The 61,140-nt window shown below is 43.7% G+C and overlaps 1 protein-coding gene across 2 annotated transcripts; it reads left to right on the top strand.

The window, feature by feature from the left end:
• The first annotated feature begins 308 nt into the window (after positions 1 to 308).
• Positions 309 to 17,145, top strand: GJA1 (gap junction protein alpha 1). 2 transcript variants are annotated; one of them, XM_053283748.1, is made up of 2 exons: positions 309 to 640; positions 13,762 to 17,145. In XM_053283748.1, the coding sequence occupies exon 2, from the start codon at positions 13,778 to 13,780 to the stop codon at positions 14,924 to 14,926; it is 1,149 nt and encodes a 382-aa protein (XP_053139723.1). In that variant the 5' UTR covers positions 309 to 640; positions 13,762 to 13,777; the 3' UTR covers positions 14,927 to 17,145. The 2 variants fall into 2 exon arrangements, with proteins under 2 accessions (XP_053139723.1, XP_053139713.1); XM_053283738.1 differs by having other exon boundaries at positions 311 to 552.
• The last annotated feature ends 43,995 nt before the right edge of the window (positions 17,146 to 61,140 follow it).

Raw genomic sequence — 61,140 nt, forward strand, 5'->3', positions numbered from 1 at the left:
AGTCATTATGTAGACAACCACATTCTTTCAGAGAGTTGTATTTCATACAGTAAATTAAACTATGTCATTTCCCTACAGCAAGTCATTTCTGGATACATTCCCATTCAGGTCTCTTTCATGTAACCCCCAGATCCCCCCCCCCGCTTACTCAGCTACTTTGATGCTCACTGCTCTCTCTCCCTCTCTCTCCTTTTTTTCCACACAAGCTGTAGCTTCTGTGTCTTCTCTGACTTTTCTCCTCCCCATTCCTTGGCAGCCCCTCCTCTCATACACTCACCCCTCCTATTCCCCTCCTCCCTCTCAGTAAGTGGCTTGAAAACTTTTAAAAAGCTGTTTCAGTGCTTCAAGTTAGGGGGGAGTTTTTTGTTTTGTTTTTTTAAAAACAAGGTCTCAGCACTTTTCTTTCAGGAAAGGGGGAGGAAGGACAACCAGACAAAAGAGCAGGAGGCTTTTAAAGTTTAAATAGGCAGGTTTGGGTGCCTGAAGTAGTGTCCTTTAACCCTCTGAGGAACTGAAGCACTTGTTTTACCTTCTTCACTGCTAACTCACAAGGTAAGGATGGAACTTTCTTACCCTTTGAGTGAGTTTCAAGGAAATCTTCTGAAACTATTACTTGAACACTTTGACTTGAACACTAAATGTATGTATAGAATTTTTTGGCGTGTTTTATTTAACTTGTCCTGAGGGTTGTTTTTTTTCTTCCTCTCTAAAAGTTCAGTTACTGCTACAGTTACTATGGATGTCTTGCTTGTTTCTGATGTATTTCAAATATGCCAGAAATATTTACTGCAGGAGTTTTCATTTTTCAGTTTCTTTAGGTGCTGAGTTTTTATGCCAATTACAACTTCATTTCATCCTCTTTATCAAGGGATGTTTCATTCCTGAACTCCTTTCTGTCTAACAAAAGGACTTTCTCTCTATAGGGAACAAAGGTACAACTTTGGGGAAAGTTAAGCAAGCCACAGGCAACAGTGTGTTGGAATCTCTCAATTACTTTGAAAGGTCGCAGAAGTTAAAAACAGATAGACCCTACCGCGAGTATTTCATCCCTCCCCCCCCACCAATTTTGCTTTCATATGGAAATTTTGACTGGTGTTTAATAGTTTGTACAAAGCAAGGTCCTTAATTAGGAGCTTTGTTCGAATGCTGCTTCTGTTGCTGTTACAACTAATCGGATGACTTTCACGTGGTCTTTCTGAACACCACCAGCCCCCCCCCCCCCTTGATAATAGATCCAGGCTTTTGATACAGATTTGTAAACCAGCCTTCATATACAGTATTTAGTTAGCCTTTATTCACAACCCCAGATGTCGCTTGTGCGGCGTGAAAGAATCTTCTTATTCTGGCAGCTCATGTGAAACTTGGGGTTGTTGTAGACTGAAGTTGTGCACGAAAACTTTTGGAGACTGAAGTTGTGCACGAAAACTTTTGGAGAACAGTGTCTGACTGCGTCAGGCTACGTTTGCTATAATCGGATTAGAAAACCTTAAGTGAATGAAGGGGAAAGGAAAGGCAACATCTACTCTGAAGCGGGTTTTCTTTTGAAATGAGTGTGGGGAGGTCCTCTCTCATAGCTCAGGCTTCTGCATGTTTACTTAGAAGTAAAGTCCCTGTGTTCAACGGGGCTTACTCCTCTATAAGTGTGCACAGGCTTACAACCGTCCACCGCAATCCTATGCATGCTTACTCAGAAGCAAAGCCCCTTTGTCTTTGATGGGGCTTACTCCTGGGTAATTGTGCATAGGAGAGCTATGCAGACTCAAAAGTCCCTTAATGTGGATTCCTTGGCTTAGGGGTAGTGCGAGCTAAGCTTCTTGTGGTAATCAAAGAACAAAAAAGCAAGACAACGAAGGAGACTTCTGTCGGTGGTTTGTGTGTGTGTGTGGTTTTTTGTTTGTTTGAAAACACCACTTTTGCTTTGTGTTAATGAAATTCGGCATCGAGATTCAGGGCATAAAACTGTAAGTCCACATCCATCACCTCGGCGCGTCCTTCCCTGAGAGAAAGAGCCGCTGCCGCCTACCGGCTCCCCGTCGAGAGCAGGAGCTCGGGGAAGCGCATCTTGCCCCGAGCCTCCTGCGCAGCCGCAATCTGCACACACGCCGACGCAGGCGGCTCCCCGTGCTTGGCCCCACGGCCAACAGCGAGACGAAAGCGCGCCTCGCTCGCGCGCTGCTTGTCTGCGGAGGCAGGATCCCTAAGACGCTGGTGTATCGTCTCCTCCTCCGCTCAGCAGCACTGGTTGCTCCCAGCGCCCCCGGTGGGCGCAACCCAAAGCCACTTTCTTGTTCTGGGAGTACCTTCCCACATTATAACCGATTTCACCTTTCCCCTTCTCTCGGGTATATTTAGCGAGTCCTGCGCTCTGGTGGTGCACAGAAGAATGTTCAGAGGCAGTGTCCTGGAAAACAGCGAGGTCAAGCAACGGGAGAGCAAGAATGTGTAGCCCCTGGGGCCGGGGGGCGGGCGACTGACTCGCCTGAACTTCCATTCAGCCAAATTAACATCTGGATTTCTGAAGCCGCCAGGTTTTTAAAACGCTGTCTGCAAGATGTGCCAGCGTGTGGGGGGAAGTCGAGGAGACCTTCCAAGGGAAAGGGCATTGTGACCCATGGCAGCCAGCTAGAATCCAAATGGGGGGAAAGTGAACGGGGAAGGCTTCAAGAGGGGAAAGCAAAGGATTCGATGGATCTGCCCACGAAGAAATGGATACAGTACCAACACTCAGAGAAGCTAGATTGTGCACATGGGACAGGGCCTTCTCTGTTGTTGCCCCCAGGCTCTGGAATGCTCTCCCATGGAGTGTCAGCTCTTTGACATCTGTGGCTGCTTTTAAAAAGCAGTGAAAGGTCTTTTTAAAAAATTCAGGTTTTTTACCCCTTTGGGGCTTCCAGGTGTCTTATCTCTCCTGTTACTGTTGTATTTTTGTATGGTGGTGGCTTTTTAAAAAAAATGTTTTCTGAGTTTTACTGTGTAACTGATTTTAAGGTTTTATATGTGATTTTTTAATTATGAAAGGTGATATAAAACTGAACAATCAATAACATAAACCCCAGGGGTGGTAATCAGGATTAATACTCGTTTGCATTTCTAGTGTGTAAAAGCACTTTTGCAATTCATTTTGTATTCATCCTTCTTGCGAGGGTGTGTGTGTGTGTGTGTGTGTGTGTGTGTGTGTGGACTCCATGAAGTGGAAATAAAAGCTACATAATCTTATGGCACCTTAAAGACTCTGATGTGGGTTGCTGTTATTCTCATTTTAATAGATGGGCAAGTGAGCGATAAGAATCAGTGGTTTCACAGGATTTGTGACTGAGCAAATAAGCAAGGATGAGAACCTAATGCAACCCAGCAGTCCTACACATGTTTATTCCAAGCATGGCTCCAGGAGGAGGGTAGCAAGGGTGGGCAAGCACCCTCTCAGACAAGTAGTCCCCTGCCCAGCACCTCCCCCCATTTTTGCTTCAGAAATCTAACATGTGGAATACAGCTCACCCACCCCAAAATGCATTTTGCCCCTTCTGTGCCACCACTCTGTGTTTGGTCCCCACCCCGTGTGCCACTGGCTTACTCAGAAATATTTTCAGGTGGTTGACATCCTTGACTGAATTACTTGACAGAAGTCCCATTGAAATTCATAGAACACGTTAAGTCATGTCCTATGAATTTCAGTAGGACTTCAGGTTATTCAGTCAGGAGATCAACCATTGTTTGAGGGGACTTGACTTTGCCATGAATGAGCTCGGCATCGCAGGGTGCAGTCCTGTGTGTATCAGAAGTCCATTCCATGCAGTCAACTCGGAATTGCTTCGGAATTCCGAGCTGACACGGAATTGTTTCTGAATGAACATGCATAAGATCAAGTCACACAAGTAAGCCCAGTCCTACATCCCGTGGGCAATGTAGTGTCTGGTACTACAAGTGAATGCATCTTTGAGGAGGGTGGAATGGCATTGCATGGATAACATCTGTTACTGTGGAATAACATTAATGATTAAACAAAAAATATTCTCCCTCTGAGACATGCTGGGACTAAGCATCTGGTATATTTGCAGGCATTTTTATAAATTGCCATTTTACTTCCATCAGAAGTGTAGACTGCTTTCCCCCTTACTTCTGAGGATTCTTGAACTTGACAAATGGGGTTCTGTGCTGACGCCTTAATATTTTAGGTGCCACAATACTCTTTGATCTTTCTCTTCTGCATGTAGATTAAAACTGGCCTTGAACATAAGAAGCAGCCATAGGTCCATCTTGCTCATTATTGTCTACACAGACTGGCAGCGGATTCTCCAAGGTTGCGGGCAGGAGTCTCTCAGCCCTATCTTGGAGATGCCAGGAAGTGAGCTTGAAACCTGCTTGCAAGCATGCAGCAGGTGCTCTTCCCAGAGCAGATGCACCCCCAAGGGCAATATCTAACAGTGCTCATATGTAAGTAAAGGTAGAGTGTGCCGTCAAGTCGATTTTGACTCCTGGCACCCACAGAGCCCTGTGGTTTTCTTTTGGTAGTCTGGGAAACATACCAGCAGGGATTTGAACCGGCAACCTTCTGCTTGTTAGTCAAGCATTTTCCCGCTGCGCTACTTAAGGTTGTGCTCACATGTAGGCTCTCATTCAAATGCAAACCAGGGTAGATCCTGATTAGCAAAGGCAACAATCCATGCTTGCTACCACAAGATCAGCTCTTCTCTTTTGAGGGCTGTGTATGGAAGACAGACTTAAGGACCAGGGATTCAGGTCTGGCTTCAGATTGCTAGCCCATTTCCCTGCATTCTGATCCTGGCAGTGGCGCTCTTACCCCTGGACTTCATAGCCAAAGTCCAGGGCCTCCACACCACCTGAGCCCCCCAAATCCTCTTTAGTCTGTCCTGGGTGGTGTGGTTGCTGCTGGCCTGCATTGCACCAGGTGACTGTGTGTGAGTATGACCTGTGCTGGGTGCTTTAGAGACAGAGTGGGGACACATTCGTGTCATGGTGTATGTGTGTGTAAGGGGATGATGCTTAACTTGCAGTGGTGGAGGGGGGCCTCCAAAGGCTTTTAGGTCCAAGCTCCAAAATTACCTAGGTGCACCTCTGGATCCTGGATTCAATTTTGGTCCTTTTAGTAATGCACACCTTTCCATCTGTTTCGGTCTCAACGAAAGATTGGGTTTACACTCTTAAACTGTAGTAAAGGTTTTTGGAAGAACTTAGTTGACTGGCATTTCAAAGCAAGAAACCAAATAACAGTGTAGTTAATATGCCCTTTTCAGTTTACATGTGGAAATTCTTTGTTCCTTTCTCAAGGGATAGTAAACCTGCTTATGAGATCTGTTGTTTCACACCCAGATTTGTCGTCTTCAAAACCCTAAGCCCATGTTGTTTACTATTTCTCATGTTTCCCTGGTTTCTCCCATGGACTTTTATGCAAACCAAAGAGCTAGGCATATGCTCTCATCCAGCTACACCACACTGCAGCCACACAGAACTATGACACACACTTCCCCATGACTTTCTGACATAGTGCTCCGTCATCATTATAGGTACTTAAAATAGTGAAGCTGCATTATATGTCCTGGAAAACATGAGCTATAGGACATGACACATGGCATCACTTTCCTTTTAATAGAGAGAGACAGAGAGAGTGTCCCAATTGTGGTTTTCAAATCCACAATTTTTCCTGCATATCTTGTAAAATGATATATCTGGTCATCTAAAAATGCTAACAAAGTTATGCTGTCATTATTTCCCCCCTGTAACATGCACTTTGCTTAGAACATACTGCCACTATGCATATTTATATACTGCTCTTCAACCAAAGTTCTCAATGTGATTTACACAGAAAAATAAACTAATACATAAATAAGATGGTCCCCTGTCCCCAAAAGGCTCACAATCTAAAAAGAAACATAAGGCAGATACCAGCATCAGCCACTGGAGGGATGCTGTGCTGGGGCTGGATAGGGCCAGTTGCTCTCCCCTTGCTAAATATAAGAGAATCACAGCTTGAAAAGGTGTCTCTCTGCTCAGTTAGCAGGCGTTACTAGAGATAGGACCATCCTTGGAGCAGGTCCATTGTTCCAGCATATCTGATCCATTCAGGTCATTTGTACAGACTACCTACAAGCAAGTCAGCCATAATGATCTCAGAAGCCATCTGAATGTGCAGTCATTTCTGTGCTTAGCTGTCAGTGCGGTATTGCCTCTGAGGGAACGGCATCACATCGGTGATGCGCTCAGCATTGAGCCTGCGTAACTTCCCTTTGCAAGTCCCCAGCTAAATGTGATAATTCTGAATCACCAGTCAAGTATAGCTTGAGTGGGATCACCCTATCCAAAAGTGGTCTGAGCTAGAGTCTCTAACTGCGTGATAAGGAGGGGACAGTGCAGGGCAAGTGCTTTCTGTGTGGTACTCGCAAAGTGAGAGCAAGGGAAAGGCACCTTGCATTTGCCACAGATACGTCCCACATTCCTGGCTCTAAACCAGAGCACTAAACTGAAAGCACAGGAAACTTCTGTTTTGGATAAGCAGTCAGGGCTGGTTTAAGCATACTGCAAGTTCTGCAATTGCAGGGGGCCTCATGCTGGGCTAGGGTCTGTGCAGAAAAACAGCAACAGGAGTACAAAGGGAGAGTGAGAGAGAGTCTCAGAAGCTGTGCTCTTGCCAGACGGGATTTCAGACAGGCTGGTCCTCCGCTGATACTGAGAGAGAAGGAGAGGCAGGAGCCACAGGGCTGCCAAGGATGTCACCAGCTGTGGAGAGCTGAAGGACCTGGCACTTTCTGAGTGAAAAGCAAGGGCTCTGTCCCATAAGTTTTCTCTGGACATAGGAAGCTGCCTTGCACTGAGTCAGGACTTTGGTCCACCTAGTGCAGTACTCTCTACCCTGACTTGCAGCAGTTCTCAAAGCTCCTCCCCAGCTCTGCTACCTTGCAGCAGGAAATTGAACTTAGGACCTTCTGAATGCAAAGTGTATGTTCTGCACACTGAATTCCTTAGATTAATGATACACAGTGTGAATAAATCCTTCCTCTTCTCCATCCTTTTGTTCTAGATTCTTGCCAACTTAGCTGAGGCAGAGGAGTGGCTAAGGAATCAAAGTGCCATGAACCTCCACACTCTTTAGCCCAGGGTTGCACAACTTCAGCCCTCTTGCAGATGGTGGGCTACAACTCCCATAATCCCTGACTATTGGCTTCTGTGGCTGGGGTGATGGGACTTGTAGTCCAAAAACAGCTGGAAGGCTAAAGTTGTGCAGCCCTGCTTTAGCTCTGTGTGTGTGTGTGTGTGTGTGTGTGAGAGAGAGAGAGAGAGAGAGAGAGAGAGAGAGAGAGAGAGAGAGAGAGAGAGAGAGAGAGATGATTGTGCCATTGAGTCGGTGTCTCCTCCTGGCATGTGGTTTCTTTGGTAGAATACAGGAGTGGTATTCAACAGCCTCTTTCAACAGCCTCCAACAGTCTCTTGCTCCTGGGCAAGCTGCTTCCCTGCTGCACCACTGGGACCCCCAACCTAATTTTGCAGTAGCCCCAAACATTTCTACAACCAGCCCTGCAAACAGAATGCATCAGAAATCCATGTGAGATCTTCTATTTGCCACAGGACACAGTATTGCAAACCATTAAAGGCAGGATTCTTCCACCTCTCTACATTAGACTGTCTCGAAACATTAGTTATGTTTGAAAGATGATTGGTGCCTGTATTGGAAACACATTTATAGCTAAGTTCTATTGACTGTTGGGGAAGTTGTTTTCAAACAGCAGTTTATCATCTTGGGAGCATTTTTAAACATGAGGATTAGGTCAGGTTTAGGGATGTGCACGGAATGGGTTTTGCGTTCCATTCCGAGCTCGGCCTGAATGTTCCAACCAGATCACTGGGGCAACCTGGTGTTTGCATGGAACATGCGCATTCCATTCAGAATGTTCCAAGTGTTCCAGCATTTTTTTTAAAAAAAAATTAAGATAGGGATGGTGGTGCTGGGGGGTGGTGAGAGGCACTTACAAGTACTTTAACATTAAAGTAATTGAGGCTCTTACAGGTACCTTGGCTTTAATATGAAAGTAATCAAAGCTCTTCTCTAAACCGATCGTAATGCACTGGGCCGGCACCGCTCTCGCAGTGCTCTGGCCAGCATTCCATGTGGTGGCGTGGCAGCGCTTCTCCAGAACTCACCTGGCCTCCATGCCTGTGCAGAGGCCAGGTGAACTCCAGAGATGCACGGCTGCGTGGGATGCCAGCCGGAGCCCTGTGCCGGAGCCCTGCTTTGATTACTTTAATGTTAAAGGTACCGGTAAGTAGGGGTGTGCACAAAAATGATATGCCTGGTTTGGTTTGAATCTGGTTTGGACTCGAACAAAACTAGGCATGTTCAGTCCCCCCACCCAACAGACCCCCTGGCTTAGCTGGAATTCAAGGTGGTACAAGGGGGTCTAATGTTTATACAACAATTTTTTTTAACTCACCACCTCGGGGTGGGGGGAACCACCATGGTCATGGGAGGGTCTCCAGTGGGTGTCTCTCCTCCTTCCAGCCTCCCCCTAGTCTCAAAATGGCCAAGTTTGGGCAGTTTTTGGTCCGTTCTCGGCCTCTTCACGCTAGCAGTGGCCCTTCTGGAGGCTGCAGAGCATGCACACTGGGGTCATGCAGATGGCCACTGCACATGGATGGTGGCCTCCAAAATAGCTGACACCAGCATGAAGAGGCCCAGAACAGGTCAAAAACTGCCCGACCTGGGGCATTTTGAGACTGGGGAAGAGGCCGGCAGGGGGAGGGGGAATCACCAGAGACCTCCCCTGTGGCCATGACAGCACCACCCTCTCCAGAGGGTTCTTAATTTGTTCTTAATTTGTATTTATTGATTAGAATCCCTGGACTGGGGTGGGGGGTTGTAGGGCGAGCCAGGGGCCGGCCCTCAAGCTGGCCAAGTTCCATATTGAACTGGCTCAACATTGATACTCCCTTTTGAGCAGTGTTCTTTTCTGAGCTCAGAACACTCGAAACAGCCCATTCCAAGTCAGAACGTTTTGCACATCGCAAGTCGGGTTTCACATTTCCCATGTCTGTGACCCAAATGTAAAAACTTATCTACATTGGCAATAGTATTGTCTCTCTTCCATTTTCTGCCCTGCATTAACAACGTTAACACAGCTAATGCAAGTAGAATGTCACATATGAAAATAGTCCAAGACTTGCTGTGATTAGGTTAGGATACACCAATAGCAAAACCAGTGTAGCATTGCAAAACTTGAAGTTGTGCCAGCACTGCACCAATGGTGTGTCAACATAATAGGTATGCCAGCCTAAGTGTTTAGGATCAGATTATTATATTTACATTCAACTCTGTATGTGAATTAGAAATATTTCCTGTAATTTTTAAAAGCAAGTTCCCAAATTAGTGCACTCCACTAACATTAGTGTTTTCAGTAGCTCAGATGCTAGACAGCATGCTGAATCAGGATTTAGATTTCAAGCGGGGAAGTAACTTGCCTAGGGAGCAAGAGGTTGCTGGTTCAAATCCCTGCTGGTATGTTTCCCAGACTATGGTAAACACCTATATTGGGCAGCAGCGATATAGGAAGATGCTGAAAGGCATCATCTCATACTAGGTGGGAGATGGCGATGTTAAACCCCTCCTGTACTCTTCCAAAGAAAACCACATGGCTCTGTGGTCGCCAGGAGTCAACACTGACTCGACGGCGCAACTTTACCTTTACTTTGCTCTGCAGTTTGACTATATGCTGTACCTATAAAATGACAGCAATTATTCAAAGTGAAAAGGAATCTAAATGACAGAAGTGGCTCAGACTCATTTAATGCATGATCTTTGTTCGGATATCCTGGGTTATGTGAGTCTGGGTTATGTCCAGACTCTGGACCTTAACCATTTGTCTCTCTGTACACAATGGATAGCATCCAATTTAGTCATGACTAAGCACTACTGAAAAGTCAGTTATGACTGACTTCAGCTCATTTAATTTCAATGGGACTTAGTAATGAGTAAGTTAGTTTGCCCAGTTATTTGGCATTAATAACATATGCATTTTCTTCTCTCCATAACCACCTCAAGGGATGACTTGCACATATGAAACAGGTGTTGAAGATCAAATGCCACAGACAGAACTTTCAAATCACTTGATGTTACCTCAGACGATAGAATATTTTTCATTGGAGATAATTCAGCAACAAGTCATTCAGTGATGTATGTGTATTTGAGGATCATTCCAAAACCACACTGATTTCCATTACATGTATGTTTGAATAAGTACACTTAGGTCCACAGCCTTACACTCAATCTTTTAAGCATTTGGATATCCCTGAAAATGGAAAGGAATTACTTCCAAGTGGCCATGTTTAGGAATGAAAAATGAGAATAGGCTCTAATGTGATATATGTAGAATCCAAGGGAAAGAATTGTAGTGTGGAAGGACAAGGCAGTGGAGTGGAATCAGGGATATTAATAGTTTAATGAAATAGATATTATGTGCAGACTCAGGGGCATAGCTATAACTGAGCAAATGGGCTCAAAGAACCCAGCCCCCAAGTGCCTGAGGGCCCCCCAGCCCCCCCTCCCTATTTTCTTCATTATTCCCCTTACTTGGAGGGGCCATCGGGAAGAGGGGTGAACATGGGCCCCCTCTCCCCTAGCTATGCCCCTATGCAGACTGCCTTTCCATGTTCTTGCTGCTGGCTCTTTGTTAGCCCCGCCTCTACTCCAGGACTGAAATACAAGTAACTAAAGCCCCATTGAAAAGCTGGCCTGGATCAAGGAATGGATTAACCAAAAACACCATAATGTATTGGTATATATGTTGACGAGGGCATAATACATTAGATTCTGGACATCTGGGGAAATTAGATACTGGACTTGAACATTTAAACTGTATAAGGAAGAGTAATTCATAGAAACCTTTGTAATATCTAGCAGAAAGGAGATAAAATCACTTCATTCAAATGTTCCCTTAATTCAAGAAGAAGTGCATGCAGCCTGATCATATGCATGTTTTCTCAGAAGTAAGTACAGCTGAGTTCATTAGGATTTGCTCCTAGGAAAGTGTGCATAGGTTGCAACTTTACAGCCAAATTGCTATGCATGTGTCATCAGTCCCCTGAGGCTGCAATCCAGCTTTCCACACTTTCCTGAAATCATATCTGGATTAAATGGAACATGTATTCATTGGTCTGCAACCTTAATTTATTCGCTGATAATAAATAAGTCAAAATATTGCCATTCAAAAATCAAGCATCGTATCCCTGGTCTTCTTGTAACAGGATCTCGTTTACAGCTTTCTGCTAGGCACCAACTGAACTTTAAGAATGTTTGAAGCTGATGACCTGATTGAAAAATATTTGTTTCTTAGAACTGCCAGAGTAGTTCAAGCAAGAAATGCTTCCTTGAAGTAAATATAGCCTGGGGAGATAATGAATCCTAATTTTGCCTGCTAAAACAAATTCTAAAACTGACGATGAATTGAAAAGAAATATTACTGGTGTGGAATTAAACAGATAGGACTTGGAGTATATCTTCTCATATCAATGGACCGGAGAGGAATGTAATTAAAAACATATAATCTAAAATTCCCTAGGAATAACACTTCTTTTGTTTTCGACCATACTTTAAATCTGATATAACATTATACTGTAAAGAAATCCACTGGGCCTGGAGGGAAATTTGATAATGGCATATTTTAAAATCATCAGCAAACTAGCTAATGAAATCAAGAAGCTATTACTTATTATTCCTTGAAATGGTGTTTTCTCAGATAGGAAACCGAGAAAGGCAACTTTACAAAGGCAACTTTCATAAATCCTATGGCTTGAAAATCTACATGGTATTCACATGTGCCCTGGGCCAGCAGTAACAAGCTGCACATGAAATCTTTGATGCAGGAGCATAGCAAGGTTGGAGTGGGCCCTGAGATAAGAAGTGAAGACGGGCCCCTGCTCCCGCTCCCTACAGGTACTTTCTTCAGACAGTTGGGGAAAGAGCTAAAAGCAAGCTGTCACTTAGCTGGCAGGCACCCCCGGGGGCCTAAGGACATTTGTCCCCCACCTTTGTTCAGTTATAGCTATGCTCCTGCTTCCATGCATGCACCATCCCCTTTGAATGTTCAAAATGATGCTGTGCAGGAGGAAATAATCTAACACTGGGCACCTGACCAAGTATCACTATTCACTTGTTTGGGGAGTGGAGGTTTCTGGTACCAGGCACCTTCTTTTTCTCCTTTCCCCATGTGTGATCAGCGCCAACCATCTGTTTGGCAGGGAGACCCTTGATGTGCAAAAATATGTACAGAGCCATCTACTGCATGGGAGGATCTCTAGATTTGGGCCATAGTCATCACCAGATGTCAGGATCTAAAGATATTTTGCAATGCTTACAAGTTGGTCTTTGGGACTAGAACTAAATGTCATGGAAAGCCCTCTGCCTGTGAGTTTGCAGTAGAGAAAGCTGAACTAGGTGGAGCAGTAGAGAATGCTGAACTAGGTGGAACAGCCAAGAACACTGAGCTAGGTGGAATGCTGAACTAAGTGAAGCAGTAGTCTGAGAATAAACCTTCTTCAAGAATAAGTGAGCATTTTGTTTGCCATTATGAGCACTGATATGGCTTAGTGCCGCAGATGTTGTTCTGGGAGAACTGAGTTTAAATGTCCTCTTTGCCTTGGATGAGGAACCCTGCCCGATCCTCAGTTCCCCTTTGAGAATAATGATTCCTTTCTTGTGGTTGACCTGGACTTGTTTTCTAGAAATAGCTATCTGAGATTTATCTTCACAGCAATTTTACTGTACAAAACCTAGCTCAAAATGCTCATACTTGGCATTTCACATGCTTTTTTTAAATCTGTGAAGCTTTTAAATGTAAATCCAAAAATGAATACATCTAGCAATGTCTCTTACAAATTTGATTCCTTGCCTTTATAATTGAAATTACAAAGATCTTCCTCCCCATAGTAGCTCTTTTATGTTTTGGATGTTTGATGTGGGACTGAGCCCAATTTCTAGTAAAATTTCAAGATTGGCTTTTAGTGGTATTGAAACACTTCCAGTAAGATTTTATGTGAAAAGTCGTCCAGAATTTCCAGAAATGCGTAGGTGTGTGTGGCGGGGAGAGGAGTTCTTCTCTTTTTTATTTTATTCTGGTTGATTAAACACATTTTCATTCAGATATGTACCCATTAACACTGAATGTTCTGCAGTTTGAAGTTTGGCAAATTCAGTTTACTAAAAGTTCCTCAGTCTGAGGGGCCGGGCTTCAAATTGGGCTTTAACTAGAGCTAGATGGTCTAAAGCAATTGGATTTTGAGGCTACCCTGTTTTGGAAGCTGCAACCTTTTGGTGGCCATGGAGTCCACTGTATTTGTGGATCTGTATCCCCTCAGGCCACCTGACTTCACAGGGATTTCACTATGTAACAACTGTGGCAGTCACCACATACTTTCCCACCGTCTCACCCCACCCCAGAAGGAAAACCTACTTGTCTAAATCCACCATGACAATTATGTGGACTGTAAATTCATACTGAAATGTGAAACTGCCAAGCAACAAGTTGCTTAGTCTCTCATACCCGTACTGGCAACAAGCCCCAAGTATGTACACTTAGGATTGAAGTCATATTTGTGAGTATGGAGAAATTGTTTTATCTGATATGTATTACTTTTAGATGCCATAATCTCTTTGCAATTTGTTTCATGTATGATCATGCACATATCTCCTTTTAAGAACACAGTCTTCCAGTTTTGCAGGCTGGCACCAGTGCTTCAGCTATTTGTGTTGTTCCTTTTTAGGTAGCAGCCAGTGAAGATGGGTGATTGGAGTGCTCTGGGAAGGCTCCTTGACAAAGTCCAAGCCTATTCGACTGCAGGAGGGAAGGTGTGGCTGTCTGTCCTGTTCATCTTCCGAATTTTGTTGCTCGGGACAGCGGTGGAGTCTGCCTGGGGAGATGAGCAATCAGCGTTCCGGTGCAATACCCAACAGCCTGGTTGCGAAAATGTCTGCTATGACAAATCCTTCCCAATCTCCCACGTGCGCTTCTGGGTTCTGCAGTTCATTTTTGTGTCAGTGCCAACACTCCTGTACTTAGCACATGTGTTCTACGTGATGCGGAAAGAAGAGAAGCTAAACAGGAAAGAAGAAGAGCTGAAGCTTGTCCAAAGTGAGGGTGTGAATGTAGACATGCACCTCAAACAAATAGAAATTAAGAAATTCAAGTACGGGATTGAAGAGCACGGCAAGGTCAAAATGCGCGGGGGACTGCTCCGCACCTACATTATCAGCATCATTTTCAAATCTGTCTTTGAGGTGGCTTTCTTAGTCATACAGTGGTACATCTATGGGTTCACTCTGCAAGCCATTTACACTTGTGAACGGGTGCCTTGCCCACACAAGGTGGATTGCTTCCTCTCCCGTCCCACAGAGAAAACTATCTTCATTATCTTCATGCTAGTGGTATCTTTAGTTTCTCTCAGCTTGAACATTATTGAAATCTTTTATGTCACCTTCAAGAGCGTTAAGGATCGCATGAAGACAAAAAATGATCCTTTCTCTCCCAACAGTGGCTTGAGTCCCTCCAAGGAATGTGGATCCCCAAAATACGCCTACTTCAATGGTTGCTCCTCTCCAACTGCTCCCTTGTCACCCATGTCTCCACCAGGATACAAGCTTGTCACCGGAGACAGGAACAATTCCTCCTCCTGTCGTAACTACAATAAGCAAGCCAGTGAACAAAACTGGGCAAATTACAGTGCAGAGCAGAATAGGATTGGACAGGCTGGGAGCACCATCTCCAACTCACATGCCCAGCCCTTTGAATTTGCTGATGAGCCCCAGAACACTAAAAAGATGGGCTCTGGGCATGAGCTGCAGCCTCTCACTGTTGTGGACCAAAGGCCCCCGAGCAGAGCCAGCAGTCGGGCCAGCAGCAGACCTCGACCTGATGATCTGGAGATCTAACCCTTCCTAGTGACATTACTTAACACAACTATGATATGAAATGCATTAGAAGATGCACATGTGGCACTCATGCGGTTTCATTGGAGGTGGTACTTTAGCAATCTCAGCCAGGAGATTTTAGCAAACATTAAACAAAAAAAGAAAAAACTTGGGGTGTTTTTTTTTAAGTGAGAAGCTGGGGTGGTGTGGGGAAGTACAGCACATGTTGGTATTTAAAGTAGCTGATTTTAAAACTTAAATGCTAATTTTTTAAAACATAAACACTACAGTAGGTTTTTTTTTGTTTTTTAGAAAGATCATAAATGTCTGGATATGTGTGTGTATAATATGCTGATTTTTCTAAAGAGTTTTGTTTTTGTTATACTAAAAAAAAGTTAATTGAAATGGATGAAATGGAGATGGTATTCTTTTATTGAACAGCTGACAGACTTAGGTCAGATTTTGATCATTTTCCTGTTATGAACATTCCATTGTTAAAATTTGCACTTTGAAGGAACACTCCCTGTTATGAATTTGTCAGTCTATACACTCAAGCAAGTATAATCTGTTTCCTTGAAATCAGTCAACTACATTTCAAACATGGTCCACCCATATATTTTGGCCATGTGCTTCCTGTACTTCAGGCAGACAGATCTAATTGAGGGTGTAGGTTGGAGGACCTGAACTCTGCACCATTATTGCTCACTAGAAGATTCTGATGACTACAAAGAGTTTTCACCAGTTACTAGGAAACAGTTGGTCAGGTGTAATGTGTGAAGCTAGACAATCAAGTCATTTTTGTTTAATGATATCATCTACTGGCTGCAAACAGAAGTCCCACTGAAATTGATGGAATTTGAATAGTTTGGATGGAAGTGCAGTTACTGAGTGCAATGTAGCATGACTGAATTGATGGGAACTTTTTTTTGACTTCAGTGATACATGGATGACAACCAGAGGGAGTTCCTGTCTTGATGGACCAACACATTCACTTCAATAAAGGGGACAGGTTTACACCCATTAAAACATTGAAGTGAATGGAATGGTCATTTGTACAGGAAGTTTTGTGCATACATAAGGTTCCCCACATCTACTGCACAGAGTTGAGACAAGTGTGCTTATTTGTGTGTTATTTCTAAAGACCTATTTAGAAGGCATGAAAACATCCAAGTGCACAAGGATGATACACTCTCACACTAATATGCACACAAAATGTTTAAACATTTGGGGGTTTTATAAGTAATGATGGTGTTTACATTAAATGATTCCAGCAGTGCAAACCAATCTGATAGAAACTGTAATAATATTTTCCTATATTTGACTATAGCCGTTTTATAAATTTTATGGAATACGAATACCATCTTAAGAATCAAAGCCCACTAACCTTTGAAAAACTCCCCTATGAATTCCAAAAGGAAGTAGTGAGTAAAGCTTCCAAAGTCACATACTTTCCATATAAATGATTTCCTTATGTCAGTGTTGAGAAGGAAGAAACCTGCTGGGTTACTCAGCCCATTTCTCTGACTAGTAATGACTTATGCTTGAATAACAGAGAAGGTAGTACTGTGGAGACGGAGTGGAAAGTGCTAGCCTGTCCATAATGTGAGAGACTTTGGGGCAATTTACACATCCATGTTTGTTCTGTTGTAACAGCAGATATCACATGATCGTTTGAAGGCGTGAAATGGCCATTGCAGATCACCTATCATGGAAAGAGCAAAGGAATCACTTGATAACTGCAACCTCAGTGGATTGTGTGAATGGACCCTTAGCAAACTGCTCTGAGCTGTATTAATAATACGTTGTTTTTACAGTAAGAAGTACCTTTTACTTCTTGTTCACTTATCAGCTCAACTGTAGCGTTATGGTTCAATTCAGTCTTGATAGTTCACTCTCTCTCAGTTTTGATATTTGCACATAAAATTTTGCCTGGGGTGCAAGTGAGGCTGAAAGAGTACAATTCTAATTTATTTGAAATATATGCTAAGGAAATGTACCAGTTTTGATTTTCTTTTTCAACTGCAGTGCCTTTTAGTTCAACACAGTTCAACCAGGAACATAGCTTGGTTTCATTCTGCAGCAACACAGATTTGTGGGTTTATATAATAGATTATACTAAGTTTGACATTCCATGTTAAAACCATTGTTGAGTTCATTGATTGCATGTATGCTGCCATAGTCCATCAGATCACATTTTCTGGAGAACAAATGTTAGCCAATAAAGTTTTAATTTAGTATAATTCAGCTTGCCAATGGTCATTTTGTGTGTCTGCAACTTTGTATTAAGTATTTAAAAGGCAAACTAAGCTGCAGGTTTCATCACTGGTGTTTTCCATGCGGTAGAGGCATGAAAAGTTACTTATGCTGCTCAACCAATGCCTATAGAAAAGGGAAGAACTCCTTGGCCTTGCTTTGTTGGGGTGGCCAACTTCAGGCTCACCAGCTGTTGGACTCCCATCATCCCCAGCTGCAAAAAACTCAGATGGGGATTATGGGAGTTGTAGCCTGACCATAGCCCGAGAGCCTCAGGTTGGACACTCCTGTTCTATGTTCTTCACTCCTATCAGAATCAGCCAGGGAAGCTTTTTGTCAAGCTTTGTGGTGTTGGGAACATAGGAAGCTGTTGCTCTAGACATCTCTCAGACCATTGCTCTATCTAAATCAGTATTGTCTACACAGACTGGCAGCGGCTTCTCCAAGGTTGCAGGCAGGAATCTCTCTCAGATCTCTCTTGGAGGTGCCACCAGGGAGGGAATTTGAAACCTAGATGCTCTCCCAGAGCAGCTCCACCCCCTAAAGAGAATATCCTACAGTGCTCACAGTTCTAGTCTCCCTTTCATGTGCAACCAGGGCGGACCCTGTTTAGCTAAGGGGACAAGTCATGCTTGCTACCACAAGACCAGTTCTCCTCTCTACCCATTCCTTTCTTCGCACAGAGCAGCACAATGGCCACTACCTAGCACAGGGGCACTTGTTTGGTTTGGGCAGAAGCCTTCCGTGCTGTTAAGCAAGAATTCGAACCAAGATCTAATCCAGAGATGGGTAGCATACCTTCAAGCTGATGCTAAGCCTCTTATGCCTGATCCGATGCACTCTAGAAGAAAGAATTGCCTCATGGGATCAGACAGTAAGTCAAGGGGTGTGTGCATGTTAAAACGAGCCTGTACAACAGCACTTTGTTGGTATCTATCTTTGGATGTACTGTATTAATATATATTATATATATAGTATTATATTTAATATTATCTGGTATTTCGAGCTGAAAAGGAATTTCCCCTCAGGTTAAATTAACTAACTAAATATTGCCTTTTCCTTTAGTGTGTGGCTTGGCTCACTTGCTCTTTCTGGAGAGTTTTCCTAAACTGATTACACAACACCATGTTCATTTCTGCCATCAGTCTGTGGCACATAATAATCCATCTTTGAGCAGCAAGAGATCTACAGAACCACTTCTTTTTACTCTAGAAAAGGTTTGGCAGACCTGCCTTTTACATTCAGCTATCCACTGAACCTTCTGTCCATGAAATTTTGATTTTTGGAAGGGCTGGTCCCCTTATCAAAATTTTATGTTTTTATTTATTTCGCTCACATGCGTACACACACACACACACTCTTAAAAACATACTTAAATTTCTTAAAGGGGAGTTCTGGTGACACCAGAGGCTTTTTCAATGCATTTATACAGATGCTTTCCTGATCACAGTGATGTGATCAGATGATCACACGACAGCAAGGCAGGAAGACTCTGTAAATGCCTGGTGAGTCTTACTGTGTTGAAGAAGCTTCTAGAACTGGAACAGCCTTGTGTTTGTAAGATTCCAGTAAGTTCCCAGCCTGTTCTATCATGGTTCTCCATTGCCGGCACACAGAGGCGGTCAGTGAGGGCAGCACTGGGGGGGCGGTGGCTTTAAAAAGTGGTTACTTGTAGTACCGCTGGTACCTACAAGCCAGAGCAATGGTGCCATGCCCAGAATCCTGTGTGGCTGCCTCTTCAGCACCCACCTGGCCTCTGCAGATGTGTGGAGGCCATTTTGCATGGTCAGCATGGTGTTGCTGACCATGCAAATGGCCTTCGTGCATGCGCAGAGGCCAGGTGAGTGCTGGAGCTGCCACAGTTGCCTTGTGGGATGCCATGCAGGGTGCTGCTGCTCACAGCAGCTTGCAGGTGCTGGCGGTACTGCTGGTAACCACTTTTTAAAGATATCTTTTGCCATCACCACCCCCGTGCCGCCTTCACCAGCTGCCTCTGGCCTGTGGCGAAGTTCGGCAGAATTTCTTATGTAGGTTCTTACCTAGAACAACCTTCATCTTAAAGTACTGTAAAGGTTAAATGACATTTAGGTTCCTTCAGATTAAATGATCCTCAGGTTCCTTTGACCATTGTGATTTTGTCATTCTGATCCCAAGCCCAGCAGAAGTTGGTGAGTTGGCACATTGGAAAAGAGTGTTGCTGCAGAGCAGTAACTAACAGAGAGAGCAGGGCAAACCCCTTTACGGGTGGAGATTGCAAAGCAGCATTGGATGCATATAGTATAGGCTAATACCATATAGATGCAGGACTGCTGACTAGAGAGCAGGGGGCACAAGTCATGAGACATAAGCTGCTTTTCAGCAAAGCTATATGCATGTGCAAGGGAGAGCTGCATATGTCCCTGGAAATTTCTTCCATCTGCACTTCTCACACTACTGAAGAGAGGTAAGCTTTTTCAAAGCAGTCAAAGAGAAAAAAGTATAAGATGATTCCTTGACGCCAATCAGCTCCCAATCTAAAAAACCCACACATGATAGCCACCTGTACTACATTATACCTCAGGCTCACCAGTATCAAAGATAATCCTTGGTCCTGTTTCGGGTCTTGTTTTTCCCATTAAGGGGAAGCAGTCTTCCAGTCTGATGCAGCATTTTGATGGATGTCTGTGCCAAAAGGTTCACTTTTAGAACACCCCTTCAGCCCTTTATTTCATTAATTTGTATTCATAACTCCTAAGTTCCTTCTGCCACTCCTGCTTGAAGTACAACACGATAAACCTCACCATCACTGGAGTCATCCTCCTGAGATATTGTGAAATGTTCTACCTGAAGGGGCAGGTGTGATCTTTGGCTCCACAGAACACCTTGGAGTTGGAAAAAAATATTTACTTTGTAATGCTAGAATAATTTGCAGTCCATGGTGTATTTGCACCATATCTTAACTCAGTCTTAACCCACCCACCAAGTGAGATTTAAAATTCCAGTGTTGGGAAGTGTATTATTTCAAGACACTGGAGCTCATCTGCAGTATGCTCCTGTGTTTATAATCATATGCAGATATTATTTGGATACAATGCACCCTTCAAACGTGGGAGAAGGCAGAAGTGCAGGTGGGAAGAGGGGCATTCAAATAGGGTGGGAGGAGTTGCAGGCATTATTGGAGCTTTTGTACTTACTACTTTCAAGGCCATGTGGGATGCCTTGAGAGAGAGCAGAAATGAGATTAGAACAGTGTTCACTGCTCATCCTAGCTGCAGCAACTACTGTGATTGAGGAAGAACAGGAGATCACCCTGCTGCCACTTTACATGAGTACCCAGGTATGGTTTATGCTCACTGACTGATTACAAATGCATGCAAGGAAAAGCTTGGGAATGGCAAGACTCTAGAAATGGTTCTGTGGCTCACAGGTCTTGTTTGACATAAGTACATTAGAACAGTCCTGCTGGATCAGGCCCAAGACCTATCTAGTCCAGTATCCTCTTTCACACAGTGGCCCACCAGATTCCTCTGAGAAGTCTCCAGGTGAGAAGTGAAGGGATGCCCTCTCTCTTGCTGTTGCTTACCTGCAACTGGTATTCAGAGGCATCTTGCATCTGAGGCTGGAGTGGCCTATGACCACCAGATTAGTAGCTATTGATAGACGTGTCCTCCATGAATTTGTCCAAGCCCCTTCCCTTTTAAAGATATCCAAGCTGGTGGCCATCACCACATGCTGTGGCAGAGAATTCAATGGATTAATTATGTGCTGTGTGAGAAAGCACTTCCTTTTGTTAGTCCTAAACTTCCTGGCCTTCAGTTTCATGGGATGACTCCTGGTATTTAGGTTTGAGTTCTAGTATTGTGAGAGAGGAAGAAAAATTTCTCTCTGACCACTTTCTCTACTCCATGTATAATTTTATACACCTCTATCATATCTCCCCATAGGTACCTCTTTTTCAAACTAAAAAAGCCCAAGATGCTGTACCCTAGTCTCATAAGGAAGGTGCTCCAGGCCCCTGATCATCTTGGTTGCCCAATTCTGCCCGCTTTCCAGTTCTACAATATCCTCCTTATAATACAGTGACCACAACTGTACGCAGTATTCCAGATGTGGCTGCACAATTGATGTGGCGGTACCCTCTCTCACAATACTATGCACATCATAATATTAGCATTTTTATTTGCAATCCACTTCCTAATGTTCCCTAGTGTGGAATTTCCTTTTTTACATCTGTTGCAAACTGAGTCAACGCTTTCAATGAGCTGTCCACCACAACCCCAAGTTCTCTCTCCTGATCAGTCACTTGACAGCTCAGAACCCATCAGTGTATATGTGAAGCTGGAGTTTTTTGCCCCAATGTGCATCACTTTACACTTGCTTACATTGAACTGCATTTGCCGTTTTGTCTCCCACTCACCCAGTTTAGAGAGAACCTTTTGGAGCTCTTCACAATCCGTTTTGGATTTCACTACCCTTAATAATTTAGTGTCATCTGCAAATCTGGTTACTTTCCTGCTTACCCCAACTTCTAGATCATTTATGAACAGGCTACAGAGCACTGGTCTCAGTACAGATCCCTGGGGGACCCCACTTCTTACTTCTCTCCATTGTGAAAACTTTCCATTTATTCCTAGCCTCTGTTTCCTGTCCTTCAACCAGTTACCAATCCATAGATGAACCTGTCTCCTTATCCCATGACTGCTGTTTACTCAAGAGCCTTTGGTAAGCAACTTTGTCAAAAGTATTTTGGAAGTCCAAATGTACTATGTCAACTGGATCACCTTGATCCATACACTTGTTGACACTCAAAGAACTCCAAAAGGTTAGTGAGGCAAGACTTGCCCTTGCAGAAGCCATGCTGGTTCTCCTTCAGCAAGGCCTGTTCTTCTACATGTTTAACAATTTTGTTCTTAAGTATGTTTTCCATCAATTTACCTGGCACAGAAGCTAAGCTAACTGGCCTGTAGTTTCCCAGATCTCCCTGGATCCTTTTTTGAAAATAGGGGTTACATTAGCTGCTTTCCAGTCCTCTGGTACAGAGCCTGATTGTAGAGACAAGTTACATATTTTTGCTAGAAGATCAGCAATTTCATATTTGAGTTCCTTCAGAACTCTTGGGTGGGTGCCATCTGGCCCTGGTGATTGGTTAATTTCTAGTTTTTCAAGACAGGTTAGAACAGGGATTCTCAACCTTGGGTCCCCAGAGGTTATTGGACTTCAACTCCCATAATCCCCAACCAAAGGCAACTGGGGCTGGGGATTATGGGAGTTGAAGTCCAACAACATCTGGGGACCCAAGGTTGAGAATCCCTGGTTTAGAACATCCTCTTTTGTCACCTCAAATTGGCCCAGTTCTTCAGCCTCCAATCCTGAGAAGCTAATTTCCGGAGTGGGCATGTGTGGAAGACAGAACCGAGCTGCTTCCAAGCTGGCAGCTTGGGAAACGGGGAGAGAATGTACTTGGGGCCACGCTAAGAGGGCAAGCAGTGGTGAGTGGCAGTGCTGGCAGCCGTGCCACCCAGGTAAGCACCTTTTTCCATCTCTCACTGCCCCCACTCAGCTGCCCCTTTGCCCAAACTGGACCTGGTTTGGTTCGATCATGGACTGGTTTGGTTCATGATCAAACCCCCGAACCAGCCCCTGTTCAAGGCACACTGATTCAGCACAAATCGTTTGTGCACACCCCTAATTGTCTTCTTGCATTTCTTTTGCCAGAATTTATGTTCCTTTCTGTTCTCTTCATTTTGGCAGGACTTCCATTTTCTGAAGGAATTCTTCTTCACTTTTATAGCTTCCTTGACTACTTTCTAGCTATATTGGCGTCCTCTTGAACTTGGTGGTACCTTTTCTCCTTCTTGGTATACATTCCAACTAGGGATGTGAACTAATCACAATCAAATAAATAATAATAATTTGAAGAGCAATTTGCTGCACAGTCCTGGAACCTTTAAAAGGAGGAAGAGCCATTCCTGCTCTTCCTCCACTCAACACAGCTTCCTGTATGCTTTACATCATGCTTTATGTCCCTAATCATAAATGTCTCCCACTCACCTCGGCGCTCCTCCCAACTACCCTCACGTGACAGCAGCACACACATGGCCTTCTCATGCAAGGAGGCCTTATGTGTGCTGCCATTGCATGAAGGCAGCTGCAGGGAGCATTGCTGGTGTGCGATGGTAGCTGGGTAGAGTGTCGCTAGTACAAGAAGTTGCAGTGAGTGGAGGAGGAGCAGGTATGGACCTCATCTCCACCCTTTCAAAGGTGCTGAGGCTGTACTGTGAATTGCTCTTTGAATTGTGATTTGTACACATCCCTAATTCCCACTGAGCTTCTATTATTGTGGTTTTAAATAAGTTCCATGCTTTCTGGAGTGATTTGATCCTCCTGACTTTCCCTTTCAGCTTCCTTTTTACCAGTCTCCTCATTTTTGAGAAGTTTCTTCTTCAGAAGTCCAATGCATCTGTATTGGACTTCCTTGGCAATGCTCCACTTGCATATAAGCTGAATTGGCTCACTCTATGGTCACTGTTCCTCAATGGTTCTACTGCTCTAACCTCTCACACCAGTTCCTGGGCACCACTCAGGATTAAGTCTAAGGTTGCCTTCTCTCTGGTTGGCTCCACACCCAAGGCACAGTCATTTAGCATGTCTAGAAATTTGGCCTCTCTGTCAATACGCACACATTAATTTTCCCCAGTCTATATGAGGGTGATTGACCCTCATATAGTCACCCGTTATTAAAACTCTCTTTGATCCTTCTCTAATTTGCTTCTCCAAGTCCAGGTCACTCTCAGTATTTTGAACTGGAGAGCGACAGCATGTTCCTAGTAACACATTTCCTTTCAGTCCCTGTAATGATTCTGTGGAGGACTCTGGTCCTCCAAGGTTTTCTAGCTTGTATTCTATCCCTTCTTTAATATACAGTGCTCCTCCACCCCCATACCACCACCCACAACCTTTCTGTAGAGTTTGTATCCAGGAATAACTGTCACACTGATTCTCACCACTCCACCAGGTTTCCATAATGCCCACTATATCTATGTTTTCATTAGTGACCAAGCACTCACCCACCTTGGCTCAGAGGCTTCCAGCATTGGTATATAAACACCTCTACACTGAGTTTCTTACCAGAAGCATTCACAGATGGGGCTTTAAGCTCACATCTTCACCGGAATGGAGGGTTCTGTGACCTTTTTTATTTCAAGCACCAGCAATCTGGTTCCATCTTAATTCAAGTGGAGCCCATGCATTTTGTACAGATTGTGTTTGCCCCAAAATGTATCCCAGTGCCTAACAAATATAAACCCCTCCTCTCGGCACCACCATTGAGACCCCTCAAATTTATCTATGTCACTGGCCCTGTGCATGGAACAGATAGCACTTCAGAGGATGTTACCCTGAGGGTCCTGGACTTCAATATGCTAGCTAGCAGCCTAAATTTGGCTTCCAAGACCTCCCAACTGCATTTCCCAACATCATTGGTGCTGACATGCACCACAACAGCTGACTCCTTCCCAGCACTGCCTAACAGCTTGTCTAGATGCTGCATGATGTCTAGATGTATGGCATTCTGTAATGTATGAAATACTGGCATGCATTGCATCCAGGCTGCAAACTACAGTGTTGGTCCAGTGTTGATCCAGAATTCAGTTTCTTGTGGATTTTTCCCTCTACGTCATTACATACACAAAGAGATGTCTCATTGAAGTCAATGGGGAAGTCTATTCATACAAGAGCTTCATTTTAGCAGCTTTTGGCACCACACACAGAACACTGGATCAAGCTGTTTATGTATCCACTTTAAAAGTGAGCAGAAATATACATGCCTTATTCAGAAACAGAAACAATTATCTTGTCTTGAAAACATGCAGCAAAGGTCTGATTCTCCGTATAATTTCTACTCAGGTACAAATATCCTGGGTACAACAAACACAAAATATTGATCCCTGAGAGTACAAAATACTTAAGCCTCATTATTATTATTATTCATTCGATTTCTATACCGCCCTTCCAAAAATGGCTCAGGGCGGTTTACAAAGAGAAATAAACAAATAAGTGACTGAAGAGTGTGCATTTTAATGTCCCTTAAAATGTTCGAAAGTGGGATTCCAAACATTTCCTGATTGTGCTTCTGGGTATATTTAAAGAGGAATGCACTAAATTATATTTGCACGAGTCCTTTCTTCATAGTTAAAGAGGCATTTGTGCATTCTGTGCCTTGCTTTCAGTGCCTGAGTGCAAAGGGTACATTGACCTAGAGTATTTGTTGGGAAAGAAAATCTGCTTTTTACCTAAGTGTACAAGCAAGTACATTATTGCCTTCCTTGGTGCTGGCAAGACCAGAGGAAAGGAAATCCTTACGCTTGGAGTAGTGCCACCACAGCCTACAAACTGCCCTAACTTGCCTGCGGATTAGAGTGCCGCACCACCGTGGTCTCCAGCTCAGGGGACTAGAAGGTTAAGTTTTGAACAACGATTGTATAGCTCTCGTGATCCTTTTTTCTGCTTCATAGCCAAAGCAATGCCTCACTGTGTTATTTGTCATGCCTAGATTCCGGCTCCTTTGACAGCTAGGTGCAAATTCCTTTGGTGAAAGACTGAGAGGAACTCACTGCATTTTGTACCTCATGACATGCATTAAACATGTTTCCACTATTGACAGAAGTAGCAGGAACATCAGGTCTTAAGTCCTTACAGCTTAAAACCTTGTTATTTGCCTTCAAGTGGTTCAAGCAGAAATTCTGAAGACAGGCATATAAACAAAGACAGGTAGTAGCAGGGATTACAGGGACAGGAATGGACAAGTGTGGAGTCATAGCAAAACATTTAACCCACATTCACCAGTTGGCTTATATTATTATCAGTTCCAGGGGAAAAATAACCCACTTTCATTAATAACATAGATATGATCGTGGTCAAAATATCATCACATAACAGTCATACTTAATTATACTCCCAGGAATGTTTAGATGAGGTATCTGTCCAGTGTCTCCTGAAATGGGCAATTAAGAAGCGTCTATGTAGAGATTCAGTATAAAATATTTTGCATTATTCAATAGATCATTGTAAGTTTCATTGTCAAAAATGTCTTAGAAGGTTCATATTGAGTGTAGTGGAATGGCTAGAATGTTGGACTAGGAGTGGGGAAGCCTCCCTGCTCAGCCTTGGTCCAGTTTCTCTCTCTCTCTCTCTCTCTCTCTCTCTCTCTCTCTCTCTCTCTCTCAGCCTGATCTACATCACAGGATTGTTTTGAGTGGAGAGAGAACCTTGGATGGAAAATACAACCTCAAGGGACAAGACTAGTCTGTCTAGCCCATTACCCAGCCCATGGTAGCCTTCAATCTCAGATGCATATTATCTCCACAAGGAACATAGATTTCTCTTCTTTAATTCCACTGTGCAGAACTCTGTTACTTAGAAATCCCTCAACAAAAAAATATGTATCTTTGCTAGCTTAAGATTTCATTAATTTGTCTAGCGCTGCTACATGATATGGATCCTTATCCATATGTTATCCTCCCTGTTCTTTCCTGTTCTGACATAAGGCAAAAGAACAAATAAATTGTCAGTGGTTATAAAAAGCACTAGGAGATTTCAGCCTCCTAAAATCATCAGCCCTTCCTGAAAGAAGCACTTTCAGTTTTTGCTTCAGCCTGAGCCAGTGTTTGATCTGTTTTGAAAGACTTCAGTTCAATTCTCAAATCTGACATAAGAAATGGCAAAACTCAGAAACCAGAGGGAGAACATTTTAACTTTCCTGGACACTCTACTGCAGAGTGCAGACCTGAAAGCAACACATTGCAAAGACAGACTAGAATGAGAATCAGTTGAATTAGAATTTATAATGAGGCTGGACACTATCTCCGTAAGTCTTAATTGAGACAAGGTTTTTTTAAAAAAATACTTTATAGAGATAATTTACTTAGCATTACCAGGAGGGTGTTGTCATCTGTTCCTGCTGCTTTGAACTGTCATCACGTTTATCTTGTATATTTTGAAGCTAGTTCCAACAGGCCCCTTGCATATCCTGCCACCTGACACCCCTGTTTTTATGTTTTCTTCTCTTACACTTCATGTATTTGATTAGTGGACTATAGTCCACAAATATTTATGCTACAATACATTCGTTAGTTTTTAAGGTGCCAGGCAATTTGTTGTTTTTAAGAGTCAGCTCTGTTAATGAAACCAAGTCTGTCTTTAAACACATTTCTCTGGTTTTAGCTTGGGCACCATAAACTCAGCCCTATTGTAACATTCATGGTTGCCCTTAGAAACTTGCACACACTCCAACTGTACAAAAGTGCTGTGTGTTTTGAAGAATCTTTTTACAGCTGTCTGAATCTCAGCTATGGCTATTATTAATTTGCTTGATATATGTGAGTAAAAATGCATTCCTTCAGCTTATATAAATCGTAGGGTGCATTTCCAATGTAATCAGTTTCCAGCTTCCCTCTCCCAGATGCTTCACTTTGGACATAGCTCCCATAATCCTTTGCAGGAAGCAAGCTATTATAAATTATGTGTTTTATAAAGATACTCTAGCCAACTATTGTTCCATGGGAGGACAGCAGTAATTATTTCAAGTCCCAGAAAGGCTTGTACCCTTTAATCTTCTCTTGGGTACTTATCTTCTTGTATGTATCTTCTTGTAGCTAAATATTCCAATGGTAAGGGGGGAAATGTGATTTAACATTGAATGACCACTGGATAAATGTGTCTGGCAAACTTCAAAGAGTTTCTCTTTGAGTAAAGTGCTAGTATAAAGAGAACCATAAAATTGTAGAGATTGCAAATATCACCCTTTTCTGAGGTTTAGAATCCAGAACCATATTTTGCTGCTTTAGTCACTCTTGTATTCTCTTCCTCACATAACGATTGGAACATGTTGATTGGGAATTCATGGATATCATAAACTCCAGTAACCTCCACAATCTGCAAGCTATGTTTTTGAGCATTTGGAGATAAAGCTGCTGGGACTTATATACATGAGGCTGTTTATGCAAGTTTATTCAATGCTGCTTATACAAGTTCCCATGTGTAAAGATAGCAGTTGAAAGTAACATGGGAACTAGCCTTTAAAGTGAAGTTCTTAAAGTCAAAGCTAAACAATTTCATGGAACCTCTTCAAGAAGCATTTTGTTTTGCCCTCCAGTACCTAAGCCCAGCCCAGTATATTAGAAGCCACTAGTAACCCTTAGATTTTTTTAAAAAATCTGAATATGTATCATAGCACATATCTCAAACCATCTGGTGCAATTTCCATGTCATCTCAGTTGCTGTTCCTGATTTGGGGTTCCATTTCTTGATTTTGTTGTAGTAGGCAAGTTAGTGCCTGATTAAACAGTGTTAACTTCCCTGTATTGGCTCTCATGATGTTTGGATAGACATAATGAGAAACATTATCCTTTATCCTCCAAACAAAGCACTTCACTACCAATGAATCAATGTACTCAAGTGGAGGTGTAGTACCATTAATTTGGTTTGTTTGTCCCTTGTTTCTCCACCCTTTGTCTTGGGCTGATCATTGAGCATATGTTTCAAATGTGTACTGGCTGCATTCACACATAACATGGAACCACAGGTCAAATGGACCCGCGGTTCCATTACCCCCTCCATCCACTCTCCCGTCTTAATTCAGACATAACAGAAAGCATCCTCTCTGCAGTCAGCAAGACTTCAGAGATTCGTCCAACCTCAGGTTGTGGTGACGAAACTCACTACAACCCCAAGGTTCAGATAGGAGTTCCAAATCTGAAACCTCAGGTTTGTCGCCGTGCCAAACTTCAATTGCTCACATTCACACATAACACTCATGGAACTGCAGGCCCCTTCAACTGCAGTTCAGCATTATGTGCAAATGCAGCCACTGAGTAGCACAGGGGCAAGAAGAGATAATGGGGGGGACCCCATAGACTTAAGATAGCAACTGCCTGAACTTCTATTACTAATCTGAAAGTTGATTTTGATTATGATGTTTTGTGGGCAATGATTGTAGTATCGCTCTATGTATACATTATCTGCAGTGTGAGTCCTATATGTCTGGCATTGACAATTAGAGTTGTGACCAAGTCCAGGGTGATGCTGGAAGTTTCAATCAAGATTGTATTGGAACTGGGTTCCATTTAGAAAATTAAAAAGAAAAAGAACTGTATCAGAATAGCCAGGTTAGTTTGTTGCCCAACAAACAGTCAACACTGAATGCAAACATGAAAAAGCACACCTGTAGATTTGGTCTGGTTTGGGCATTTAAAAAACTAACAAACACCCATCCCTAACCACCACACCCTGGGCAACTTGACCTGGCCCAAGCAAGCTAAGTCAGGTGTGATGCCTGCAGGCATCAACAAGGCAGTCCATTCTTGTTAAGAGTACCAAAAGTGGAGATAAAAGGAAGAAAGGGAAGGGAAGGGAAGGAAGAAAGGGAGGAAGGGGAAGATGAGTCAACCAAACTTAACAAGCTATGAATTCACCACTTTGGGCCTTGTCAAAGAAGAAAAACCACATCATAGGAACAATAGATATCTACACTTCCTCTGAGCTTTGTTTGAAGTACAAGGAAAAGTTGGCAGAGTAATACAGAGATTTTGTGGGAGTGATGTCCACTCCTCTCCCCACAGAGGGAGTTCCACATCATAGGGTCCATTCCTGTACCTTGCTCAGTCCAACTATAAATGAGTGAGAGCACCTGGGTGGCTTTGTAGCTGTAGTGTGGGAAAGACAAGGTGACAAGAAGCTCCTTTGTAAGGGTCTTGTTGGGAATAATGCCAGCAACAAGGTCCTTACCAGGGAGTTTCTTGTCCCCTTGCCTTTCCCATGCTCAGATTCATTAATGTCACAGACCAATCATTAGTCACCCCTGCAAACTGAGTAAACTGACTAAAAAGGCACCATTTTAATGTTGTGATTCTCTTTATTTAGCAGGGGGAGAGCAACTGGCCCTATTAGGGGTGTGCATGGAACCAGTTGGCTGGTTCAAACCCAAACTGGATTCAAACCAACCCAGCCTGGTCTGGTTCTGGGTCTGGCTGAACTAGGTGCTGGTCCGGTTCGGCCACTGAACTGGGCTGAATTGGTTCGGGAGATATACCTGTAAAGGGGGAATCTGGTGAGGACTCCCCTATACAAGTACCAGGAGGAAGGGGGCCCATTGGGACATAAGGGGCAGCCAGTCAAGGGTGGCAAGAGATGTAAACTGCTGCATACCTTCCTGGTGCAGCAGCTGGCACCACTGCTCACCCTCCTGGTGGACTCAAGTAAGCTCCCCTCTCCTTTTACCAAGCCACCACCGAAGGCTTGTTAAAAGGAGAGGGGAGCACACTTGGGGCTGCTGGGAGGGTGAGCGGCAGTAGTGGTAGCTGCGACAGCAGGCTAAGCAGTGCTTTACAACTCTTGCTGCCTTTGCCCATCCATCCCTATTCATACAGAACCAGTTCACCCAAACCGGGCCTGGTTTCATTTGGTCCGTGATCGAACCTACAAACCAGTCCAGTTTGAAATGGACTGGTTCTGCATGAACCATTTGTGCACACCCCTAGGCCCTATCCATCATCAGCACACAGTCCCTCCAGTGGCTGTTGCTAGTGAAAATCTTATGAGGCCCTAGGCCATGCCAGGCCTTGTAGAGGCCATTTGAACATGTGCAGTGGCCATTTTGTTTTTGGTGGCCATTTTTTTTTAAAAAAAAAATTAAAATGGCCATTGCACATGCTCAAATGCTCCCTGCGAGGCCCTAGAGGCCAGTGGGGGAGGGGGAACCTTTGCAGACCCTACCCCACAGTCTTTAGGAAGCCCCCCTAAGGGGCTACAGGTAATTTTTTAAAAAAATTAATATAAAATAAGTCACTCTACACATATTCAGTTTGGCAATATGTACAGAGAATCAGGGCTTGTGAATACTAAGCTGAAGCTTATGAGCTAGGATTGTATTCATTTGCTCTTACTTTGCTTCTTATGATAAGTGAGTTAAATGTGATGTCTTAATAATATGGCTATTGATGGTGAGTTTGTCTTTGAATCAATGTGAAATCAATAGTATTAAAGCCCACTGGGAGTTTCTTGCTCAATTTCTCTTATTTTAACTGTCTTTCTGAAATACTAGAATATATTCCAAGCAGTGACACAGTTTACTCTGCATATCCATTAATTATTTTCAGAGTATCTGGAAAAAGTCAAATTCTCCATTTATTTTTAAAACCTATGTAATAGTGATGCTACAATGCATAGTAGAGAATTAGACAGGCACTTCTGTTGAGTTTTCCAAGTACACCTCCACATAGTATTTGGGTATTTCATGAGCCCCAGCATACTGAAATTTGTTGTTTTCTGGCATTTTTTGGTCTGGCTACGTCCACTGCTAAATAATTTTTGAAATCTTAAAAGATTAATGAGCTTGACTTGTATTTTTCAGCTGCTATTATGGTAAAGTTATCTGAAAGATAGGTGAAAGATAGGTGTTTGGACAGGGGGCGCAATTTCAGTGCTTGCCCTAGGCGCTATTTTCCCTAGATACACCTCTGATTAATACCATGCAGAGAGTAGCCGCCAGAAATATGAGAGATGGCAGAAGAAATTCCGCTTCTGTTTATTTGATTATCATGAAGCCAAAACAATGTGAAAGTGCAGAGAGAACTAGGGGATATAGTCTCCCTAACCAAGGTGATCAATTTTATAGGAAGCCTCTCTAAATTAAGAGAACAAACTGTTTGGGCTACTTGAATGTAATGAGACAAAATAAGGATGGTTCTCAACAGTGTGTATTTTTATACTCAGTCAAGGCCAGCAGAATCAAAGAAAAGACACTGGATCACACAAATGCCTTGTGCATTTCCAGGTGCCTACAGAATAATGCCAAGCAATCACAGAGCCTGTGAAAACAACCTTGTCCTCACCCAGTATGGCCATTCAGGGATATCTCCAAGGAGTAGCAGATGTTCCCTGCAAAACATTTCTTGCTCCCCTTTTCGCTCCCCCATGTGCCAGACTGGAACTTTACAGCAAAGTGTCAGACAATACAGTCATCGTATATTATGGTCCCATCATTTGAATTAAAGCTTTTAAAAGGCCTCCCTTGTTTAAAGAAGCCTCATTAATTCACTTCTCTACCCCAGAACAAGCAGCAGAAGCAACCAGTTAGGAGGAGACTCATTAATTACCTTAATTACATTAATTATGCCACCTCTATAAGAATTTACATAAGAACAGCCCTGCTGGATCAGGCCCAAGGCCTATCGAGTCAGCATCCTGTTCCCCAAGGTGGCCCACCAGATGCCTCGGAGAAGCCCACAGGCAAGAGCTGAGGCTACGCCCTGTCTCCTGCTGTTGCTCCCCTGGTACTGGTATTCAGAGGCATTGTGCCTCTGAGGCTGGAGGTGGCCAAAGCCACCAAACCAGTAGGCATTGATAGGCCTGTTCTCCATGAATTTGTCCAAGCTCCTTTTAAAGCCATCTAAGCTTGTGGCCATCACCACATCCCGTGGCAGATAATTCCATAGATTAATTGTGCACTGTGTGAAAAAGTACTTCCTTTTATTGGTCCTAAACTTTCTGGCCTTCAGTTTCTTCATAAGGAAGGTGCTCCAGGTCTGTGATCATCTTGGTTGCCCTATTATGCCCCCTTTCCAGTTCTACAATGTCGTTCCTAAGAAATGGTGACCAGAACTGTACACAGTACTCCAGATGTGACCGCACCGTAGATTTGTACAAGGGCATTATAATGTTAACAGTTTTGTTTTCAATCTCCTTCCTAATGACCCCTAGCATGGAAGTTACCCTTTTCACAGCTGCCATGCAATCCTCTCTCTTCACCTCAAATCGGCCCAGTTCTTCAACTTCAAGCCTAAGAAGCTCAGCTTCGGAGTAGGTATATTTAGTTAGATAGTTAGTTAGTTAACACATTTATATACTGCCCTATATAAAATTTCAGGACTGTTTACAATTTAAGCAAACAGCAAATAAAACCTAAGAATCATAGAAAATAAATTAAAATTACCACAAATAAAATTAAAAAGTAAAGCATCATAAACTATAAGTATCCTCTGCTGTGAAGAGAGATTCAAGGAACTCCTTCAGCTTCCCTGCAATCTCCTTATCATCCACAATAAGCCCTTTTATGCCTTCATCGTCTAAGGGTCCAACTGCCTCCCTGACAGGTTTTTTGCTTCTTATATATTTAAAGAAGTTTTTGGTATTCTCCTTGACACTTTGAGCAATAGGCTATATTTAATATATAGAAAAATCCTCACTCCCCAAGGGTGACTGGGGGGGGAGCACCCCACAGGACAGGTAGCCCCCCTGACCCTCCATTTCTGTTTCAGAAATCTAATATATGGGACACAGGTTGTCCACTCATAAATGCACTTTGCCCTTTCTGTGCCCCCTTTTTCTGCCGCCGCCACTGTTGCTCCTTTATTGATTGATTGATTGATTGATTGATTTGATTTATATACTGCCCTTCCAAAATGGCTCAGGGCGGTTAACAGTTAAAACAAACCACTAAAACAGTAAAGAGCTAAAACAAATTAAAAACAATATAACAAACAATTTAAAAACATTTTACAACAACAATTAAACCATTACAGTAATTAAAAACCCCGAAATCTGGTTTTAAAATTTAACACCCCCCCAAATTTAGGATGCTGAGTAAGCTTGGTTGAAGAGATGGGTTTTAAGGTGTTTTTTGAAAATTGCCAGAGATGGGGAGGATCGTATCTCAGCAGGGAGTGCATTCCACAATCTCGGGGCAGCGACCGAGAAGGCCCATCTCTGTGTAGCCACCAAACGAGTCGGCGGTAACTGGAGACGGATCTCCTCAGATGACCTCAATGGGCGGTGGAGCTTGTAATGAAGAAGACGCTCTTCTAGATACCCAGGGCCTAAGCCATTTAGGGCTTTTTAAGTTATAACTAGCACTTTGTATTTCGTCCGGAAACCTATTGGTAGCCAGTGTAACTCTCTCAGTAAAGGAGTAACATGGTCTCTCCGAGATGACCCAGAGACCGACCTGGCTGCAGCATTAAACCAGCTGAAGTTCCCGGACTACATACAAAGGCAGCCCCACATAAAGCGCATTACAAAAGTCCAGTCTAGAGGTTACCAACAGATTTACCACAGTTTTGAGGTCATTAATCTCGAGAAACGGGCGCAGCTGGCGTATCAGCTGGAGCTGATAAAAAGCACCCCTGGCCACCACCTCAACCTGAGAAACCAGGGAGAGCTGTGAATCCAGTAGTACTCCCAGACCGCAAACCTGTTCCTTTTGGGGAAGTGTGACCCCATCTAGAACAGGTAGATCAAAATTGTCTCTGGAGTTCTGACCCCACACAATAAGTATCTCCGTCTTATCTGGATTCAGATTCAGCTTATTCTCCCTCATCCAGCCCATTACTGCTTCCAGGCAGGCATTTAGAGAGGATATGCCAGCTCCTGAAGAAGTTGGCATGGAGAAGTAGATCTGGGTGTCATCAGTGTACTGGTAACACCCAGCTCCAAATCCCCTGATGATCTCTCCCAGCGGTTTCATGTAGATGTTAAAAAGCATTGGAGAAAGTACGGAGCCTTGAGGGATGCCATACTTAAGCTCAGATCTTGAAGAGCAACAGTCTCCAATCAACACCATCTGGAATCTATCCGAGAGGTAGGAGCGGAACCACTGTAAAACAGTGCCTCCCACCCCCAACACTCTCAGACGTTCAAGAAGGATACTATAGTCAATAGTATCTAAAGCCGCTGAGAGATCCAAAAGGACCAACAGAGCCACACTTCCTCTGTCAATTGCCAATTGGAGATCATCCATCAGGCCGACCAAGGCAGTCTCCACCCCGAAAACCAGTTTGAAATGCGTCTAGCTAATCGCTTTCCTCCAAGACCTCCTGGAGCTGAGAGGCCACCACCCTCTCAATTACCTTGCCCAGCCATGGGAGGTTGGAAACAGGCCTATAATTGCTCAACTCTGAGGGATCTAATGCAGGCTTCTTAAGAAGAGGTCTAATGATTGCCTCCTTAAGACAAGGAGGCATCCTGCCCTCCCTCAGAGAAGCATTTATGATTTCTACTAGGCTGTCTACAACAGCCTCCCTGCTAGATCAAACAAGCCATGTTGGACAAGGGTCAAGAGAACAAGTGGTAGGGCTCACCGCCCCAAGCAGCTTGTCCACATCATCAAGAGTCACAAACTGAAACTGATCCAGTCAAATCACATAAGAGGAGTTGCTGGACACCTCCAGTTCAGGCATCAAATTAACTGTGGAGTCTCCATCTAGATCGGCCCAAATCCAAAAGATTTTATCTGCAAAAAACTCTTTAAACACATCACAGCGGGTAACTGATGACTCCAAATTCTGGTTCAAGGGAGGGGGAGCAGATACTAGTCCCCTCACAACCCTGAACAACTCTGCTGGACGTGAACTCACAGAGTCAATACAGGCAGAAAAGAAGCACTTCTTTGCAGTATGTATCGCCTGAACATAGATCTTTAAATGTGCTCTATGTCGTAGTCTGTCGGATCCGAGTCGAGTCTTACTCCACTTGCGCTCCAGTCACGTACCTTGCCGCTTCAGCCCCCAAAGATCTTCCATATACCAAGGAGCCAGTTTTGAAGCGGGTTGGAGGGGACGCTTGGGGGCAATCGTGTCTACTGCCATGGTGAGCAAGTTGTTCCAGTTCTCAACCAGAGCATCAACAGGATCAGCAGCAAAGCCAACATTGAATCCCTCCAAGGCTTCTTGGAATCTTAGTGGCTCCAATAAACTCTTTGGGCGGACCATTCTAATGGCTCCTCGCCCCTGCAGAGGTGGGAAGTTGTTGTTTGTCCCACCTTAACCAGATGGTGGTCCGTCCATGACAATGGGGAGATCAAAGGAGTCCCCACCCACAGAACACCACCCTGATCAGAGTAGAAGACCAAATCAAGTGTGTGACCTGCAATATGTGTCGGTCCAGAGACCACTTGGGATAGGCCCATAGTTGTCATGGCCGCTATGAACTCCTGAGCTGCCCCGGACAAATTGGTCCCAAATTGAACTTTGAAGTCCCCCATCACCAAAAGTCTGGGAGACTCCAACGCAAGTTCCATGACCAAGTCCGTGAATAATGTTCTTTGCCACCCCCTTGCTCCCCCAAATTAATTTTTCTAGAGTGGCTCCTGCTGCCATTTGACACAAATGAGGTCTGGCAGGCCCACAAATCACTGCTTGGGAGTGGATATAGGCACTGTAGAATGTATAATGCTTCTGTGCCTAGTTGGGATGTCAAGGGGAGAAATGCTATGACTAAGATTTGCTATAGGATGCATAGTTTCCTTTTCTTATTGTGAAGTTTAAAGTGACAAGATTATGGAGGGGAACCAACAGGCCCTGCTTTGTTAATGTGTGTCACTCTGTGAAGAAAAAAGCATATAGGCTCACGAGGGAATATATCCAGCTCTGCATGTTATCAGCAGGAATCCACACAAGATTATAATGATTATTTAATGTCCCACATTCCCTTTTCCCCTCAATGAAACCCTGTCCTTGTCCCTGCACATGAAGATAGATGCACACAGGGATGTACTTCACCCAGATTCACACAAGGCTGGCCTCCAAAGTTCAGGAAGCCATGTGCTAAATGAAGGCCAGCTATATCTTACTGAGCAGGTGACCGGATGCACAAATCACTGATTCTCTGTCTTTCCTTGATGATGGGCTCAGCGTTGATTTTTGCTTGCTGTGAAAGAAGTGCTCTATGTCTGCACTGTATTGCCAGAGCAGTATTTTGATATTTCAAAACATCCTGTTTTATGGAATGCCTTTTTCAAATTCAAACTGTACTTACAGCTTTTTTCCAGCTGCGTAGCTTGGGATGAAGCCTGCAGGTGCTACCCATTTGTAATTAAATCGTTTGGGGCCAAATAGCTGAAAATCCTATTTTATCTCTCCCTTGACAGCTGTACAAACTTGTCTGAGCTTTTACATTTTTGTGGTACATTATAATTAAAGCAGACAGAAGTAGGACTCTAGGTGCTAGTTATCTAAACTTCCCAGCTCCTCAGTTGCAGTGAAAACAAGGGGACAGGATTGCAGTGAAAATGCTGAATTTATCCAAATCCTCCTCTTAACCTGTACCCAACAGGGCTTATTAACAAGGCCTGTACCAATGACTCCTTATTTGGTATATAAGTAGAAACCTACATTGACCATAGTGCTTCAATAAGGTCTTTTTAATCTTCAAAGAGCATAGCAGCCATTACATAATTAGTGTGCTGCGGAGTCATCATCATGTATGGTAATTCTAGACTGGCATGATGATCTGTTGTGAGAACAAAGATGGGATTCTTCAGCCACATGAAACACAAAGGATAACCATGAGCCTCCATCATTTTAATGAGAACGAACTGGAACAGCTGAACAGGAGCCTTTCAGCTCTTAATAGACTTAATATATGGTGTATAAGTGGCAAAAAACCAGGCATATGAGCAATGAGAAAGTGGGGAGAAGCTCTTTGATAGACCATCCAACATCTGAAACCATCATTCTGCTGGGAACAGGTTGCTAGACTCATCATATGGATTCTCCTTTTTCCTTTGGATTTCTAAGTAAGAATGTTTATTTTCCAATTTAAAAGCAGTGCAAAGAGGAAGTCTTCTTTACTCAGGACCTCCTCCTGTGCATTACCATACACATCCAGTTTAATGCTAAAGCACAAATTAATAGTGGGTGGGAATTGCTCTGCTCTTAGGAACAACTAAGACAACATATTGAAGACACATTAAGCTTGTTCACATGACTGCTGGAAGGGTCAGAGAAAGGCCCAGCCTGAGTATCCCAGTTTCCAGTCGTTGCAAACATTAAGGTAGGAGATGGGGAGAATGCCCATGCCCTTCTACCTCAGTAAGATGCTGGGGATGGAAAAGGGGTGAGGGGAGGAAGCCTCAAAATGCTTACGTCCCTTGCAGACTATCTCCCTGCAGTTGCAGGGTTGCCTACCCAGATGATTGCTGGCTGCTCCTGGCAGCATGGAGTTTTGGGGTTCAGGAGGCCCCCAGAACTCCCACAATGCACCATGTGAATGTACGGTGCAGAGCCTCCCGACACAGGCTGGAGTGGCTACTCGTGTGCAGGTGCTGCACAGAGCCACGTGGCACCCACACACTATCAACTGGCCAGGGGTAAGAGCAGGTTCACGCCCTTCACCCTGGCTAACAACTAGGGCTCCCTTCAGGGTTTGCTGCTGCGCCACCAACAGGAGCTGTGTGGCTCCCGGCAGTTTACACGCACAGCAAAGATTTGGCTTAGGCAGGCAAGCCTGGTCTTTGCTACGTTTGTGAACAACCTCCCTGACCAACAAAGGTGTTTTGGGGGTCTGTGGGCACACAGTGGGAGCCTCAAACAACTCCCCCAATCCTCTAGAATCGCAACAGAGGGCTAAGACTCGCAAGTAGTGCCCACATTCTGGAAGTGCCCTGTAAGATCAGAAACACATTGCTGACCCTCAGTGATGTTGTGTTTCCAGTCTTACAGAGCAAGGGCAGCACTCAGAAATCTTAGTCTTCTGGTACAACAGCAGGGGCGTAACTACTATTAGGCAAGGGGAGGCGGCTGCCTGGGGCCCCCCACGCCTCGAGGGGCCCCCCAGAGGCAAGTCACATGTGAAGTGTGTGTGTGTGTGTGTGTGTGTGTGTGTGTGTGTGTGTGTGTGTGTGTATCAGCGAGGGGCCCATTTTAGAATTTTGTCTCTGGGCCCACTCCAGCCTTGTTACGCCCCTGTACAACAGCACATGTACTAGAGGACAGGGGGTTTTGTGCGAGGGCTCTAGTTGGTTGTCTGCAGACTCGCAAAACACACACACCTCATTCATCAGGAAGTCAGTCGCTGTGTTTTTCACACAGGAATTACCCCTTCTTCTATCTATCTATCTATCTATCTATCTATCTATCTATCTATCTATCTATCTATCTATCTATCTAGCTATCTAGCTATCTATCTATCTATCTATCTATTTTTTTATTTATTTAACCTATTTTTAGACCTCCCAAAACCAATGTGTCTGGGCGGTTTACAACAAAAACTCCCAAAATAGCTGGCGGGTAAAATAGCTTTTACCCTTCCCCCTGGCCATATCCACAGCCAATCCATGTGATGGGTCTCTAGGTCAGCTGCTGCATCACCAGATATGCCTGTAGGTAATCTGCTCACATGAATGCATTACAAGGGGGAAATGTGGCTTGAAAATATATACTGATTTGTCATCACCAGCAGTACTATATCTGGCTCAAAGGAAAGAGCGAAAGAGCAAAAGAGCAGTTGCAATGAATGTAATGTCTATTCAACAGAATATCAACATCTAATAATACAAGAAGTGATATTTGCTTAGCCCACCTAACTCCTCTAGCCTTCCTATGCAACTGGTTCTGGTCATGTGTGAGCAGCTGGGTAGGATGAGCCCCACCCAATCTGATTCACTGATCAGATTTTCCCAATCTGATTCGCCAATCTCATAAGAACAGCCCTGCTGGATCAGGCCGAAGGCCCATCCAGTCCAGCATCCTGTTTCACACAGTGGCCCACCAGATGTCCCTGAGAAGCCCATAGGCAAGAGATATGTGCATGCCCTCTCTCTTGCTGTTGCTCCCCTGAAACTGGTATTGAGAAACACCGTGCCTCTGAAGCTGGAGATGGCCCACAGCCACCAGACTAGTAGCCACTGATAGACCTGTCCTCCATGAATCTGTCTAAGCTCCTTTTAAAGCCATCCAAGCTGGTGGTCATCACCACATCCCATGGCAAGGAATTCCATAGATTAATTATGCACTGTGTGAAAAAGTACTTCCTCTTGTTGGTCCTAAATTTCCCAGCCTTCAGTTTCATGGGGTGACCCCTGGTTCTAGTTTGGTGAGAGAGGAAGAAAAATTTCTCTCTGTCTACACACTCCACTCCATGCATAATTTTACACACTTCGATCATGTCTCCCATTAGTCGCCTCTTTTCCAAGGTAAAGAGCCCCAGATGCTGTAGCCTAGACTCATAAGGAAGGTGTTCCAGACCCCTGATCATTTTGGTTGCCCTCTTCTGCACCTTTTCCAGTTCTACAATATCCTTCTTAAGATTCAGTGACCAAAGCGGTACACAGTACTCCAGATGTGGCCTCACCATAGATTTGTATAAGGACATTATAATATTAGCATTTTTATTTTCAATCCCCTTCCTAATGATTCCTAGCATCTCCTACCACATGCCTGCTCAACTTTGGTCCCCTAGCTATTTTTGGACTACAGCTCCCATAATCCCCAACCCATGGTGGCCAATAGCCAGTGATTATGGGAGTTGTAGGCTAACATCTGCACGAGGGCTGAAGTTGAGCAGGCCTGTCTACTGTCTCATCCAGTTGCATCCTCAATGCAATACTAATTTAGGCAGTATCGAAGCTGCTCCTGTTGTGGTCAGGAAGCCCCAAGAAAGAGTGTTGGATAGTTGGGGGAAGGTAGGCTTTCTCTGCTGCTTTATTACTGTGTTGCCCAAGTCTGGGATGGTTTGCTGTGCAAATGAGAACTCCAGTTGTATATCCTTTCTTCTGTAATGGCAACATCTGTAACAACAAAATGTGCAGGCAAGAGCCTTTCCCCCACTTTGTCTAGCTGGATTGCAGCCTGCTTCTCTTGCCTGGCAGTGTCCCAGGAGAAGAGGAGCAAGAAAGCAGAAGTCAGTGAGGAGAGAGCAAAGAATTCTGTGCCTCTGTAAAGTAGGTTAGGTCTAGGAGGGGGCAGTTGATATTCCTGGGATTGCTTCCTGCTGCCTGAGGTGAGAACTGCAGGGGCAGATCAGGCACTGTCCTGAGATTAAATAGCTGCTAGTGTTGCTGTGAAAGAGAGAGGAGAGGTGCAGCAGGAGGGTATCAGTGACAGTGATGGCATTTCCCCATACAAGACTTCTCAGCACAATGAAAACTGAAATGAAAACACAATGTAAACTGGAAAGTTCCAAACTGCAGGGGCAATCAGAGACATTTTGCAGCTGAGGCAAAGGACAATATGACCTGCTCCTGCCATCACATGTAGGTGCTAGGGGCATGCACAGACTGTGTGGCACAGTTTGTTCTGAATTAGGTTCAACTTCAGACGGAACCATGCCAAAGTGAACCAGTTTGGTCAAAATGATAGGCTAGGCTGGTCAGTTCAACAAACCGGCTCAAAGCGGTTTGCAATCGAACTGCTCAAACAGGCCCAATTTGCAGCAGTCTGGTCCAGAGAACTGGTTCTGCACATCCCTAGCAGGTTCTCAGCATTCTCAGGCCATACTGTTGAGACAGCAGTGATAGCCGAAAGCAGACTGTACCAAGCATTGGTGGCAGGGGCATTCCTCCAGTCAACCTAGGAGGGAGATAACGGACATATACAGTGTCCTTTGCTGATCACTGGTCCATGATGAAACCAGTACTGTCTATGCTGATTGGTAGTGGCTCTCCAGGTGCAGGTCTTTCCTGGTCTTGCTACCTCAGATCCTTAAAGTGGTGGAGATGCCAGGACTGAGATTGGAATGTGCTTGGTTGTGGCTCTCCAGGCGTCCCACCCTTCAGGAATTCCACGATGCACTGTGTGACATGCACAGTGCATCGGGGGATTCCCCCAAGAGACAGGCTCACTAGGTGCCCATCTCTGTGTTCAGCCAGGCTGCAGCCCATGCTCACACACTCCCTTGACCTCATCTAACAGCCATGCTAAGAAGCTGGGCTAGGCGGTGCTGCCTCGCTGGAATTGGTCCCAGTCCCGGTGGCCACGCTCAGCCTAACCCAGGATGGGCTTCCCTAGCCCACGTTTAGCTGTGCACGAGAATAGCCACACTGTTTTAATCTGTTTGTGAGAAGTTATTTATCAATACCTCTCTTGTCTTTGTATTTGAGGTCTATCTTATTTCCTTTTAAAAAGAAGGTTATATTCATGACTTGCTTTTATCTATTTTTAAAAATTGTCTGTAGTTTCATATAATTCTTTTTATAACCATTTCTCATCATCCTCATTGGTATATTTCATATGTTGTAATCCCCTGAAGAAGAGTCTTTACTTGAAACACATCAGGATCTACTCTTTTATAAGCAGATAAAGCCACCCAATGGCACAGCGGGGAAGTAACTTGTCTAGGGAGCAAGAGGTTGCTGGTTCAAATCCCCACTGCGATGTTTCGCAGACTATGGGAAACACCTGAATCGGGCAGCAGCAATGTAGGAAGATGCTCAAAGGCATCATCTCATACTGTGCGGGAGATGGCAATGGTAAGCCCCTCCTGTATTCTACTAAAGACAACCACAGGGCTCTGTGGGTGCCAGGAGTCAACACTGGCGCAATGGCACAACTTTACTGCTCCGTTCCCATTTCTTCCAGGTTCTATCCCTATACATGATGAAGCAAATAATAATGATAATTTTTTTAAAAAGTCTTTTGATTTTGTGCAAATCAAGCAATTGATTTGCACAGAAATAATTCAAAGAAATAATTCATAGGAAGATTTCAGAGTAAGATTGCAGGCTAAATATATCCAAATCCACCAATCTTCTTAGACTGGAAGAAGTCGGATTATTTTAAGATTTTCATTTGATCAGTCTTTCCAGAGCTTCTAATGTAATAAATGCGTCTTCACCAAGAATGTTTCTCTTAGGAAAGATTTTCCCCAATGAAACTGAATGCATGGCGTGATTCAAAAACAGTGTTTCTTAATATATGCTGACATCACTAAAGTCTGTTGGCAACTGTATCATTTCAAAAAGTGTTAAAAAGGACCAATTGCACAAAAGTAACTATTACTACTAATATGGTAAATGGAATCATGTCTCACACTCTGTTGTAAGAATCAGTCATTTCTGAAACTTTATGCTCTTTTCCTGTTACTGTGAAGTATTTCACAAAACCATAAACACAGCAATATATCAGAGTACAGTTCTGCCACTGAGAGATGGTTTGCACACAGCTCTCTTGATTCAGTTTCATCACAGACTTTCCATTTCAATACAACTGTCTCCTATTGCTGGGAGAAGGTTTCCAACCTTAGGTCTCCAAATGTTGTTGGACTATAGCCCAACTCCCATCATCCCTAGCCACAATGCAGTCCAACAACATCTGGGGATCGAAGGCTGGAAACCTCCCTGCAATAGGAGAAGGGTTTTCTGTGTCATCTTACTCAGCATTGCATTCACTGCAGCAAAGAGACGGTGGGTGGGTGAGTGTAAAATCAACAGATGATCTCACATGTTGCATAGTTGCAAAAGACAACTATTTTTTCTTTTCCCTACCTAATAGACTTCATTTTTATACACTGTTACGAGAAGAATCAACCCTGTCATCCAATCTAGGATATTTTTTTCCTCCATGCATGGGGGTTGGAAAGTGTGAGGCAGAGTGACTGGGTGTGCAGCTTTTCTCAGATAGATAGAGCATCAAGCTGATCTTGAACTATTGAATGGCATCCATGTTGTAGCCAGAATTTCTCAAGCCTTACTCACATGTAAAACTGAGGATCTGTTCACACTTAAATGTCCTATACTCTGAGTGGCAAGGAGCACATTAACCCAAGGCCAAACACACACACAGTGGTGGATTGATGGAGAGGCAGAGTAGGCATTTGCCTACGGTGGCAAAATTTGAGGAGCAGCAAATTTTGTCCCTCCTCAGATTTTGCCACCCCTCTCTGTGGGCAGCAGCGGCTGCAGCAAGGGTGGAGTGGGTGAGGAGAAAGTCCCCCCTTTTACCTTAAAAAAAAACACTAGGCAAAACTTTAAGGTAAAAGGGCGGCAAAAGCCTTTTTGCCTATGGGTGGCAAAGAGCTTAATCCGCCCCTGCGCATGTACACACACACACACAGAGAAATGCTGACAAAACAAGTGAAGTGGCCCTGGATGCACAACAACCCATACTTATCCTGTTATTAAATGCTCCACACTTCCCTAAGCAGTGCAAATTCTAGAGACAGAACTACAGTTATGCCATTTGCGGGGGGCGGGGGGGGGGATGAAGGAACAATGGAGATGCATGGTATCCATAGAGGAAAAACCTATGGGAATTGAGCACAATCCTAAAAAGGCAGCAAAATTGCTGGTCCTGCATCAAAGCCATACCATCTGTCTCTGCAAACCATCAGGCACCATTGCTTCTGGTCCAGCTAAATAGTCCATAATGGCCTATCAGTCTCCTTCTCATACCTTTGAAATGTGTCACCATCAGAGTAAAGAGGGAGGGGGATCAGAACAAGAGCTAGAAGTAGTGGCAGCTTCAATCTGGACTCAGGCAGAGGCGAAAGAGGGGTTCCCAACTTGTGGTCCTCCAGATATTGCTGACCTACAGCTCTCATCATCCCCCACCACAATAAATTGTGCCAGGGGGTATTGGGAGTTGTAATTCAAGCAACATCTGGAGGACCACAGGTTGGGAACCCCTGGTTTAGAACTATCAAACATGTCAAAGGCATGGCAGAGATTTCCAGACCATTTAAAAAACATTTGTCCCATTCATGGTCACCCAGGTACAGAAATCAAGAGAGCTTTTCCACTGAATCAAGGGGAGCTGTGTGCAAACCATCTCTCAGTGGCAGAACTGTATTCTGATATATTGTTTATGGTTTTGTGAAACACTTTTAAAGTAACAGGAAAAGAGGCTAAAGTTTCAGAAAGTTTCATACCAGGTGCAACCATAATAACAAGAGGTTCATTCAATTTAATTGACAGCCCAAACCCCCAAGACCAGGAATGCTAGAGTGTGGGGGCCAATTTCAAATTTATAGGCAATCCCTTGTTTTATAAATGATATTAGCAATGGCCAGATATAACTTAAGCATCAGCTACCTTCTCCTGGCTGTTTCACAGATGACATTTTCCTGTACAGCAGGGCTCTCTCAACTTTGGTCCTCCTGCAGAGGTTGGCCTACAACTCTCATAATCCCTGGCTATTGGCCACTGTGGCTGGGAATGATTGGAATTGTAGTCCAAAAACTGCTGGGGGGGGGGCAAGGTTGAACAGGCCTGCCCTACAGGGAGACAAACTCTGCACAGGGAAAGTATATGGGAAGTTGGTATAAGAACCCAAACACCTGGGCTAGGAAACATACAACCAGCAAGCCAGCAAACATTTTGAAAGCAAAACTAGGATGGAGATTGAGTGTTGAGAGGAATTTGGACAGGAAACAATGCACCATGAAATAAAATAAAATCAAAGCAGTTCACTTTGTGAAAAGCCAGTGCACTGCCAGAGGAGCAGGTGAACTATTTTGGATTAAGCCAGTCTGTGGGATTAAGCCAGTCTTGGGGTAGCGAGCATGAATTGTCCCCTTTAGTAAGCAGGGCTTGCTTTGGTTTACATTTGGATTAGTGACTACATGAGAGTGCTTTCTGTTATAAGATATTCCCCTTAGGGGAGCGGGCCATAGCTTAGTGTTAGAAGAACATCTGCTTATATGCTTACAGAAGGTCCCAGGTTCAATGCTTGGGATCTCCAGGTAGGGTTGGACAAGACTCCTGCCTGAAACCTTGGATAGGCACTGCCAGTCAGTGTAGACAAGACTGATCTAGATGGACCAATGATCTAGATGGACCAATTTGGTATTAGGCAGCTTCCTATGTTCCTTTGTACTCTGAAGATGAAAATCCTGCTAAAGTGCAAATACAGCTGCAAGACAAAGACTATTTGTATGGGCTGTACATTAATACACAGAACTGTTCTGCTTATACAGTTATTCCCTCCTTGGTTGGTATGCATGTTGCTGTTGTTGCTGTTGCTGTTGTTGATTTATACCTCACTTTACCTCATAGCTCAATGGGCTTACAGATATTACATCATAAGAACAAAAGAACAGCCCTGCCAGATCAGGCCCAATGCCCATCTAGTCCAGCATCCTGTTTCACACAGTGACTCACCAGATGCTGCTGGGAGCCATCAGGCAGGAGTTCAGGGCATGCCCTTTCTCCAGCTGTTACTCCCCTGCAACTGCTGTTCAGGTTCCCTATAGCCATCAGACTAGTAGCAGTTGATAGACCTCTCCTCCATGAAGTTATCCAAACCTCTCTTAAACCCATCCAGGTTGTTGGCTGTCATCACATCTTGTGGCAGAGAATTCCACAAGTCGATTATGTGTTGTGTGAAAAAGTACCTCCATTTGCTGGTCCTACCTTTTGTGACAATCAGTGTTATGTGAGAGGGAGAAAAATTTCCCTCTATCCACTTTCTCCACACCATTCATGATCTTATAAACCTCTACCATGTCTCCCCGCAGTCATCTTTTTTCTAAACTAAAAAGCCCCAGGTGTTGTAGTCTTGCCTTATAAGGAAGGTGCCCTAGGCTCCTGATCATCTTGGTTGCCCTCTTCTGCACCCTTTCCACTTCTACAATGGCCTTCTTTAGATGTGGTGACCAGAATTGTATGCAGTACTCCAAGTGTGGTTGCACCATAGTTTTGTATAAGGGTATGATAATATGAGCAGTTTTATTTTCATAAAACTTCCTAATGATCCCTAGCATGGAATTGGCCTTTTTCACAGCTGGCACACATTGAGTCAACACTTCCAGTGAGCTGTCCACCACGACCCCAAGTTCCCTCTCCTGGTCAGTCACCGACAGCTCAGATCCCATCAACGTATATGTGAATTTGGGGTTCTTTGTCCCAACGTGCATCATTTTACACTTGCCAACATTGAAGCGCATTTGCCATTTTATCACCCACTCACCCAGTTTGGAGAGATCCTTTTGGAGCTCCTCACAATCAGTTTTGGATTTTACTACCCTAAATAGTTTGGTATCATCTGCAAGTTTGGCCACCTCACTGCTTACCCCTACTTCTGTATCATTTACGAATAAATTAAGAAGCACCGGTCCGAGCACAGATTCCTGGGGGACCCAACTTCTTACTTCCCTCCAATGTGAAAACTCTCTACTCTCTGTTTCCCATTCTTCAACCAGTTAGCAATCCGTACATGTACTTGTCCCCTTATTCCATGACTGCTAAGTTTTCTCAGGAATCTTTGATGAGGAACTTTGTCCAAAGCTGTTTGGAAGTCCAGGTATACGATGTCAACTGGATCACCTTGATCCACACACGTGTCAACACTCTCAAAGAACTCCAAAAGTTTTGTGGGGCAAGATTTACTCTTGCAGAAGCCATGATGGTTCTCTCTCAGCAGGGCCTGTTTTCACAATTTTATCCTTGAGGATGCTTTCCATCAATTTGCCTGGAACAGACGTTAAGCTAACCAGCCTGTAATTTCCCAGATCACCCCTGGATCCCTTTTTGAAGATCGATGTTACATTTATGACTTTCCAATCCTCCAGAAAGCCACTTTTAAAAAATCATGAAATAATACCAAGCCAGTTAAATGACAATCTAAACTAACTCAGAATACTTTAATAACTCAATGGATTCATTTGAAAGGATAAACACACACACACACACACACACACACACACACACACACACAGACAAGATGACGTGTTTAATATAAGAAGGTGACTAGATGATTGTGCTAAATGAATAAGGAAAAGTGTAACACAGTCAGGGTGTTCTTGGTTATGTTTATAAGCACAAGAAGATTATGTAGCTTTACGTTCGGCTGAATCATGGGAATTATTTCATTCTATTACACTTTTAATAAATATTTATATCATATGCATTCTTCAAATATAATTCCTATGAAGAAATGTTATCAGTTCTTCCTGAGTTTGCATTTGAGAGAGAGAGACTTTATCATAAAAGGTATAAACAAAGCTGGAGAACAACCCATATGACGGTGTCCCATCTCTTAAGGAACGTCTCTTATGCTGGCCCTGCTGGAATGAATGTGGGTTATGTATGAGCTCAGCTTCTTCGGAATTGACCAGAGCTCAAATAAATAAGGCTTGTGCAAGAGCACAGCTGTGTTCTTCCTGCTTACCTCCCTTCCATATCAGTTTTCATGGTGCTGGCATAGGAGATGTTCCCAATGGACTGCATGCGCACTGCATCTTATGTCCTAACCTGTTGTGCTGAGTCTTGCTGTTGAATGGCTTCCAATTTCCTTGTCTGTCAATACATTTTTGGAGCTCTGTTTTCTTACTAAGCAGGCATCAGTGAGTTTACATGAAGGTATTTTACACAGACTGCCAGTCTCTGGGTAGTAATCTGTTTTCACACAGACCATTTCAAGTGATTTCAGACTTGCTCACCCTTGCCAAAGAGCAAAACATAGTTCTACTAATACTGCTTATGAACACAGTCATTTCTTTCAAGGCAGAGACAACTCTTGCTGCAAATTATCTGCCTGAGTCTTTCTCTGTCCAAACCCTAGAGAATCAACTGCAGATGGTGGTTGGTTGCAGCAGCAGCCTTTTTCAATGAGATTTTTGGACAGTATTTACCGAGAATAGCATGCTTGACTTGTACTGTACGTGCTTTCTGGATAGTTGTGTATATGGCACAGACATTCATTCACATATAGCTGGCAATTGCTTGCAAAACAATCATGTGAAAATTGACAAACCAGTGCAATATGTGTGATTAGCTGGCATGCTGTATGAACACACTTAGCACCTTGTACAAGTGCAGTTCCAGTCATTCTCACATCTTGTGTTCCATCAGACACACTCTAGCACATCTAGAATTTATACACATGTTTCTATTAACTTAGCAGTATTCCTCTCCTTTATCAGACTGCTATTCATTGCCCTAAGCCAGGGATGGGGAACCTTGGCACTCCTGCAGATGTTGGCCTACAATTCCCATAATCCTTAGCTATTGGCCTCTGTGGCTGGGGATTATGGGAGTTGTAGTCCAAAAACAGCTGGAGTGCCAAGGTTCCCCACCCCTGCCCTAAGCCCTAGTGCTCAGGCAAAAACAGAGATATATATGTATAATGTATTGTTGATTATCATGACAGATATTATAGATATGGTCAAGATGTTTTGGCTTCTGCCTTCTTCAGCTGCTCTGATGTTATGAGAAAAATACAGTAATGGCAGTGACAATTATGGAATGTCTGTAATGCCACTGATGCAGTGAATTGACAATTTTTTAAAAATTAACTGCATACTTCCAGGATCCAGATAATACTAGTATTTAGTGATGTTTGAAGCTTTAAAAATCCCCCCCTGCCATTCTCTATGGAGGTAAAATTATGTCCAACCCACGCATTTTACGTCTATCTCTGTCTGTTGTCCATCTCCTTTTCAATTCTAAACATATAGTTTAGTGATTGACTTCATCCCTTGTTGATCCAGAGGCACACATTTGATCTGCTGGGTTTTTTTAAAAAACAACAAGATAGATATGTAAAGAAAGACACCAGCTGCTCCTGCTTCTGTAGGGGTCAGGAAAGATGTATATGATGAAATTTCATCTTTCAGACCACTGTTATGGCACAGCTGAGTTCTTCCCTTGTATTTCGGCTGGCCATGCAAATAATGGTAATGAAGCAACAGACGTATGCATCAGTAAAAAGAACCTCTGGGCAGGTATTACTACCAAGATGTGGCCTGGACAGTCTGCATATTATTCTGCTTTCCTAAAGCACACTGCTGTGATTATCAGATGAACATTTTGCACTTTAGTCTCCCAAATCGGAGCCTAATTGGGAGATGTATGAGTATTGTACTGTGTTAAGTAGGGGAGATGTGTTTAATTTAGCATAAAAAATTTTGGTGGTGTTTTTTTTTTAAAGATTCCTGACACCCTTTATGCAATGAATACCATGTTAAATGTGATATGACATATCCTTTGGATAAAAGGTGTCAGTATGTCCCGCCAATTGAGCAATCTGATTAGCTCCAGGTGCTTTATAAAAGAAGTGGCACGCATATCTCTGCAAGAACTGAGGAAAAACTCACAAAGTGTAACTAAGCCACTTTGACCATAATCTCAGTGTTCCCAGTGGATATCCCCATGATGAGGAAACAATCAAGGCTCTGTCATAAAACAGGCCAGTGCATTTGATAGCAGCATGGTCTTCTTGGGACAGAGAAGGAGTGAAGGCTTTTGGCAGTACTACATGATGTTATCGACTAGGGAGCATGCTACTTCAGTTAACCTCCATTAACCATTTTAGAGTATGAAAAACACATGCTTAATAATGAGTCTGTGCGGTTTTTTAAAGGTCCGTTTCCAAGGGTGTAGCTGTAATTGAAGTGTGGGGTGGAGAGGGATGTCCTGGTCCCTGAGGGAAGAGTGGCCTCCAGCTGGCTGACAGCTTGCTCTTAGCTCTCCCCCTTCTGCCTCTCTGAAGTGGGGGGGGGGCAGCAGCCCATTTTCACATTTTGTCCCAGAGACCACTCTTACCTGGGGAAAGCATTCTTACCTATAATATCTCTTACTCTATTTCTGTATTCATTGTAATATATAGAAAAAGGAGGATTTGGGTTTTTTTAAAGCACAGTTCCTTCCTTCCTTCCTTCCTTCCTTCCTGCCTGCCTGCCTGCCTTCTGCCTTCCTACGATTTAAAGGTATGATGTATCCCTCTGTGGGTACAGCTGCAACAGCTACAAAACCAGGAGGGGCCTTGCACAGGGATCCTCACATACAAGTCAACGAGCAAAGTCTGTTTCTGGTCACTCTCACAGAGGGATCCCCTGAATGCTGAGCTCTTTCTCATGATCAGTGGGGAGGAAGCCTTTAAAAGCTTACCTCCATGCAGACAATGCGCTTCCATTTGTTGGGTGGACGGATCATCCGCCCAGACAATTACTGGCTGCTCCTGGCAGCTCAGAGGGTCAAGGTGCCAGGATACATCACCCTGCATCACCCCATCCTCTGAAACTCCCACAATGCACTGCACAAGTATGTGATGTATTATTCTGCCCAGCTCCCAGAAGCCTCCCTGTTTACAGCTGCATCTCCAGGCTTGGAGATTGCACTTTTGCTATGCTCAGGAGCTGCACCACAATTCGAGCTCCCAGTTTATGTTATACATGGGAACAAGCCACTTAGTTGCCAGTGGACTGGTCTAGATTTGGGCTGCAAGTAACGCAAGTAACACAATTTGCAAAGGGGATTAGCTTCACACCCTCTCTTCCTGTGTAGAAGCCCCGGCTAAGCAGACTCCAGAACTAGCTATTGTGAGTTATCTGGCATCCAAGGTCATTTTGGTTAAAGACTTGAGTTTTGGGAAGTATAGAAATATGTTAAATAAATAAATAATAAATAAATTCTAGATGTAGGATGAACTCTAAAAATCCCCTCATACTCTTGCAAGAGAGATAACACCTGATGCTAACAAAGCAATTAGGCCAGGAAGGGAAGACAGCAGCAGACTCCCTCACAAAAGGGATGAGTCAGTGACGTAACTTTGAAAAGGTGCCCATCGAAACTTTTGACAGAATTATTGGGTAAGTCCCAGCACACGATATTCTTTTGACGCACTTGCATACTTTAGTTTTCATTAAATCAGCCTTGCATACAATAGGCAATTCACACACCTTCCTACTCAGAAAGGACGATCAGATCTGAAAAAGCCTTTCTGGACTCCCGTATTCAGCAGAGCATGACAACAGCAAAGTGCCTCCAAGGCATGTTTTGGGGTATAAGTATCCATAACCCCATGACTCAGTGTGTTCTTCCATGTCTATCACAGGAGACTCCAACTGCAGAACATCATCATCATTATTATTATTATTATTATTATTATTATTATTATTATTATTATTAATTATAGTCGATTTCTATACCGCCCTTCAAAAAATGGCTCAGGGCGGTTTACAAAGAATTAATAAATAAATAAGATGGATCCCTGTCCCCAAAGTGTGTTCCCCTCTCTACCTTCCTGGGGACTCCAAGTTTGTGCTCTCTCAGATCTTCCATTGAAGGCTTCACTGCAACAAGAACTTCAGCAGACCACCTTGGTGTGCCCCTCTCCATGGAGGCCACCTGAGCTGAAATCACTACCTGCCTGGTCAATTTGCTGCCCTCACACCAAGCCTCAGCTCATTGTGCCAGGTTTTTGATCAGTCCCCCTGCTGATCTACCCAGCTGGCCTCACGCTGGAACTCTCCTGGCAAGGAACCACACTAACTCCTTCAACTCTCCTACTCCCCACTTTGCCTCCCTGGATGGATGCTAAGGATCTTCATGAGTACAGGTGATATATCCTCTTGTCCAGCTCTTTTAGGGCTGAATCTATCCCTTTCTCTTGAATAGCTTTATTATGATCCGTGATCAGTTTTATAGACACACAGATACTACATTCAGATAAGAAGTAAATCATAGAGAATACACCCCAGCTACCACTTCCAAAGAGAAATTGAGTTTATCCTTAGAATGGGATGTCCTGGCTGGCAGGTTCGTCCTTAGAATCAAAGGGAGATGGTTGCTATCAGTCCCATAATGATCATACAAGCCCAACTTCTCCCCTTATTACCGCATCACGAAGTCCCATCATATCATCTGAGTTTAGCCAAATGTCCATAACTTGAGCCCATCTCACATCCCATTTAATCAGTACTTCGCCAGCCACCACTTCCAAAGAGAAATTGAGTTTATCCTTAGATTGGGATATCCTGGCTGGCCGGTTCATCCTTAGAATCAAAGGGAGATGGTCGCTATCAGGGTGAGAGTCAACCTCCATTTGAACACCACTAACCAAGTTACAGGATGTAAGCCAGTAATCCATAGTTGACATCCTGTTCCCAAACCAGTAAGTAAATTCTGCTGGGCGGTCTCCATTCACTGTTCCGTTTAGAATACACAAATCAAATCGATTGGCCAACTAGACCAAACACAGGCATGCAAAATTGTATTTCTGATCCTTGGCCAGCTGGGGGGGGGGGGGAGAAGAGAATCTCCCATATCTTCTGGTGGAACAGCATGGTAGTAGGTATATAAAGCTGTGTCATCCTGCCCCATCTTTGCATTGAAGTCACCACCCACTAGTATGTAAGCTAGGGGGTTGGCTTCAATGCATTTCGCTAGATATTTACCTAGGCTTTGCCATTGCTGCCCTACCTGGGAATGCTTAGATAGAGGGGTTAAGTATATATTAATTGGAACCAACTGAACATGATTACATTGCAGTAAAACTGCAGTCACCCACTGGGCATGAAAAGGCATGGGGGTAATCTTCACATGAAGTCCTGTTGCTATTAATAAGGCAGGTCCTCCTTTGGGTCTACTCCCCTTTTCACTCGGCAGGGCATTGACATATTGTACATAGAAACCATCCACCCCAATCTTATCCATGGCCCAAGTCTCCTGCAGGAAAAGAATATCAAATTTAGACAGGGATTCTGTTAAAGAGACATCTCCAGATTTACAAGCCCAACCAGCTACATTCCACGTGCAGAGGAAGAGTCTGCGTTGATCTGATAATTGTCACTTGGGTAGATCAGCAGTGGCTGGGAGAGAGGCCTGCTCTTCAAATGGATTTAACTGAGTTCGGGGCCTTATCAAACTCCATTGGGCAGACATCCAGGGGAGATTGTTCTGTTATTGCTTTGTTTTTTGGAGGTCTGATGGAGGGGACATCTTGGGACTGGGTTGAGCCTTTTTCAAAGATTCTGAAAGTTCAGGCAAAGATGGAAGGGGCCCCAGAAGGTCCCTCAGCTTTTCCAGTGATGAAATAGGCTCAGAGGGGAATTGCTGATTTCCTCTGGTTCCATAGAATCTGCATTGGAGTGCCTCTGAGTGCTCTCCAGAGCTATTCCTGTCAGATAGTTTTGATTTGCAAGCAGTGTCTCAGAAATATCTATTGAATCAGAAGCCAAGAGTCTTACTATGGGCTTCCCATCCTGGGTCTTGGGATGCTTCATTTGTTGTCGGGCTGTGAACTTCTGCATCAATCCCATCCACATCTTTATCTCCTGGCTCAGTTTATCTCACATTCACCAATTGTAGCTTCATCAGGGAGTCTGTTTCATGCATAGAGCTCCTCTCCACAAACTCAGCAGGTTCCAGAAAGCCCTCCCCACATTTAACTGTTCATTAGCAGACATAACTTCATATCTAACAGAACATTAAGTGAGGGGGTCCATCTGTATAAATTCAGAGTTCAAAAACTCACTATTAAGTCCTTGTCTAGGGAGACATTGTTTAAAGAAAATTGATCATATTTCCCTACATCCTCCATTTCGCCAGGAGTTGAAATTCCAGAGTTATCAAATAGCTTACACTCAACGTGCCATGGACCAACTTTTGCAAGACGACTCACAACTGTTTGAACTGAGGACAGAGCCCATTTGAGATTAAGCAGATTTTTATTGATTTCATTTATTCTTTGCTGCATCTCCTTTGCCCAATCATTTGAGGAGAAAGTTAAGCTATCCTCCCAAAGGCTGTCCAGAGTTTCAGCTGTAAGGCCTTGTTTATGAGAAACTATCTCAGAAGCTGGCTGTGGGTGCACATTTTCCATGGTGGCTTATCAATGTTATGCAAATTCAGACTGGCTGTCGAAGATCTTGCAGTTTTAACCCTTGTGAAAATGAGAAAATGAAGATGTTTTGACAAACACGGACAGGAAAGGTTTGATAGTCAGCCTGAGAAGCTCTCATTTTGAAAAACATCAAATTTGACTGAAAGTAGATTGACTGAAAGTTAACATAATTTTTTTGCTCTTCGGGAAGGAGGGCAACCATTCAATTTCTAAGATATCAACACTTTGAGGGTGACAATGAAGTAGTTGACCTAAAGAGAATTTAATAGCCTTCCGGATGGACCAGCACTTTCCCATATTGTATTTATTGATAATTATCTGAAGTGAAACCTGTTTGGTCTGAAAAATTCTGGTATCAGACATCTTGCCAGTGTCACTTCCTGTGCTCACCACATTTCTATTCACAGAAGTCTTTGTGATAAAGCTAGCTGTACTAAATCAGTGCTTTTGCATTAGGGCGTCAACTGAAGTCATAACACAATCAACCTTCTGGCTAATCAAGTTTAATTTTTCAAATATTGCAAGGACAGTCTGAGCTGTCAGTAAATATTGTTCTATGATAAAATCTATTGATAATCTGGGCACTCTTCTGGATCCAGTCCTCCAGCTAATGCAAGAGTTTGGTTCCTTAAAAGCTTTTTATCATTCACCAAGGTATTATCACCCTGCAACTGTCTTTCTTTGATAACTGTTGCTGCTTCAATTAACTCAGTTTCCTGTTGCTCCAAGAGTGAAATCTATTCAATGTGGGAACAGAGTGGTTTGAACTTACAGGCTCTTTTGATGACTTGCTGTCCTTCATTGCCATAAATGACATGTCTCCTTTGAAGTTTTCACCTGTCCTTGCACTTCTGGGCTAATACATTGCGCTTTCCCCCCCTTCTTTTGGACCATTGTTTAGGTTAGCTCAAAAGTTGACAACAGGAAATAATCTGTTGTCCTTTATTAAAAACCAAATAATCCAAAGTGGGGAGGGGGAAAAAACCAAACACCTAAGCAACTGAGCGGCTGGCCAGTTGATCAACAGTGCTCTGGCTGGTTGGGTGCATAACTCCTCCTAAAGGCAAACTGCAAGCAGAGGAGCAGAGTTTTAAAAGGAGTGGGGGACTAAAACTAATTAAATCCTCTTCTAGGAGAGTCTATATATAAAACAGCATTAAAAAGGTTTTTAAAAGTCCAGATATAGGCCAAAAGAAAAGAAAAGAAAAGAAAAGAGGTGGGTGGGAGAATTTCCACTAATTGGAGCTAACAAGGCCAGCTGCTTTCATATCACCATCGTGGTCACCAGCTTCCTGGTGAGGTGGGGAGGATCTGAGGCCCCAGGCTGCTCACCCCAAGGCTGAGAGCCACAAGGACGAGAGCCCTTGTGCTCTTGCCCTTTGGCTCATGCCAAGAGGCTTGCGCACCCAGCCCAGCCTTCTCCTTGCAGCAGCAGCAGCAGCAGCAGCAGCAGCAGTAGCAGCAGCAGCAGCCGCCGCCCTAATGATGGTACACACCTGGAGGAGGTAGGGCAGAGTGAAACACACTCCATCCCTTTCTCTTATTTCTGAAATATTACCTCCCTATCTTAAAGTAGCTCTCTAGCCCATCTGGGAATGTACACATAATTTGGAACTTTAAGATAAATGTGCCTTATAATAGCCTATTTTTGAACATATTTGTATTGCCTTTATGTTAGGGCTTCCTAGTAACTTAGTCTTACTACTTTTATTATTTTTCTTTCAATAAACTCCTTTTGTTAATTAAAGCCTCTCTCTCAAGCCAATTTTCTTGAGCTCAGACGCTTGCACAAATTAAAACTGCTTGGACTTGTCTCCCCTTTTGAGCTAAATTCCCCACATTCACCTGAACTGAGGGTGTCGACCAATCATCCCAGAGGCAATTCCACCAACCATCATTTTCCGTAGTCTGGGATGCAATACTGTTGCATTCAGGGCTGTCCTTAGGGCACAACAAGCAGGGTGACTGGCCCTGGGCCCCGCTCTCTTAATGCCCATTAGAATTAACTGGAAGGTGCCCCCACACTGGCTGATTTGCCCCAGGCCCCACACCCTACCATGGCTCTTTATGGTCAGCCGTGGTTGCATTAGTGTTGCATTAGCATGTGACAATACATCTAAAACTGGCAAAGTTTTGTCTGTAATAATAGTGTTGCATTAGCATGTGACAATACATCTAAAACTGGCAAAGTTTTGTCTGTAATAATATTATTTGGGAGTGCATGGATTGTGGACAGCAGTTAATGAATGGCTACAAAAACCAGACAGGTGGAGCCCAAGAAAACAATGAGAAATATTGGTCAGCAAATTGGGCACTGGCCTCTTTAGTTAAATCATCCAGCTTTATGCATGTACGAGCTGTAGTGAAGCTACTAAAAATCTTTAAACTGTGCATCATGGTTTTGGAATGCTCGGAAATGAACTCTAGAAATCTTAAGGCTGTCTTTGTTCACAAAGACATCCATTTTTCAGCTACAACATGTTCTTCTAAAGAAGAGGCCCTTCTCCAACCTCTGATGACTCTATGACAATTTCTTTTCAATGGCTACTTTTATCCAAACCAGTGATTGAATAACAGAGGAAAAGGTAGGAGTGCCCTTATAGAAACCCATAAGCCTCATCCCCCAACTTTCCTCAGTTTCAGTTAAATCATAGCCTTCTTGTAGCTTTCTAAAAGTGTATGGAAGGCACACACAAGGTAAGGGCCCAGCCCCACTCTGGCCCTCTTGTAATTCTGGTGCTGATTATTCTAAATGTCACTCTGTGCTCTCAAATAGACTGGTCTCATTAGGCTGCACAAAAGCAAATCTAGGCTGAATTTTATGCTTCTTTCCTATACATGCCCAAAAAGTTAGAGGTGGGGGTGGGAATTTGTTTGATAGAAGTCAATAGGGATTTTCCTTGTCCCCCACCCCTGCTCTCTAAAATATTTATATTATTAATTTAAATGGATGCAGATGCATTTGGGTCTGACAGAGAACAAATTGTGGAAATGGAGTGCCCAATTTAGCCTTTGTTGGTGCATATATTCCTGCCTGACTTTAACCATGTGACTTTCATCTGTATTCATGTTTGAAAGTTTCATGATGCAAATTATTCAAGCTAAGTGGGGCTGGTCAGTGTCTGGATGGGAGGCTGCCCTGGAATCCTCTGTAGAGCTAGTTAAGAGGACAAGTTGGACAAGGATTGAGGAGGCTTGCTTGCAAATCTCTGACCCTGGGCCAGGATTCTCAGGATTGTTATGAGGATAAAATTGTGGGGAAGAGAAAGGGAACAATGTATAGTATACCACCCTGAACTCCTATGAAGAAAGACAGAATAATGTTGTATATGGGACTATTCACACAACCACACGTGCATTCAACTTGCACCCAGATGACCACACTTAGCTTCTGCTCCGTGCCAGCTGTGCACCTACATGACCCAAGCTGCCAAGAGCAGCACAGAGTGACAGAGGTGCAAGTATCCCACAGTGCACTGCGCACTGAGCGCAGTACATTGGGTGATTCCCCCAGGGGACAGGCACTCTAGGCACCCATCTCTGTGTCAGTGTGAGCTGCAAGCAACCTGCACTGACACACGATCCTGGAAACAAGGTTAAGGGCACATTTACGCCCTTAACAGTTGCTAAGAGTTGAGCGTTGGTGCTGGGTTTGGCACTGTGGGGTCACCCGGGCTTGGCTGCTTGTGAGAACAGCCTCAGTAAACGTTTGCCACCTTGCATTCCATCATGGAAGAATGTGGGGGATATACATTAATAATTCTTACAAGGAAATATGTACTGAAGATGTCAATGCAATATGTACTTTTTATGTGGATAAGTGAAATGTGAAGTCCTGGCTCTGCTCTTATATCTATCCAAGATTAAATTGCAAGACTACTTCTTAGTTAGTTATTTATTTAATCAAATTTAGAATAAATAAATAAATAAATAAATTTGTACACCGCCCAAATTTTCATCTCTGGGCGGTTAACAATAACATAAAACCAGTTAAAAACATATACAAAAGACTTAAAAACAATTTAACAATTTAAAAATAAACCAGAGATTAAAACCCCAAATTTTTTTAGGAACCTGAGAAAGCTTGGGTGAAAAGATGGGTTTTAAGGTGTTTTTTTGAAAGCTGAGATGGGGAGGATCGTATCTCAGCAGGGAGTGCATTCCACAATCTCTTGGCAGCAATCGAGAAGGCCCGTCTCTTTGTAGCTACCAAACGAGTTGGCGGTAACTGGAGACGGACTTCCTCAGATGACCTCAGTGGGCAGTGGGGCTCGTAGTGAAGAAGACACTCTCTTAGATACCCAGGGCCTAAGCCATTTAGGGCTTTATCAGTTATAACTAGCACTTTGTATTTTGTCCAGAAACCTATTGGCAGCCAGTGTAACTCCATCCGTAAAGGAGTAACATGGTCTCTCAGAGATGTCCCAGAGACCAACTGGGCTGCCGCATTCTGAACCAACTGAAGTTTCCGGACTACATACAAAGGCAGCCCCATGTAGAGCACATTACAGAAGTCAAGTCTAGAGGTTACCAACAGATGTACCACAGTTTTGAGGTCATTAATCTTGAGAAATGGGAGCAGCTGGAGCTGATAAAAAGCACCCCTGGCCACCGCCTCAACCTGAGAAACCAGGGAGAGGTGTGAATCCAGAAGTACTCCCAGACTACAAACCTGTTCCTTTTGAGGAAGTGTGACCCCTTCTAGAACAGGTAAGTCAAAATAATCTCTAGAGTTCTGACCCCGCACAATAATTATCTCCGTCTTATCTGGATTCAGATTCAGTTTATTCTCCCTCATCCAGCCCATTACTGCTTTCAGGCAGGCATTTGGGGAGGATATACCAGCTCCTGAAGAAGTTGGCATGGAGAAGTAGATCTGGGTGTCATCAGCATACTGGTAACACCCAGCTCCAAATCCCCTGATGAACTCTCCCAGCAGCTTCATGTAGATGTTAAAAAGCATTGGAGAGAGTATGGAGCCTTGAGGGACACCATACTTAAGCTCAGATTTTGAAGAGCAACAGTCTCCAATCGACTCCATCTGGAATCTATCCAAGAGGTAGGAGGGTAAAACAGTGCCTCCCACCCCCAACACCCTCAGATGTTCCAGAAGGATACTATGGTCAATAGTATCGAAAGCCGCCGAGAGATCCAAAAGGACCCACAGAGTCACACTCCCTCTGTAAATTACCAACTGGAGATCATCCATCAGGCCAACCAAGGAAGTTTCCACCCCATATTCCGCCCGAAAACCAGTTTGAAATGGGTCTAGATAATCAGTTTCCTCCAAGACCGCCTGGAGCTGAGAGGCCACCACCCTCTCAATTAACTTGCCCAGTTACCTCAGAGTAACTATATTAATGTTATCAGTGTGAATCAAATGGCCACTTCTTTTTAAGCATAGGGATTTGTACATTATCATGCATATGCCCCTGTACATAGTTTTAAACAATAACCTCAATAGGTAGAACCAGTCAGAGGGCCAGAAACAGAGGTGTTTATGTTTATATAATAACCATGGGAATGGGGAGGGCAATAATGTCCCCACCATCTCCAAATGGTGCCCTTTTGCCTTCATCAGCTTTACAGGCTTCAGCAGAATCACAGGTCTTGACAATTCACAGAAAACTATTCCTCTTGGATGTTTTCTTAAAGCAAGTCTGTTTGTTAGGAGAACAGTGGAGCATATAGTTTTCCAGCCCCTGCTGATTTGGTACGTGTATTCACAATATCAATTGGGAAAGAAGATTCTTGCTGAGACATGCTCATATGTTCCTTTAGTCAGTTTCTGAAAATGCTCACAGCTGTTCCAGGATGCACCCTGGGGATCCATGCAGACTAAACTAGATATATGGGGGCAACCATGTTTATTAAGTACACACTTGCCCTATGTGCCTATAAATGGGGATGGCAGGGTCTCCTTTTTATCCCAGAAGGCATTCAGGGGAGAGAGGAACAAACCCACCCCCTCCTCCACAGTACCTCACCATTCTCCACTGCTTCTTAAACCTGGCTCTTAGAAGACAGCCAGGCAGGGAAGCAACTGCTTAAAGCAACCAAGTGTGGCAAGGCAAGACAGGGAAGGGGACAACCTTTATTCCTCTCCCTTGCTTGCACCTTCGGGCATAAAAATTGCCCCACTCCTCTCCACTACACTGAATCTTGCTTTATAGGAGAATGGGGTAAGCTAACAAAAATGTCCTTTCCCCTAGTGCCTAGTAAGCTCTTGTGTCTACAACAATAAAAGTGAATGACTTTTCCCCGCCAGAGTGGCAGTGCCTAAGCAACTTTGGAGTTCAGCAACAAATCCAAATTTCTGGATAATTTTTTTGAACTGACAAAATTAAACCTTGGCAGGGGGCGGGGAACACTGTCTTTAGAGATTCCTAGGCCTCTTTGCATGTGAGTCTGGAGGCATAAATCACGCAGGGAAAGAAATAATTTTCTTGGAATTTTGCACTGACAACATGCTAAAACTTTAACATAAAAGAAAAGTACTCAATCCTGACCCACTTATTCATCTATAAATTGCACTGATATCAAGGGAACTTGTACATGCATTGCAGCAGGCAGGACTGCTGCCCTAACAATTAAACAGGATTCACAACTCCTAATTCTTTAATAACATGGTTCAGAACTCCTAACTCTTAGAGGCTTTTAAAATTTTGCACAGTC

This window comes from Hemicordylus capensis, chromosome 1, assembly GCF_027244095.1.
Source record: "Hemicordylus capensis ecotype Gifberg chromosome 1, rHemCap1.1.pri, whole genome shotgun sequence".
Lineage (NCBI taxonomy): Eukaryota > Metazoa > Chordata > Lepidosauria > Squamata > Cordylidae > Hemicordylus > Hemicordylus capensis.

Bases quoted from the DNA above. Each gene is read 5' to 3' on its own strand.
- GJA1 (XM_053283748.1), top strand. From the start codon at position 13,778: ATGGGTGATTGGAGTGCTCTGGGAAGGCTCCTTGACAAAGTCCAAGCC.